Source organism: Taudactylus pleione, unplaced genomic scaffold (assembly GCF_031769625.1).
Source record: "Taudactylus pleione unplaced genomic scaffold, aTauple2 ptg001326l, whole genome shotgun sequence".
In the NCBI taxonomy this organism is placed as follows: domain Eukaryota; kingdom Metazoa; phylum Chordata; class Amphibia; order Anura; family Myobatrachidae; genus Taudactylus; species Taudactylus pleione.
In genome coordinates, this window is record NW_028285726.1 from 210,340 (window position 1) to 282,428 (window position 72,089).

General features: G+C 41.0%; 1 protein-coding gene across 1 annotated transcript; it reads left to right on the forward strand.

Annotated features, from left to right (window-relative positions):
• The first annotated feature begins 29,234 nt into the window (after positions 1 to 29,234).
• On the forward strand, positions 29,235 to 54,319 carry LOC148443163 (uncharacterized). The gene is made up of 3 exons (XM_088463136.1): positions 29,235 to 29,301; positions 48,396 to 48,486; positions 52,196 to 54,319. Exon 3 carries the CDS (start codon positions 52,196 to 52,198, stop codon positions 54,317 to 54,319), a length of 2,124 nt encoding a protein of 707 aa, XP_088319262.1. The 5' UTR covers positions 29,235 to 29,301; positions 48,396 to 48,486.
• Positions 54,320 to 72,089: the final 17,770 nt, after the last annotated feature.

The following is a 72,089-nucleotide window of genomic DNA, read 5'->3' on the forward strand; positions in this document are numbered from 1 at the left end:
ACCACTTTCTCATGCACTCAGTGGCTTTTCTAGGGGAAGGCAAGCAGGGGCTGGGGGAGCTGCAGCCTGAGGGCGCAGCCACAGTAACCCCACCAGCAGGGTTGGACTTGCCCACAGGGGTAAAGGGGAAAACCCTGGTGGGCCCCACTGCCTGAGGGCCTACCCCCTCCTCTAGGGATCAGGTTATTGAATTATACATTATGCTATGCAAATATTACATTACACTGCATAGGACTATGGTGTATTTTCAACAATGCATTGCTGTTATTAATCTGGTACATTATAATGCATGATTTAGCAGTATTTTATAAATTTTTGTTTTTTAAAGGAGCCCAGACCACGCACTAAAAGTTAGCCAAGCCTCTGTGGAGCTGGCCACACCCCCTCTGAAGGCTGGCCACACCCCTAAGTATGGGCCCTTATCACTGCATTCCCCCGGTAGGCCCTTCATGCCCCTGTCTGACACTGCCCACCAGCGCCGTCTGATCTGACAGTGCCCATCCACTCTTGCCCTGCTGTGGCACCTCAATCTCTGCATGGTTCCACCTCTCCTTACAATATCCAGCCTGCCTCCTCTTCGGCTGCCTCCTCCTCCACTTCAGCCCACCAGGCAATTGGTTCATACTGCTTGTTGTGAGCAGCAAGTTTATAGGAAATGCTGTGCTGCTTTGTATACAAACAGTGTAGCACAGATCACAGACCAAGGAATGCTACACTTGCTGTGCATCTCCAACTTCGCTCCCTCTATTTTTTTCCTCCTGATGTGTGTTACTGCTTCCTCCCTCCACATCAGCTGAGTCCTGGCAGCTGTAAGTACTAAGGGGTCTATGTACTAAGCAGTGATAAGAGACAGAGTGAAAAGTGATAAGTCTGTGATAAGGTGCCAGCCAGTCAGCTCCCAACTGTCATTTTTCAAACACAGCCTGTGAGATGACAGTTGGGAGCTGATTGGCTGGCATCTTATCACTTTTCACTTTGTCTCTTATCACTGCTTAGTACACAGACCCCTAAGTCTCCTAACTGTGTATATGTAATTTAGGGATGTGCAGGCTCGGTTCTACTCGGTTCCGTTCGTTTTTTTTTACCGAATCTTATTGGGTTTCAGCTGTCACGAGTTTTGGATAGCCAATAAGATTCGGTAAAAAAAAACGAACGGAACCGAGTAGAACCGAGCCTGCACATCCCTAATATGTATATATATTTATGGCATCGAGTAAACTGAAATGCTGCTAGTAATGCATCTGAGATTTTAGGTGGGTTAGTATACAGTGATGTTGATTGAAAGATCTACAATAAAGAGGTAGACAATGTCTAGATAGACACCAGATGTTAGACAGTCAAAAGGTCGACAGGGACAAAAGGTCGACATACTAAAGGTCGACATGTAAGAAGGCCAACATTTATGAATGGCTGACATGTTCAAAAGGTTGTCATTAAAAAGGTTGACACAAAGTGGTCGACATGCTTTTTTTTCTCACTTTAATCTGCACCCTAACTCTAACCCTCCCCTTGGTGCCTAACGTTCTCTCCTGGTGCCTAACCCTAACCATCCCATCTAGTGCCTAACCATCGGGGTAAGTGCCTAACCCCAAACCTCACCCTAACACAAAGAAAAAAAAATCTAAAAATTATGTGTCGACCATATTTACATCAGCCATTTTCATGTTTCATGTCGACCTTTTGACCCTGTTGACCTCTTGTACATGCTGGCCTTCTTACATGTCGACCTTCAGTGTGTCGACATTTTGTCCCTGTTGACCTATTGACTGTCTAACATTTGGTATCTATCTAGACATTGTGTACCTTTTTACTCTTGATCTTCAGACAAGATCCCAGTATACAGAATTTTGGCCTCAGTAATGGGTTGCTGCCAGCATTTAAGGGATTCCACTGTTTAGTTACAGTGGTTACCATGGTGAGCTTGTGTTCCAGACTGGAACATGTAAGTGTCGCAGCCGGCCCGGAAGTCCATAGTTCAGGATGGACACTCGCGCAGCTACAGTATACAACGCAAGTGCCGGCGATTCGGATTGATAGCACAGATGCTATTTATGTTGCTGTAGGGTAAGTGTTTTGATATATTTCATTTTTTGGGGAGTGCTGATATATGAACATGCTGTACTGACTGCCTTGAAAATGGTCATACAAATGACCGAAACGTTGACTGGTAAATTATGCAGTTGTACTGGGTGAGGCATTAATGCTGTTGATATGCACTGTGGATACTTCAAGTATGGGTGGTAACAATGAAAGAATAAAGGAGATTTTTTTTCATTATTAAATGAGAGTGCACGATAGTGACTTTATATATGTTGGGAGATACATGGTGGATCTGAGACTCCCTATTTAGGATACATTTGAGATAGAGACCCATGGATGATTTCTGTCTCTTGAAAGCTGCACCTGTTATGATTTGTTCACCCGGACTGAAAATTCCAGAATAAGGGTAGAATTAAATTAGTTGCGAACAGTGCCGCGATGATGGCGAAATCCCGTTTTCTCCATCTTAGCATGTTTTGAAGTAGTTTTGCTTCAAAGGTTTTCGTCCTATTCAATTTGAATGGAGCAAAATGCCCACCTTAGCAAAAATAAGCCAATCGCGCGATGCGGGAGGCATGGATTTTGCCGTGGGCATAATTTTTTGATGGTTGACGCTCTTTTCTAAGGTCAGTTAGGGCGTTGCCAATCCACCATTTTGATCTGACTGCAGTGTGGAGAGAGTATGCAGCCCCCAGATAAATTTGGCTTTTACTGCTGGCAAGGGCACCTTCTAGTGAACGAGATCATCAGCAGAGAGAGAGCAGCTTTACAGGATCCAGGAGAGAGAAGACAGCATCTGGAAGTGGAGGAGACAACCAATGGAGGAAGATTTCTGGGCCTATTTCTTTGTTTTACAGGTAATTGCAATCTGTCCCACTCCCTCTTAGCCACCCCACCCTCACCCTGATCCATGCACTCACCTGGACAGCGTTGCATCCACACTGCACCCTTATAGGACCCTCTCCCCCTATGCCTATGCACACTATTTGCACCCTCATCGATTCCCCTCTCCCATTACTTTTAACTTCTATAGTAATCCCTGCACCCAGATAGCCCGCCTTTCTAATCCCAAGCACCTAATATGGGTAACTCTTCCCTAACCCCCTCCTCTCCTGCAAAAAATTTAAACAACCCTTTCACCCCCTTAGTAAATCTTGCACCCCTATAGTTAATAAGCTTTCCATCCAACTAATGCACCATGAACTGCAACCCCTAATCTACCTACAGTATTTTAACATGCATGATTTAAAAATTGCATAACATGTACCCCTAGATCCATCCATTTATATTGTGCAGTTATTATATCCTTTTTTACTTAATTATTCTTTTTTTTTAAATCATGCATGCATGTCTCACTATGACATGTTTTTATAGTTTAACCTCCTTAATTGGCATTAACATTTTTAATAAATTAATTTTCTTTGTAGATTAGGTTTGTATAGAAGAAATGCCCGGGGATAAGAGATCCCATTCATGCCGCTCTTCTAAAGGGTCCCCAGACACCAGTGATGAGTGGCAGGCATCACAGGAAGAGGGAGAGGAGTGCGGTGGGGACATCGCAAAGACACGGCCGTGGAGATCGACCCACACAGGTAAAGTATTATTACATAATTACACACATACATTAACACCGACACTTACATAGGGATTACAGCTATGTTACATAAATTAATTGTGTTAGTGAAACTGTAATCCCTATTTTACTTTGTGTGTATGTAGTCAGTGGCGGAACTGCGGGACTCAATGGAGTCAGTAGTAGCCGGGCACCAGCCCTGAAGGGGGCACCTCCGCTCCTCCATTGTCCCCCCCAATCCATGTCCTCCTGCTGATGTTACAGAGGAGCCACTGAGCTTAGCGCCGATCAGCATCCAGAGCGTTCCTCCTGCATGTCCTGGACTCTGTGCTCTGGTCGCGGACTTCACTTAACAGGTGACCACGACCCTGAGCCTGCTCGACTGAGGAGCTAAGAGAGTGCAGTCGGGTGAACATGCAGAGAACTACGCAGCGGCTGTCACTGTGGGGAGTGGACGGGACTGGAGTCAGCACATTGGCTGTCACTGTGGGGAGTGCGCAGCGGGTCTTTTTTTCAAAGGTGCTAAGCATAAGCACCTTGAAAAAAAGACCCTTTGCGGTCTTGAAATGTGGGTGAGCTCATATGCTGATATTAACTTTCTTGCACAATATATCTTTTGAAAAGTCCGCTGAGTGCCGTCTGGTCTCTATGTATATTGGTGGAGCTGGAGATAGCTTAGTACATAGGAAACAACTACTGAACATGGAATATATATATATATATATATATATATATATATATAGTTTTTTCACTATAATTTTTTTTTCGGTAGCACTTTTACATTTGTGGGGGGCAGCAACATTTATCTTGCAACTGAGATGAAGTTATGCCACTGTATGTAGCTTAGCTGTAGTTTCCAGTGTTAGTTTTTGTAATGCTGCTGTAGTTTACTGAATTCAGCATGCATGTAGTGTACATGTAGTCCCTAAATCTCTATGATTGATTATCCCTATTTTACTAGTATTGAATTTGTAGCATGACTGTAGTGTCATGCTATACTCTGTATATTAACAGAGATGTGCGCCGACCCCCGTGTTTTGGTTTTGGATCTGTATCTCCCCTGGTTTTGAATCTGGATTGGTTTTGCCAAAACCGCTCTTTCGTATTTTGTTTTGGGGTCTTGGTTATAAAGCTGTATTTTTTCTAAAAAAAAAAATCATAAAAACAGCTGAAATCACATAAATTTGGCCATTTTTTTTCTACAGTATTATTAACCTCAATAAGATTTATTTCCTCTCGTTTCCAGTCAATTTTGACCACCTCACAGCTCACTATATTGTTTTCATCCAGTTTAGGCCCAAAATTTGCACCAAGCTAGCTGGCTAACTTAACTAAGTGGCAGCAGTGGGTGGCACAAACACGTGGCAATTCTACTTTCAACATGGCACATCAGGAAACAAATGTTTTTATTATTCAAGAGGCCTGAGGGAGTTGGAGTATGTATGTAGTTGAAGGTAGGGACATGAGAGAGAAGGGGAGGGGAGGAGGGGAAGCATCTACAAAAAATATTTTACTCATTCACATCAGTCCTTGCCCCAGAAGAATCTTTGTGCTCCTGCTGCTGGGAGTGGATTTTCATCCCAGACGGGGACCAGGAAGAGTGCTTTCCAAAACAATTGATTGTTAAATAATCCTTTGCAAAGATTCTTGAAAAGCATTTCCCAACCTGTTCAGGGACATAAAAAAACATAGATAGTTAGAGGCCTCCAAACTTCCGTTGTACCCACTGTCCACTTAATGAGCACAGATATGTGGACAAGCAGAACAGAGAAAATGTAAGATTTAAGATTTAAGGTTTAAGTCTTACATTGTGTCTTTCTTGAGAATCCTTGAGTGCCATGCCTGCTGCTGCTGGGAGTGGATTTTCATCCCAGAAGGGATGAAAATGTATTTTTTCTTCCCAACTTAGACAGATCTGAAGAGATATAAAGAAATGTTGATAAGCACAAGTGGCACATGATGCAGCTATGGCTTCTGCTTCAGTTTCTCCAGCAAATGCATCTGCTGAGGAAAAACTAAACTTTCAAAACACCCACTGGTGATGCAGATGAGTCAACACAATCAAGTTTTAACTTTTGACATCTGTTTGGGTCAGAATTGCCTACAATTAATGACATCTCTACCGTGACTCCATCTAATATGGGCACCATTCAAAGTATGGTATTTTGCAAGTGGCTCTGAATGAGGTCTTTTGAGCAAAACCGTGTGTACAATTGGATACATGGTGGCCGTAGTGATGGATATCATTCTAATAGACGTGGAGCTTGGAGGTTCCATGGGGAGTCTGATTTATCTGCACACAACCATTCATCAAGTGAATCTGTTGATCTAAGCACATCTGGCAAGGATTTCCCTTTAGGAACATACATACTTGAACCCATAGAGGAGAAAATCAACTGGAGGGGGCATCAGTGGGCGAGGTCAAAGGAGAGCTGGGAGACCCTCACTACCCTGGAAAAAATTATCTTTAATTTATACTCTCATCGACTAACAGAATTAGAGACTACGGTCTTATGTAAAGAACTTTGTTTTGTACCGACTACTAGGTTCGATGGGATGCAATGGAAGGTAAAGAAATACAAACTTAACAAACAGCTTAAGATTCATAAGTAGCTCCAAAGCACCACCCAACCTTTGTCTGATAAAAAATCGGATATTCCGTCACAGTTACACAGGTTACAATGTAGATCTCGGTTTGACCCTGTTTCCAATAACTCTGATATTAAAACATTTATGCACATGATTGATTAGGATGTAACTAGTAATCTCTAATGTTAATATGAAATCTGATGTGAAAGAATCTATCTGCTGGGGAGAGGAGAGCCCTGCATGATTTATCATCCTACACCGACAGTGATCCGCCCTGTGGATAAGGGTGGTGCTATTGTCGTGCATGACCTCTCCTCCTATAGGCAAGTGATTGAGCAACAACTCTCTGAAATGTCTGTGTATAGGTTACTTGATAATGACCCCACTGCATTGTTTAAGAAACAGCTTTATGAACGAGTCATTGTTGCTGTGGATGCAGGTGAAATTTCTAAGGATCTTGGTGATGCTTTGATTCCAGAGTTTCCTATTATTTAATTGATGTATACTTTGCCCAAGATACACAAGTGTTTGGATAATCCCCCGGGTTGTCCTATCATCTCGGCCCAGGGGTCATTGTTCCAGCCAACGTCGGTGTATCTTGATGCAATTCTCCAACCCTGCATTAGGTGACATCCACGACTTTTGTCAGAGACTATATCCTTCTTAAATATGATGCATGATATACATGATATTCCAGAAAATAGTTTATTGTGTAGTATAGACATTAATAGTCTATACACTGTAATACCTAATACCGAGAGCCTGGAGGCAGTCAGAAGATTAGTGGTGAGCAATGATGCCTATGAGAGCCCCAATATTAATATGGATTGTGACCTTTTAGAGATGATTTTGACCATAATTTTTTTCGATGGTATACTGAATTTGCAACTTGCAGGCTGTGCGATGTGGCCCCATCGTACGCAAATGCATATATGATTATGGTCAAGCAGGATATATTCTTCAGGGATGTCTGTGTCAGGCAGAATTTTATTTTATGCCAGATACATAGACAACATATTCCTGATATGGACGGGTACTGACATTGAGTTTTCTGAATTTGTTGAGAGGCACAACTCTTCTGCCAGTGGCCGCACTGCGCGTGCACAAGCCCCGGAGTGAGAGAGAAATTCTCTCACTCCGGGGCTTACTACAAAAGGGGTGGCTGTCGATGGTGATCGACAGCTCACACCATTTTGTAGGCGGGTGGGGGGTGGCTACACAAATGGAGGCATTCCCAACGGAATGCCTGCTGTTTGGGGGCGGCCCCACTAATAGAGCTGAAATCTCACTGGGGCTTGGCGGCAGACGAGACCCTACCACAAGGGTCTCGTTGCGAGCCCTGATGGTCGCGATGGTCTTGACCATTGCGACCATCAACCTGGCCACTCGCTAAAGCTGTGGGTGGTCACCCACAGCCTAGCGAGCGGCCAGGAGGCTGGCTCAGAAAATAGATGCGGCCACTCTCATTCAGAGCGAGAGCTCGCATTTTGCGAGCGCCTCTGAATGAGGTCCTCAGTTCTATCATGCACGCAGGATCTGTAACAGTAATGATGTAGCAGTGGACCAAATTAATACTATGATAGTGAAATTTTTACAGAGGGGGAACTCTGAAGAGGTTTTATAACAGGCTAAGAGGAAGGCATCGAGCATCCCATGTGAACAACTTTTACTATCTGGCAACAAGAAAACCACAGATGTCACTAGGATGCCCTGGGTGTGGCATTTTAACACTCAGAGCAAAAGTATTAAAAAAAGAGTTTTGGCCCATATTCAGTACAGATCCTGATTTGTTGTTACATGGTACTAGGATTATGCCATCATTCATAAAGGGCCGTAATGTTAGAGATTGGGTGATTAATACAGACATCACTGGTATGGATAGGGCAGCTGATACACATTTCTTGAGACATAAGAATGGCTGTTTTAAATGTTTAAGCGGCCTCACATGCCGCTATTTGTTGGCCAGCAATAGTTTTTGCCATCAACATAGTGGCAAGACATATTTAATCAAATGCAAGGTAACGTGTACTACACGTTTCATCATTTACATGATGACTTGCCCGTGTGGACTGACTTATGTCGGTAAAACTGATAGAACCTTGAAAGAACATATGGCCGTGCATAGGTCGGCCATTCGGGCCGCCCCGGGTAGTGGGAGTAGCGACCAGCCGATAGCACGCCATTTCCTGCAAGCTGGGAATAATATCTCAGCCATGAAATACATCATAATTTATCACATACCTAAGTCCAATAGAGAGGTCAACAGATCTTAGAAGCTCCTTCAATGTGAATCATGCTGGATTTTCAGGTTTTATACTATGGAACCCTGGGGGTTAAATGAGACCATGGGGTCGGATTTTAAGAATCAGAAACCCCCCTCCCAAGCCCCCCCGATCCAACCTGGGAACCGAGTCTGGCTCCGGTTTTCCTGCCAGACTCGGTTCCTGGAACAAGGCAAAAACATCATCATCCTGGTGTCGGATTCTCGCAAGACCCATACTTTGCACATTTCACACCTCCTGCCTTGCCATCTTCACTGTCCACGTTTTGTGTAAGCAACCTCCTCTCCACGTTTTGTGGAAGCAACCTCCTACGCCTTTCGCTGATAAGGTTCCCAGCTGCACTAAAAACTCTTTCGGAGTACACACTGGAGGAGGGGCAACTTAGGTAAAATAGAGCCAGTTTGTACAGGGGCCTCTAAATTGCCTCTTTTTCCTGCCAGTACAGGTACGGACTTGTCTGACATGCCTACTTGGATGCTGTCACCGATGTAATCCTCCACCATTCTGTCAATGGTGAAAGTATCATATGCAGTAACAGTAGACATGTCAGAAATTGTTGGCAGGTCCCTCAGTCCAGACCAGATGTCCAAACTTGGTCCTGCCTGCCCTGCATCACTGCCAGCAGGTTGGTTAGGATATCTAAGTTGTTTCCTGGCAGTCCCAGTTGTGGGGGAAAATGAAGAAGGAGCTGTTGCCATGTCACGTACTGCTTCTGCTTACAGTGTTTTCACCAGCAGGTCTTTGCACCTCTGCAGGCTTGTGTCCGCCGGAAAGAGAGACACCATGTAGGCTTTAAACCTAGGATTGAGCATGGTGGCCAAAATGTAGTGGTCTGATTGCAACAGATTGACAAGCCTCAAATTCTGGGAAAGCGAATGAAGGGCTTCATCCACAAGTACCACAAACCGAGTGGAATCGCTCCATCTTCGCTCCTCCTTCACTTACTCCAGCTGCTTCTGCAAAAGCCTGATGAGGGGAATGTTTAGTTAAGATCTTGCGCTCTTATTTATTGTGTAAGCAGCTGTCTATTAAGTTTAGTCAGTAAAACTGATTACCTAAATTCCAAGATTTCACTATAGACGCGCTTGTCTTATGAAAGAAATATTGTAACTATTTGATGGAGTGTGAGAGATTCTTAAGTGATACACTGTGATAAAATTTAACCACTATGTCACTGCGATGATCTATAATGTATCAGTGGGGTAAACGTAAAATAAAATAAAATTAAATAAAATAAAATAACAAAACAAAAAAACAACAATATGTATAAGTAATAATATTAGACCGGTAATGCTTGCAACCTGTGCGCTAAATATAAAACATAAATTAAAAGATGTTTAGAGCTCCTTCGATGAATTGTTTGTCAGTTTGGGAGTCCCGTATTTGTATATTGTTAAAAGGATCCGGAGCACCGGTGGACTCACCCTATCTTTCCCTGACGGCAGCAAGAGCTGTAATGGGCAAACAGCTGTCGGAGTTTGTGTGATCTGCTGCACGCTGTGAGCGTGCCGCTCATGCTGGTCCGGGATATGCTTTCTCCCTGGCTTTTTGGGTCACACCGAAATCGGGAGTCTTCTTCTTCGTGTGCTCAAACTTCCTCTGTCAAATGACGTCAGTACGGGGTCCCGCTTACACCAATGCATTTCGTCACCCCACTTATAGTACCCCTATATAGGGCTCATCATAGAATATACAGAAAATAACAATAAATTTACCTATTTGAATACATACAACATGGCTGAAATGCTATTACAAACCAATCAGGGGCATATCTATAATGGGTGCAGGGTGTGCAGGGCACACAGGCCCCTGGGTCCAGGGGGCCCCCGCACCGCCAACCCTGCACCCATAGCATACTTACCTCTCCGGAGTCCCATGTCTGAGCCGGGGTCCAGCGCTCTAAAAATGACTGGAAAATGGCCGCCGCGGCCATTTTCCTGTCATTTCTATATGCGCAGTACTGGGAAAATGGCCGCAACGGCCACTTTCCCGGTGACCTGTGCATACGCTATAGACTCTGGGGGCACTCTAGTGCCCAGAGTCTATAACTCCGGTGCTTGCCGCGCACAGCTCAGTGCACTGCCGGCTGCTGGACAGAGAGGAGGGGGCCCATGTCAGAGACTGCACACGGGCCCCTTCCTCTCTAGAAATGCCCCTAAAACCAATTATAGCTATAACCTCATAATATCATTTTACACTCATATTATCCCTATACAAGGCTCATCTTAAATTGTCCCAAAAGGTAACATTTCATTTACTAATTCAGATAAAATAATTAAAGATATTACCAGTGGCGTAACTATGGAGGGTGCAGATGGTGTGCTTGCTAAGGGGCCCGGCGGTCTAAGGGGCCCGCTGGCCCAGCAAGCAACCCCCTGCACCACGTATATTAAAACACCAAGGCGGGCAGGCTCTGTCATTCAAAGACACTGTGCTTCAAAATCCACCCCCCGACACACCGCTGAAGAGCTGTCGCCTCCTCATTGCATCTGGGAGTGGTGAGGCTGCTGCATAGAATGGATCTGATGCTGGCAGTGTCTGCTCTGTGGCACATTTCCACAGTTAGCGGGCTGCGTGATCCTGGTGTCAGAGCGGACAGCCGAACAGGGGAGACCTCAAGGTATGGGTGGGCAGGGGAGGCTGCACTGTAATAGAGGCAGGCTGGGCAGCCACAGTACAGTGTAGTGCTGAGGTGCTGCTGACAGTGGAGGAAGGTGAGGTCTGTACTGTAGGGAGTCAGACAAATGGCAGTGGGGAAAGAGCACTGAGCAGTAATGTGACAGCTTCCAGAGATTACTGTTGGAGGTCCTGGCCTGTTGTATGGGTCCTAGTGGTCAGTTTCGGCAGCTAGCGCAGCTGGGCTTTGACAGCGCTGAGCTGGGCCACATGTACCACATGGAGCAGGGTCCATTCTGTTACTCTCTGTGATGTATATAGTGACTTCAGTTTGTTACTATGTATGGTGTACCTGGCTATCACTATAGTGTGCCCTTGAAAATCCCCAGATACCTGTGAGCCACACACCACATGTATAGTGCATCTACCATGCAGCCTAATAACTGGGCACATATATACTGCAGCCCAATTCCTGTGCATATGTACCCTGCACTTAATGTGCAGCCACTATGCTGGGTACATGGGGCTATATTTACCAAATGCACTATGAATTGGGGTTCTACTGTGTTTTTTACAAGCACTCCGACTAGTCTGTTTTTGCGCGGCACCATGCTGTGATAGAAAAGAAAATGTCATAAGCGCATGCCTCTCACTGCAGGGGACGTCCCTTTCCGGTCGAATGCGCACCTTTGACGCGCGATGGAGCGTGTTAATGCATTAAAATGATAGGCAAAGAGGCACTAGCCATACTTACTCTAGTGGAGACCTGAGTTGGGGGCCACCTTAAAATTTTGCTATGGGGCCCACAAAGTTCTAGTTACGCCCCTGGATATTGCATTGAAATTATAACAACAGCCAGGAATGTACTGCAAGATTTCCATATACTCACTTATCAACTGAGGAAACTTCTCAAAACTTGATGCACTCTGATCCCAGGATCAAGCTGTAATGAGGTATGCTCTCCTCCCTCCCTTATATCCTCAGCCAGGAGTGATATCACTTCCTGTTATATGATCCCCATAAGTTGGATATATCTCCCTTTTATACAATATTAACCAAGACCTTAATTGACCCTGGGGCTGCTTTAATAAGCATTAAAAATTTTACCCCAAAAACTGGAGTGATTGCGGGTCCTCTAAATGAGAAAACAACTTAATTATACTTGCCCGCCTAATCCCCAAGTGTACCTGGGAGACTGACAGTTCTTTGTTAATCACCCGGCAACTGGTAGGCTTGCGTTCCAGCAGCCCAGCCTTACTTGCCGAAAGCGCGGGCTATGCATGTCAGCAATCCAGAACCTTGCATTCTAGCAGTCCAGCCTTACTTGCCGGAAGCGCGTGCTATGCATGTCAACAATCCGGAAGCTCACACTTCTGGATTAGTGTCCCGGCAACGAGAGAATTTGTCTTCTGTTAATTCTAAGTGGCTCAGAGTTCCGGGTTGGTTGCCTAGCAACCAGCAAGCTTGCCTTGCAGCAGCCGTAACTTTAATCATCGGAGGTGAAACTATAGAGAAGACGGGACTAATTTATATATCAGCGGTGTTATAGATTTACTGACTGCATAAAAGAGCTGCATAATCCACCATTTACAGTGATATTTTATGTAATATATTTTTTGCCTGATTTGTTTTTCTAAATAAAACTGATGTTATATTTTAACACACTGATCAGTCATAATTTTATTGGCTTGGGACACTAGAGGACGCTGTCACCCTATTTTTTGTCTTGCAACTTGTTTATATAGGCCACTTACCATCGCCTATTTTACTTAGGGTTGAGCTGACGCCCAATACATCCATTGGGAGTGTCAAATACGACTGAGTTCTGCTAAATTGTGTGATGAAGACTGGTGTACTGTGCCGCTGCCTACATTTTATATATATATATGTCCCAATACAAAAAAAGTGGCACTCACAGGCTAAGAATAAATACAATCAATTGTATTGGGTTATATGGAGGGGCTTAACACCCCAAGGTGAGCACCTCAGCAAGATACCATTTAAGGATATTGAATTAGAACATCTATACACTCAGGCCTATACCTTCTAATATCCTGCCTATAAACCTCTAAGGATGATGCTATTTTGCATACGCAATATTATATTAAATAAAGACTCCAGACCTTTTACCTGAGGTTCCAAAGCACAAAGTGATATTTCAAGCAAAAGTACAGTCAGTTACAAGCTATGATCTAAGTACAATTTAGCGCAAAGAATTATACAGACCCAAGTACAGTTATACATATGCAGTGCTCTGGGCCAGATGTAGGCTTCAGCAAGAAACCCCCGTCTATCAGCATTCAGCAAGAAGACTCAGACTGGGGTGACAACACACACGTTTATACTCTCACAGAAACAGACAACACAATAGAGAGGATTGTCGCTGATGCCATTGGTTCCCAGGAGGATGCAACTGTTGCAGAGCATTTAACAAGTTGATTCAAATAGACACAGTCCAGTCTCTAACAACTGGTTGTCTCTGGTTTCCTGTTCATGCACATCCTAACAGTTGGTCATAAAATGTACATTTCGGTGCTTTAAGTCTCTGCGGTCCATAAGTTGAGAATGCATGTTGCGATCTTCACACTGACGATACCAGAATGCTGTTGAAAGAGTGCCGATCAGTATAATATCAAACATGACTTACTTATCATTTATTAAACCTTAGCTACCAAATAACCTTTATTTCACAGCAATTATAATAAATGAACAAACTTGAATCTTATACTTTAAAGCTTTTGAGACCTTTTATGCGAGTATGTACTGTGAAAGTATTTGGGGTTTGATATAAAGACGCTAGTTAACTTGGGGCAGATGCGTGCGCATGAAGCTAATAAACAGCTTTTTCATACAGGATCTTATGCATTCACTAATATGCGACTAGTTAACAGCGCAATTGTGCGTATTAATGTGTGTATGAGAAATGGTGAAAGATGCAATCACATGATGCTAATAGTAATATCGCCATATGTACTTAAGAGTGAGTTTACCTAAAATGGCGCTTGGGCGGCAATTCGCAAAATGGCGTCTTGCAATCTCATTTTCTAAAATGGCGTCTTGCGGCCAGTCGCAAGATGGCGTCTTTACGATCTAATTTGAAGCTGATCTTGTCTCAGCCAATTATCCAGCTTCGACAGTCCACCCTTTGATATCGAACAACATGCTATCACAATCTGTTTTAAAAATTAATTTAGGCTTACATTTATATATTATTTAGTGTTATTATAGGATGGCACAAGGTGGTTCTTAATCCATCAATAATGTGTCTCTGAGTGGGGACATAAAACTACTATTATATGCACACCGCAGATCTTGGAAGATCACGTGAAAGGTGTGGGGATACACCAGTCCTATAAAGGCAGTCTTGAAGGGGAATTTGAGACTTTACATTATCTGAGGTGTTTTAAAAATAAAATTTAAATAATACATTCTATGCATGTCTAAATATAATACATTAAATGATGGTATTTCCTAGTTCAGGGTTATAATGCAGTTCTATATTTACCTCGGTATTCATATTGTCATTACTGACCACCATCATAATTTTGTTCTTTCGTTTTACTTTATTTTTACATTTTCCACACTTCAACACAATAGGAACACACCGGACACATATGCCAATTATTATGATGACAATCAGTATAAGGATCAAGAATTTGCCTATGCTGGCGATTACTTCCTGGACCCATTCCCCTAGACCTGAGAACCATTTCACTGGGTTCAGCCATGAAACCCATCCTTCTATCTTCTCCCCTACTTCAGCCACTGAAGCATTATGGTTCTTACGAAATTCACATTTTAGCTGCAGAATTTCATCCATCGTCCGGTCTATCACCTCCTTGTGGTCGCTGGTATCATTGGTGACATAGGTGCAACATTTTACTCCAAATTGGGTGGCCAAGGTTATGCAGTACCCTCCAGTAACAGCAGTTAAATAATTTAACACTAGCCTGTGTTGAACCAGTTCTTTCTTGTACGCTCACAATTCTCTCCCTGTATACCTGCATGTGTCATCATACATCTCGGTGATATTATCTATCAATTTAGCAAGTTGTTGAATATATCTAAAATTTAATGTACCCCGAGCCAGTTGTCTCACTAATTAACTGAGTGGCTTTATGCACGTCACCAGGTATCATATTTTGTTTGTCTCTGTGTTCATATTGCGTGTGAAGGTATGGTGATGGTGTGATTTTATGGATACCAAGCATTTCAACATGTGTGAGGGTCATAACTTCTGGAACTACCCTTCCCAGGTAACACAAACCTTCGGAACTCGGGGAGAGCCACTTATACGCCTTTCTTCCACATACACATTATCGGGGAGAACATAAGGGATGGTATGCATCATTATCATTAAACACATTTCCCTTGCAAACAATCCTATCTCAGGCTCTTCCATCTGGTATATGCAAGTTTCTGGTTGTATTATTTTAGCACAATAACCATCTGGTACCTTACCAATAATTTCTTTGGTGGAACTCAATGTATACCGGTACCTAAAATGTTTCCCACTAGATTTAATTGAATGTAACGGATCATGATTTATGGACTCATTATCAGCTCTCTGTGAAAAGGTCATCATCTGATTATTCCCTGTCACTTCCCAACTCCCAGGTTTATTGGGGTTGGTTATGTTCAAACACAAAAGTGATCTATCTACTTGGAATTGATAGAGTTTAAAATGAGGTGGTTTGGATGAGAGGAATTTTCTATCCAAAGTTTTCCCTTTTTGCAATTCTAAAATTCCGTGAAATTCAGTGGAAATGGCACCAACCCTACATTATGCTATCCCTGTGGCACATGTGAACACACCCAGAAATCAGTTTGATTTAATATTTTGCCTACCATGCTATGATAATCCTCTAAAGGATACCCACCCCAGTACGGGTTATATTTAGGCTGGCACCGTTGAATACAGTTCTCATCAACTAGGGACCCACAAAGCTCACAAATACAGGAATCTTCAGACGATAAACTTCCACACCATCCCCGAGTATCCGGAATAACAGCTCTCTTAACAATAACAGTACTAAGATTGGTCAGACACTCCCCTGATTGGCATAGCACTCCTCCTGATTCCACTCCATCAGCACTGCCATCAGCTCCCATCTCCTCAATCGGTCCCCCATCACAGAAATCGGATATCCCAGAACCAACCAGAATGGTGAACACTCTAAAAGAGAATAAGAAAATTAACACAGCAGGCCCATCCATTGCCACAACAAGACCTGCAAATTTCTTTTAGTTCAGGTATCTCACTACGACCTTTTCAATCCTCCCGGAACAAGTTCGCGATCGACAGGTCCATGCTATCAGCCTTGTCTCCGACTTGTTTCTCCACCGGTTGATTGACTTTTTTGCAGTGAGTGGAATAGACCCAGGTATCTCTCTCAGCCACTTTCAAAGATGTAGTACTTGTCAGCAGCACCTGGTACGGACCTTCCCACCGATCAGCCAAACAACCTGAATGCAAGAAATTTCTGATCATAACATATTCTCCTGGTTCAACATCATGACAGTTAGTTTCAGGCATATCATGGGACAACAATTTCAGTTTCGGCTGTTGCTGTTTTAATTGCTTACTCATTGATATAAGATACCTTACAGTTACCTCGTTGTTACCTTTCAAGTCTTCATGTGGACTTACAATCAAATGAGGTTGTCTACCGAACAGTATTTCAAATGGGGATAGATTTAGAGGGGGTCTAGGAGTGTTCCTTATGCTATGCAGGACCAACGGTAATGCTTCTGGCCATCCTAGTCCAGTCTCTGCCATGATTTTACTTAACTTATTTTTAATAGTCCCGTTTATCCTCTCTACCTTGGCACTGGCTTGCGGTCGGTAGGGGGTATGAAGTTGGCTATTAATACCCATCAGCTTACACATATTTGAAAAACATCACCTGTGAAATGAGTACCCCTGTCACTCTCGATGATTTTAGGGATACCGTATCTGCATACAAATTCCTGAACTGTTTTCTTGGCAGTATTAGTGGCCACTGGGTAGGCCTCAACCCAATTAGAAAATCAATTTGTATCACCTGGAAAGGTCCATCAGTCGGTGGAATGTGGGATGGTTTGGTAGGGATCGCTTTCCCTATGTTCTTCCTCAAGCAGGTCAGACAGGACATTGCTCTCTTTTCTGCTTGTGAAGAAAAACCTGGTGCACACCAGTATGCTCTTACCAATTTGCACATACCTTGCTTTCCAAGATGAGTCAGACCGTGTGCTGCCTCAGCCAGGCTGGGATAATATGCCTTTGGGGCTACTGGCTTACCTTGTCAGTCCCTCCAGAGCCCGGAGGACTCTTGCCCACATCCCTTAGACTTGCAGATGGACCTTTCCTGGATTGAACACAAATTTTGCATCTCAATTAATTTCAGCATATCAATTGTTTGAAAAGACATCATTTTTTCAGTTGGAGAAAACATTTTTAACCCTGCTGCCCATTTTGCAACTTCATCGGCTCTGTTGTTGCCCAGTGACAATGGATCATCCTCACATGTATGGGCTTTACACTTAATTATTGCCACCACTTTGGGCAGTTGGATTGCTTCTAAAAGATGTTTTATGTGTCGGGAATGTGCAATTGGTGTGCCTGCTGCTGTCATAAAATTTCTCAGACACCATAGAGCCCTGAAATCATGCACCACCCCTAACGTGTACCTCGAGTCAGTGTAAATGTTAGCAGATTTGCCTGCTGCCAGTTCACATACTCTAGTTAGTGCTACTAACTCTGCCACCTGGGCTGAGTGAGGAGGACCAAGAGGTTTGGCTTCTATGATGTCTGTGTCATTTACAACAGCATAACCTGTACATAATTCACCTGTGTCTGTTTGTCTATGACAACTCCCATCCGTGTAAAAAGTCACATCTACATTCTCTACATTCATGTATTCCAGGTCTAGCAGTAAAGGTCTGATTCAGATATTCCATACAATCGTGTGCATCATTATGTCCGCTGAACTCACCTCCCGCCAGCAACTCGTCTCCTTCCACCCTTTGTGCATCATGTTGTACATATGGTAAATACGTTGCTGGGTTCAGCGTGCTGCAACGTTTAACAGTGATGTTTGCAGGTGCGATTAGAGCTAGTTCCCATTTGGTAAACCTAGCTGAAGAGATGTGTCTGGTTTGAGCAGAGTTCAGCAGAGCAGATACAGCGTGGGGAGTATAGACAATCATATCATGACCCAATACTACGTCCTCACTTTTACTCACCAATAGAGTGGTAGCTGCTACACTTCTCAAACAGGTGGGGAGTGATCTTGCCACAGTGTCCAATTTGGCACTGTAGTATGATATGGGCCTACTGGTATCACCATGTTTTTGTGTGAGGACACCTGCAGCACAACCATCGGCTTCCGTACAATACAAATCAAAAGGTTTTTCATAATCAGGTATTCCCAATGCAGGTGCTTTTGTCAGACTATACTTAAGGTTAAGGAAAGCCTGCTCTGATTCCTCTGTGTGTATGACACGATTGGGCTTTGAAGAAGAGACTAAGTCCTGCAAAGGCAAGGCCAAAATAGAAAAACCTGGGATCCACATTCTACAGTATCCACACATTCCCAAGAAGATATGAATTTGCTGTTGATTCTGTGGCAGTTCTTGTTCTGTATGGCCTGGATTCTATCATTTGTGAGATGTCATAACCCCTGGGTTAGGCAGTGTCCCAAATATTTTACATTGGATTGGCACGGCTGTAGTTTGTCCTTAGCCACCTTGTGTCCTGTATGCGAGAGATGAAGCAACAAAAGTTTAGTATCATTCAAACATGACATAAACGAATCAGAACATAGCAATAAATCATCCAAATATTGAATTAGAACAGATCCATTGGCAGGTTGAAAAGATTGTAAACAGTCGTGCAATGCCTTGGAAAAGATACTTGGGCTGTCTATGAAACCTTGGGGCAATCGTGTCCATGTATATTGTACACCTCTGTATGTAAATGCGAATAAATACTGACAGTCAGGGTGGAGAGGCACAGAGAAGAAAGCAGAACAGAGGTCAATGACAGTGAAATGGGTGGCGTTTGGAGGGATCTGCATAAGAATGACAGCTGGATTTGGCACTACGGGGAATTGGCTCTCTACTACTTTATTAACACCTCTAAGGTCTCGTACCAGCCTATAACCCCTCCCACCACTCTTCTTCACCGGGATGATGGGACTGTTGGCTACACTAGCTGTACAAATTAAAATTCCCTGTTGCAATAATCGCTCAATTATTGGAAAAAACCCTAATTCTACCTCCTGTTTTAGTGGGTACTGGGGAATTTTTGGAGCTTGCCTACCGCCTTTTAAATTTACCATTACGAGGTTTACGTTTGCCATTAATCCAGTGTCCTGTCCATCCTTAGTCCAAAGGGAATCTGGAATTTGGGACAACATTTCATCTACCTGAGATGGATTTTCATCTAAACTGGTAGAGTGATACATTATCCTTTGGGGAGTGTCTAACATGTCCCGCACCTTGTGCGCAACTCTCTCTGGGATATCTAGAAATACACCATCAGGGGTGCAATATATGATACATCCCATCTTACATAACAAATCTCTACCCAGCAGGTTAGTAGGAGCTGCAGCAGCCAGAAGGAAAGAATGCCTGGAATGCAGTGGCCCGATAGTAACCCCTGTGGATTTTGATAAAGGATAATGTTCCACTTTACCCGTTACACCCATTGTTGGTACTGTCTCGTTGGTCACCTGTAAATTAACGGGAGATTTTATCACTGACCTGGTCACCCCTGTGTCTACAAGAAAAGGATATTCAGTACCAGCTACATCAACCATCATGACCGGTTCTTCCCTAGTACTTCCTGTTAACCTGACTATCTGTAGACTACAGGTATGACCTGACCCCTAGCATTGGCTACCATTCTCCAATAAAGCATTAACAGCCACAATTGGAGCTTGTGCTTGCTGGATATTTGCTGGCCTCTGTGCATATCCCTTATGGGGATATGCAGGTTTTCCCTGATTTGAGGGTCCTACCCTTTTTACTCTGCAATTTCTAATTAAATGTCCTTGCTGGTTACAATTAAAACATGTTCATGGATCGGATGAAGACATGAGTTTTTGTGAGGTTTGAGCAGGGGAAAAAGGTGATGGATATGGGTAGGGATATGGAGGATAAGGGTATTGTGGGGGGAATGAAGTTTGAGAGTAGTATGGGACCTGTGGATGTGTAGGATTAGTAGAATAGAGCTGTGTTTGCTGTTGCGTGGGATTAGTGAGGGCATATAACTGTTCAGGTGTAAGTGTGTGTGTAGATGCAAGTGTGTCTGCTAGCTGTGATGTTAACGTCATTCCTTCCAGAGCCTGGATACTGACAGCCATTAGTTTTTTGCTCTTGGTCTCTCTCTTCTTTGAGATGTTCTTATCATGTTCTATGGCAGATTCTATGAAGGTATCTATTGTGACTCCCCTCCAGCCAGGTTGTGAGGTCTGAACCCGAGTCTTTAAGTTTTCTTTAAGACAGTCCATGAGTACTGTGACTATCATTCCCCTGTGGTGAGTGCTATCTTTAATATCTTCTATCCCAGTGTACTGGGTGATAGCCTGCAGAGCCCGGTCACAATAATCTTCTGCAGATTCACTCTCCTTTTGCTTTATAGTGAAAATTTTGTTCCAGTTAACTACTACCAGTTAACTACTACCGGAAAATATATACCCAATTGAGTTACAATGCAGGAAATGTTACCTTGGTTTACTTGGTCTGTTAAGGGAACATCACCATCCAATACACAATCCGTGATAAATTTTGTCACGTCGGTATTGCGTGGTAGACAGGTCTTTAACACCACAGGCCAATCTTTATTAGTTGGCTCATGAGACCTACCCAAATTCCTCAAAAATCTTTGACATTTGGCTAGTTCCTTTTAGGGATCGGGGAAATCATTTATGATGGAATTCAGTTCTGCTCTTGTCCAAGGACAATGCATTACCACTTCCCTCATGGGCACTACACCGTTCGCATCTGCATTTCCATTTGGAACGGTTATTGTCCGAATGGGATGCAGACCAGCAGCGCTGCTACCTTTGACCTTGTTACCTGGCTGGGGGTTTAATCTGTTGCTGCTACGTATGGTATTAACAACTTCCTCCACGGGTGCAGAGGGTGTTAGCACTTTTCTTTATGGTTGCTTAAGAGTGGGTACAAATTGCTTGTTACATTTTTATGGGTATTTTTGATAACTGTACTTGCACCTCCATCCACATAAGGTGGAGGTGGTGCGCGTGAACTGCTGGCAATACTTTCCACAATGCTACCTTGCTGCACGTGCATGCCATTTTGCGGCTCGCCCGCATTGCAATTTAGCGTCACGGATGTATTCTCTGGCAATGCGCTCGCAACGCTAGTTTGCGTCGCTTGCGCATATTTAAGCCACACATCCCCTTCATGCTGCCACAACTTTAAACATTCATAATATTTTACCTTTTTCTCTTGGGAGCGCATCAGACTGATGTGATCCCGGACATTATCTTATACATCTTTATCAAAACTGCCAATTCTGGGAAACGGTCTAACACTCTTCATCATTTTAAACCATACATCACAATACCTTATTGCATAAGTACTGTACTTAATATGCATAATACGATGGGCCGATCCAAGCGGCGCTTCCATTAGCAGCACATCATTGTCTAACATCTCTATTGTTTGCATGGCTCCCATTCTGAGACAACTCCTACGTTTTTCAATAAAGATTTAAACTGGTGAAAGACATTCAAGATACTTTCACTTACCTGTGGACGATTTAAACGGCAGCGCCCGCACACCTGTGAAGATTTGAAGAAGGCTACTCCACACACCCGGATAAGATTTAAGAAGGCAACTTCCACACCTATGGAAGTTTAAGTCGGCTACTTCCAAGCACCTCTCTACAACAAAGACAACATGTACACCTGCTACTGTGTATAGAACGGTAAGCTGCTTACCTAGCGGCTAGCACTTAGTCCTTAAAGGTCATATGGTACCTCTAACTTTAGGGAACAAGTTACCCCTACCAACAAATACTCACTGTTACACACTTTTTTCCTGCGCAGACAAATACATGTTAACCCAGATATTGACAACAATTGAAAAGAATGTAAACCTCAACGGCTTTGTTTAAACACGTGGCAGCACAACCGGAAGTACGTATACACTATTGTGTGACCAATCACATACACAATAATGCGACTACCACACAACCGTATGACAATCTTTAGCTGCGTACACAAAAGTGCGTCTTGACTGTGTGCAAAACTGCGACTCAGCCGCGTGCTCAATACTGCGGCACCCCTCTAAACATAAGGTTATATCAACAAAGGAAAACAAACATTTTTGCCTCTCTTGTCCCTGGATTCTAGTCAGCGTCCCTGGCTCACACGAAAATGGGTAGCGATTTCTCAGCACCGAGTGGTTCCAGGTAAACCTTGCATGTGGCCACTCCACCCTTTGGTGAGAGATTGATAACCGTATGTAACGTGTGAGTAGGTAAGTGACTTCACTATGAGCCCCCAACTAGGGATATTGAATTAGAACCTCTATACACTCCTGCCTATACCTTCTAATATACTGCCTATACCTTCTAATATCCTGCCTATACACCTCTAAGGATGACGCTATTTTGCGTATGCAGTCATATAGTAAATAAAGACTCCAGACCTTTTAAATGTGGTTCCAAAGCACAAAGTGATATTTCAAGTAAAAGTACAGTCAGTTAAACGCTATGATCTAAGTACAATTTAGCGCAAAGAATTATACAGACCCAAGTACAGTTATACATACGCAGTGCTCTGGGCCAGATGTAGGCTTCAGCAAGAAACCCCCGTCTATCAGCATTCAGCAAGAAGACTCAGACTGGGGTCACAACACACACGTTTATACTGTCACAGAAACAGACAACACAATAGAGAGGCTTGTCGCTGATGCCATTGGTTCCCAGGAGGATGCATCTGTTTGCAGAGCATTTAACAAGTTGATTCAAATAGACACAGTCCAGTCTCTAACAACTGGTTGTCTCTGGTTTCCTGTTCATGCACATCCTAACAGTTGGTCATATAATGTACATTTCGGTGCTTTAAGTCTCTGCGGTCCATAAGTTGAGAATGCATGTTGCGATCTTCACACTGACGATACCAGAATGCTGTTGAAAGAGTGCCGATCAGTATAATATCAAACATGATTTACTTATCATGTATTAAACCTTAGCTACCAAATAACCTTTATTTCACAGCAATTATAATAAATGAACAAACTTGAATCTTATACTTTAAAGCTTATGATACCTTTTATGCGAATATGTACTGTGTAAGTATTTGGGGTTTGATATAAAGATGCTAGTTAACTTGGGGCAGATGCGTGCGCATGAAGCTAATAAACAGCGTTTTCATACATGATCTTATGCATTCGCTAATATGCGACTAGTTAACAGCGCAATTGTTCGTATTAATGTGTGTATGAGAAATGGTGAAAGATGCAATCGCATGATGCTAATAGTAATATCGCCATATGTACTTAAGTGTGAGTTTACCTAAAATGGCGCTTGGGCGGCCATTCGCAAGATGGCGTCTTGCGATATTTTCTAAAATGGCATCTTGCGGCCAGTCGCAAGATGGCGTCTTTATGATCTAATTTTAAGCTGATCTTGTCTCAGCCAATTATCCAGCTTCGACACATTCAAGCTCTTAATAGAAAGTGAGCCAAGCCAACCTGCCAAATGGTACAAATCTCATCCTCATCAGTACAAGCAGGAGGGGTGACATCATGATAAGTCCCATGGTGGAGTTGGAAAGTCTGTTCATGTTACATTATATTGTGACTGAGCATCCTGTTGTTGAGCACTTGGATGTGTGTGGTATTTTTTTTTTAGTACAAGGTATAATAAATGCTGATGGGAAGAAATTAAAAAAAAGGTTTAAATGGAAAATAAGGGGAATGAAAAATTATAGACATATTAAAGATAAAGGTGAAAGAGGAAAATGTGGAGAGATGTTTAAAGATGGATAATGATATTAAAAGGGATGCAGAGCTGAGCAGTATATTTATCAATTGTCGTATTTTAAACCCAATAATTGAAATTTCTTATCATTGCTATTCGGGTAATTAAATTATATACATATTCCATTCCCACTCCATGTCTTCCAGTGACAAATGCAGGATTTTGAAAGGGGGGTTTCCAATACTTGGTTACAAAAATAATGGCAAAAAATCTAACCACATACAGGCAGCACTCCTCGGGTACTCAATAATCCAAGCTTGTTAATCCATTACTGTACAACATTTCAGATGAATTTATTACATATTTTGGCTTATTAAAGATCACTCCCCCCCCTTGGCTCCCCCCACATGTAATACATTACACTCACCTGCGGTGCGGCTCTGGAAGAGAGCATCGGTCACTGTCACTGAGGAGGATCTGAATCATCCGATCTCTCAGCCTCCCACAATGTGGTGTCCCATGGGAATTGGGAACTGCCCAGGAGGAGCTGCGAGCTACTGCTGCAGCTCCCCCTACAGCCAGCTCAGCCAGGAACAGTTGCCGGCTCAGATCTCTTTACAAAAAAAATATATTGCTAAGCCGCGCTGCGATGTAGTGGCGGGCAGGGGGGATTTATAGGTACTCAGAAACCTCCCCTGCGTACACATATGTCTTCCCATCCTCTGTGTGTGTATTTAATCCCTCTCTATGTGCACCTGTCTCGGTCACCCTCTGTGTTTTAGGTTCTGTGGCGGTTCTAGGGGTAGGCAAGCAGGGTGACACAGCCTGAGGACGCAGCTGCAGTCACCCAGTTGGCATCGTCTGATATGACGGTGACCATCTGCTCTTGCCCACTGTGACACTGCCATTAAAGACAGTAGTTGCTCCCTCCTCCCACAATTTCCCAGAATGCCAGTGCCCACTGCCAGGCATGATGACGTCACAACGCTTGACGTCGTCGCGGTCATGCATGGCATTCTGGGACTGGGAGTAGTCACAAGGAAGAGAGGAGTGGGTCATGGAGGAGCAGCCTCTAGCTGAGCCTGTCTGTGTGCCTGACTCTGAGCAGGCAGGGGGAGGTGAGTTATTTGGGGAGAGGTGTATTACAGTGTGGCATAATGTGTAAAGGGCATTACAATGTGGCATAATGTGTAAAGGGTATTACTTAGTGTAGCATAAAGTGTAAGGGGCATTACTGCATGGCATAATATGTTAGGGACATTAATTAGTGTAGCATAATGTGTAAAGGGCATTACTTATTGTGGCATAATGTGTAAGGGGCATAACTTGCAAGGGGCATTACTGTGTGTGGCATAATGTGTTATAAAGTTCATTACTGTGTGTGGCATAATGTGTTATAAAGGGCATTACTGTGTGTGGCATAATGTGTAAGGGGCATTACTGTATGGCATTATGTGTAGGGGCATTAATTAGTGTGGCATAATGTGTAAGGGGCATTTCTTAGTGTGGCATAATCTGTAGGGGGCATTACTTAGTGTGGAATTATGTGTAAGGGGCATTACTGTGTGGCATAATGAATAAGGGTTATTACTGCATTGCAGAATGTGTTATAAGGGGCACTACTACTGTGTGGCATAACGTGAATGGGCTGTGTGAGGCATACCATTCAATTCCAGCGGTGCCATATTCACAAACTGTGCTGCTGTTCCCAATCCCTCCCAGGATCCGACAAAGCTGATGGTGCCGGGTGTGATGTTGTCACACATGGCATTCTGGGAGCGGCCACGGGAGAGGATGGAGCAGTAGCATGCTGCAGCAGAGCATCGACATTTTGCTGGGCATGCCCTCTAGAGTGATGAACAGGGGAGTTTCATAAAGCCACATTCCCTTTTCAGGAGTTGCAAACTAAAATTTGCACACCCTCGCCCTGACTAGCATAAATAAGCATTTCTAATTGGATCTTGCATTTCTCGGGAGCGTGAATTCATGCGATGTTTGCAAGCTTTTGGAATTGGATTGACCCGTTAGGTGGAATGATTTTTGGGACTTTTCAGTAAAATGATTACTGTCCGTCTCATGACTTGGACCACAAATTAACACTTAAAGGTGCATACACACGTAACGATTTTTTGAACGATTTAACTATAACAATGTTGTTATCGTTTAATCGTTGAAAAAATCGTTCAGTTTCTGAGTTATAACGATGAACGATAATCGTTCATGCGCGTTCCCATTTGTAGTTTATTCTGACTGACCAACTGAACGATTTTCATTAAGGGAAGTTACAAAAATCGTTTGTAGTTCATTACACTTTAAAAAATCTGACAGATAAGCTGACAGAAAATCGTTCATAAAATCGTTGGTAACAAAATCATTGTGTGTGTATGCAGCTTACATGAATGTAAAATAATGAGCAAATGGTAACAAAAAAGGTTCAAGCTAATGAGGGGAGATTCATATATGAAACAAAAATGAAGTACAAACTTTCTCCCAACAAAAAACAATTGTGGCTTTTATTTATTTTTTTATAACACGTCACATTTGCAGGTTCTGTATAACCTGCAACACTAACCCCTTTAGCAAATTAGAACAGTTGACACATAAATACAGTAGCTATTGTATCTTATCATTTGGTTTAAAGAAACAATTTACACACATAATCATAAATATTTTAGACTTGATATATCATATTTGTGTAATATTAAATATAAACCCCTGAGACCCAAAGTACCATTACATTTATCAATATCACAATATACCCACACATCAATTTACAAAAGGAAGTATCCAATGCACAAGAGGAATCTATGGACTCATTTTATATGTCACACAAGAAAGGACATAGGGCCTGATTTATTACAGTTTGCAACTGCGATTTCGTACACAGATGGCCGATTGTTGCGTTCTGCGCAGGCATCGCAGTGCACATGCGCGAAGGCTCCACTGTAATCACACTGCGATCGTAGTGACCATGCAGACCCATCGCAGAGTGATTGACAGAAAGTGACTGTTGCGGGGTGTTAACGGGGGGGTGGTCAGTGAAAATGCAGGTGCGTCAGTGCGGCATTCAGAAATTAGCCACTGCGATAGCATATGCAGCTTGAGCTTTCACTGCGTGCGATGAGGTTAGCACATTCTAAGTAAGTAAGGTCAGACCTGTTGCAATTGTATGTGAGGCAGACTTGCAAGGTATTACGGATGTGAGTAAGAGGAAGTGGGTGTCCTTATGTTATGCAAACATTAGCATATTTTCGCAGTGGGTCTGCGTGCGTAATCGCAGCTGTGATCATAATAGCGATCCGTAATGAATCAGGCCCATAGAACACTACTAATTGCATTTGTGAACGTAATTTGCAAATTTCCAAACGTAGGTCTCGACGCGCAAATGCTGTTATTTCAATTTGCTTTTTTTTGGGCCTGTGTCTGTTATTAAACACATGGCCTTACTGTACAGAATGGAATTCCATGCTTACCCAGGCTAGCCACTGTTACTGTGTGTGCTTTTTATCTTTCTCATACACAGGAACACGATTTGTAATTGCAGGACAACAGTGTTTAAAACTAGCTTTGAAAAGAGGAGATTGTACAAGTAGAGGGCACATCAAATTTAAATGGTGGCAGAGTCCATCTGCTTGATTTTGTAGGTGATTGATCAGCTATCAGCCAATAATAGGACGTCTATTGCGTCTTACCAAGGATGAACTCAGTAGATATAGAAAATATTAAATGTACTGTACGTCAAGCTCTGAAAAAGCTAACAAATCAGGCAGCTGTGCAAAAGGGAGACAGTGGGATTGCTTGAGTTTTAAATGGCAGCATAAGTATTTACTGTAGCTTCAAATTTTAATTAGTAAAGGGTTTATTTATTAAGAATAAAACCATATGGAAATGGCAGTTTAAGTGTCCCTGCAAGTACTATGGGTCTCATTCAGACCCGGTTGCAAGTGCCGATGCGCTCGCAACCGGGTCGATGGTTATCTATGCGCACGTTCAGCGGCCGCACTGCGCGTGCACAAGCCCCGGAGCGAGAGAGAAACTCTCTCGCTCCAGAGCTCTCTACAAAAGGGGCGGCTGTCGATGTTGATCGACAGCTTGCCCCGTTTTGTAGGTGGGCCGGGAGGGTGGTTTCAAAAACGGAGGCGTTCCTTAAGGAACACCTACCATTTTGTGGGCGGCCGCACTGACATCATCAGTGATGTCAGTGGAGAGTTGCCTGCTCTTTCAGGGCAGGAAGCTCCCTGGGGCTTGTGTTTGCCAAAACCCAACGTTAGGGTCTCGTCGTAATCCCTGATGGTCGCGATGGTGTTTACCATCGCGACCATCAACCTGGTCGGTCGCTAAGCTGTGGGTGGTAACCCACAGCTTAGCTAGCGACCAGGAGGCCGCACTAAAAAAAAGGAAGTGGTCGCCCTCATTAAGAGAGAGCGATCGCTTCTTGCGACCGCCTCTGAATGAGGGCATATATCTCTATCCCTATGAGAGTCCCTGTCCCAGCAAGGAATCTTTGTTAAATAGCCCTCAAATGTTTTTTTAGTTTTCATTAAAGCCACTACAACCAATAATAAATATAATGCTAATTCTAGTAGCCCACCCCACCACCAGACACATGCCTATGTACCGACATGTACTTTATATGTATAAGTGCATAAATAAGCACATAAATATATATCTACTAAAATCAGTGAAATAAACATGTGACACATAAAATAGAGAAATCCCATATGTGATCCTACTGTCATGACTTATTTAATACATAAAATATTCTAAAACAAATCATATTTTAGGGGAAAACCAAAAGTTGAACTTATTTATACGCTTGGTCCATAAGTAATAGTAGACAGCATGCAGTTGCATAGAGTACATGTATTGTATGTCAGGAAACCTTGTTGGAAAGTCTGTGAGAAAATCGGCAGTTCCTGCTTTCAAAGACTTTACTACTGTATGTAAGTTCTGTAACGAATACAAGTAAACGCTTTAATTCCATTGCAAATAATGACACAGGTGCAGAGGTGTATTGGCCAAAGCAATTGATGAGCTAAAACTGCAGACTGTAAGCAAGGTATGTTTAATCAGTGACAATTATGAAACGTGACATTGCTTTGATGTTCATTTACCAAAAGTGAACGCCTGGTGGTGAGAATTTTACAAAACACATATATACACATACACATCAAACGTAATGGTGATGCATTCATACATATAAGGTCAGCCAACATGAAAATGGATACAAATATCATTGGGGGAGAACTGATATTTCCCAGCTCGTAAGTTAGTTTTACACTTTTGCATAGATTGAGCAGTTTAAAATGAATAATAACATTTTTAATGATGGAAGGAACAGAAAGTATCCAATTTATGATGCACATGAGATATTAGTAAATAATACATAAAAATCATGTAAGTATTTTGTAGCAATGCTGTATACTGAGGCCATCAATTATTATGGTTTGGGATGCCATCACTTTAGCATTTAGTAGTTTAAGTTGTGTATTTTCAGATAAAATATACCTCCTACTGCTAATTATGTCTAGTTAGTATGTAAATGTGTTATATTGCTTTGTATTGTTCCTGGTTTTAGATTATACATATCTTTCATTTTAAAAGGACATATGTGTAAATTATTATTATTATTATTATTATTATTATTATTATTATTATTATCAGTATTATATTTGTAGCATTCATAAGCATCCCATCTACTTTTTGTACAAATATTTTTTAGATAATTAATTTTCAGATAACTTTTTCCCCTCTCCTGGGGGTAAATTTACTAAGAATCAAAATAGATGGAGATGACCATCTCGGATGATTTATTGATTTTTTTTTTCCTGCTTGCAAATTTACTAAAGGTAAAGTCGGGTGAGTTAGAGAGAGATTTCTCTCAGCTCACTCATAAAACTCGGGTGAGATAGCAATCTCGAATCAAATTACCATCAGGCCAAATCGGAAGTACTTTTCACCTAGAATATACAGTACATCTCTCAAATTTACCAAAAATCGGGATGACAAGCTCGGGTGAGATAGAAGCAAACTCTCTGTCAAAATCACTTTGCAAACTCTCAACCCCATGAGCTGTGAGATGGTCAGAAACATACACAAATCATTGTGGATTGTGTATGTTTCTTTCTGTAAATGGTTAAAATAGGGTTAATTTGTAAAAAAAAATTATGTGAGGTCCCCCCCCAAGACACTTGCCAGCCTGTCCTGGTTCTTAATTTACATGGAAAAAATGTGTAGGGTTCCACTGTAAATTACAAACCAGCAATAGGCAGCAGGGACAGAGCTGGTTTTAAATATACGGAGAAAAAATTTTACGTGAGGTCCCCTGTATATTTAAAACCAGCCCTGGACCCTTTCTAAAGGGGGACTGATGCCACGCAGCCAGGGGTGCCTTTTCACCGGGCCCCCCAGCCACAGCATTAGCCCTGACTGTTAGTCAGCCCAGGCCAGGGATCCCTGGGGAGTTGGGGACCCCCCAATAAAGGGGTCATCCTCTCCAGGGCACCCCTGGCCTAAGTTGATAGCCCAGGGCTATCCCCGCCACCCCTGGGTAGTGGGTGGCGGGTTGATTGTGTTAGTGTATTGTGTAAAAATAAGAATAATTCACATTGTCTTTACAGTGGAACTACAGGTCACAGCAAGCATCCCCCGCATGCTGGTACTTGGAGAACCACAATATGTATGCAGGGCATTAAGGGCCCACTGGTACCTATAGTTCACCTGTAAAGAAATGGTTAAAATGGTTAATAAGACACACAACACATAGTAAAAATAAAGCTTTATTGCATCCATAAACACACTTACACACTCACCTGTTTTCGAATGTTCATGTCCCCTTGTCAACGTAAAGTATCCCATCGAAAAAATCGTTTAGCCTCAAATCGCCTTGGCAAATTTTGTATAAAAAAAAGGGATTAAATCACCCGAATTTTGTCCAGTACCAGCGAGATAAATCACTTTGATAATCAGGACCATCTCGAAACTTAGTAAATTTACCCCTTGATATCTGTACATCATTTGCCTTATTCAGCTATCCTTGTACAAAAACATATTTATGCAGTTCATTTCATAGTAAATATTATTATAAAATTAGATGTAATTTGACCTTTTATCTTTTAGTATTTACATAGTATTCTACTGTTTCTGCTCTGGAATTCATGAAATACATGTAATTGTTTTTCAAGTAGAAGTGTCCTTTACACATTTGCAAATTCCTCCTTATAGCAATAGTGATTTGAGAAAGTAACAATTTTCTATGACAATTATTCAATATGGAGTAGGTTAACTGTCTGTTTTATGTCTAGCAAACAAGTACAAATTGGTCAGTTATGTATTGATAAAAGGCTTATTGTTTCATCAAATTCTTTGTAGAAGACACAGCATTAAAATATAAGTAGTAGCTGTAACAACTGTAACTGTGCTCAAGGACATTGGCGGCCAGGCTGTGATTGCTTCAAGCTGCATAGGCTAAGAGCTGCTTGTTTATGCCTCTATTTGTGACTAATTGAACTATACAGTATAGTGGTTATAAGAGACTGAGGCCCATAATTATCAACGAGTGATATTCTTATTATCACTCATTACTAATCTTAAATGTTGCTCCAAACAATCAGCTCCTAACTGTCATCTGTTTGAAAAATGACAATTAGGAGCTGATTGGTTGGAGCACCTTTTAAGATTAGTAATAATAAGTGATAACAAGAATATCACTCATTGGTAAATCTGGGCCTGAGGTTGATGTATCAAGCAGTGAAAAGAGAAAAGAGTGAAGAAGTGGACCAGTGAAGTATTTGCACAAAACAACCAATCAGCTCTGAGGTAGCATTTACAAAGAACATTCTATAAAATGATAGGTAGAAGCTGATTGTTTCCACTCTTCCCACTGCTTGATACAATACCTTAATAAAAAGTGTTAACTACCAGAAAGGTAGGAAATGCTAAGAAATGGTTTTACTTGATGGTCCTATTAGAGGCAGGCACAAGAAACCTGTAATCCTAAAAAAAAGTGCCGGTACCAACAGCCACAATGGGATCATGCCAGGTGTGTTGATGTAACTATACAATGTAATGGGTTTTAGTGTTCCCTCTAGCTCCGGCGGCAGGCAGGGCGCCGGAGCTAGAGAGGGCAATGTTGTGCGCGCGCGTGTCCGAAAAGGGGCGTGGTTACGAAAAGGGGGCGTGTCTATAAGACACGTCCCCCTTTTCATCATACTTGGGGGCGTGCCCGGCGCTTACGGACATGCCGGGCAGCCCCCAAGTGCTGCAGAAAGGGAGACCGGGTCACCGCATGTTTGTCCACCCGCGGGACGCTGCGTCCCGCGGGTGAGAATGGCTCCCGCAGGCTGTTAGGGCAGGGCGCTTTTTGCCCTCCTCCAGAAGGAGGTCAGGGCGCCGCGCCCCGCTAAAACAGCCTAGCGGGAACACTAGGTCTCATTTTATTGGGGGTTGAAGCTACTATGATAAAGAACCAAGCCAATTTTCCATTCTTGGATGAATCTACTTCATCAGGAATAACTTTAGATTTCTCCTTTAGTTTAGAAAAGCTTGTATTATTTTATTAAAAAACAGGTGCAAATAAATATTAGAACAATAATTTATAATATTCATAGGAGCAACAACAAAGGGAGCCACTTATAATAAACAGTCCAACATCGCACACCTCATTGATCAACCTGTAAATCACTTTCTATTTTTTGGTTAATATTATAGGATTTTTTTTAAACAATGGCTAGCAACAGCAAGGATGTCTTATTTCTAGTCTTTATTGAAAAAAATTGAGTCAAAACCTTGAAAGATCATATAGTTGATACAAACAATTATTGAAAACATTTTTTGTTGCTAGTTACAAAGCAATTCAAGTACAGATCATTACATATCTGTATCTAATCCAGACATCTAATTTTCAAGTATAAATTGTGGTCTGAGCCCCTAAATCTATGAGCAATACTAATTGTACATCTTACACAAGGTGTACACAGTTCCATGCAAGTAGTAGACATAAAAACAAATAAAGTAAACAACATAGAATATAGAACACTTTAAACTTGAACTTTGTAAGCTTACCAAGGTAAAGACCACATGCAAAAAACATGATTATACATTCCACATTTAGGGGGCAAATTTACTAAAGTGAGAGTTTTTAGAAGTGAGTTATAAAAGTGATGTTGCCCATAGCAACCAATCAGATTCTACTTAACATTTAACTAGCACCTTCTAGAGGACAATAGCTAGAATCTAATTGGTTGCTATAGACTACATAACTTTTAAAAGTCACTTCTAAAAACTCTCACTTTAGTAAATTTACCCCTAGGGCTCTATTTAAAAAGCTTTAAAAAGCCTTTATTAGCTTCACTGGCACCAGGAGCCTGATTTCACTGGACATCCTGAGTATAACTGTGCAGGCACAGTGAAAGGGGGCGCCCAAGGGTATCTCCTGCCCAAGGTCCATAAAGATCTGACTAATCCACCTGGCAGACCAATAATGTCAGGGAATGGGGGACTGTTGGAAAGAGCTAGCTGTTTTCTTGACATCCATTTGTGGCATCACGTTCTCAGTCTTCCATCATACACCAGAGATACAACTGATGTACTTAAAAATATACATGATGTGGTACTTGAGAACACACACATTATCATTAGTCTAGATATTGAATCCCTATACACATCTATCATTCATGAACTAGGGATTAAAGCAGTCAGATACTACCTCACAATAGAGGGAATGGGTGATTTTCAAGTTTTTCTTCTCAAACTTCTGGACTTTGTGCTACACCACAATTATTGTGTATTCAACAACAGCTTCAACATCCAGACAAGAGGAACAGCAATGGGGGCAGCGTGTGCACCCACATACGCTAACCTCTTCCTAGGATGGTGGGAGAGGGAATACATTTTTCATGAATGAAATGATATCCACACCCATCATATAATTTCATGGATGTGGTACATAGATGTGATCCTGTGATCTGGGATGGCTCACAAAAAGAATTAGACACCTTTGTCATGCACCCAAATAATAATGATATAAATTTGAAATTAACATACAACTTCAGTAGCACCAGCATGGCCTTCCTGGACCTTAGGATCTTTAGAGGGGAAAAAAAAATACATACTGAGATCTATAGAAAAGGAACATCCACCAACAGTTTACTTCACAGCAATAGCTCCCACTTTCCTCCAACTGTGAAAAATATCCCAAAAGGAGAATATCTCAGACTACGATGCAACTGTTTGGGTGAAGATTCATAGCAAGGATCTAATCTTGAGATTACAAGAACGAGGGTACAGTAAGCTTTTGATTAAAAAAGCCAAGAATGAAGTCCTTATAACCAACAGAGACTCTCTTCTTCAGTGATAAACCCAAAAAAGATATAACTAACACCATTAGATTCATTGGAGATTTCTGCAGCAACTGGAGAGAGGCGTGAGACATAGTGCAGAAATATTGGCATATTTTTCGATCAAATGACTATCTGGCTAGGAAACTGGATGAGAAGGTTAACATGAGCTGGCGGAGGGCCTAATTTAAATGATCAGTTAGTGAAAAGTCACTTCACCTACAAACCAAAGAAAGTATCTCCCTTAATTGGAAGCTATCCATGTGGGGGTTGTAAAATCTGCTCACATATAACTAAATATTAACACCATCAAGGATGAATTTGGCCAAGAAAACAAAATTAAGGATTTCTTCAACTGCAAAACTACGAACATCATTTATTGCATCATCTGTACTGTGATAAGAAATACATTGGGATGACCTCAAAGATGATGAAAGTCAGAATTCTTGAACATCTCGGTGATATATGCAATGCTGATACAGATACCCAAAGAATGAAACAACTTACGTCTGTAGTCAGACATTTCAACAGAAACACTCCGGATGGAAAAAAGATTTCAAGGTCTTCTGTTTAGAGAAAATTCTATTAGGTCTTAGAAGTGGTGACTTAAATAGGGCCCTCCAAAAGAAGGAAAGCGAGTGGATTTTCAAATTAGGCACACTCATACCTGGTGGTATGAATGAAAATATCAATTAGAATGTGTTTCTTGTGGATTGATCCTAGATATGGCATATATCCAAATGACAGATCCTCTAGACGTTTGGGGTACTATATATATATATATGATTCCCCTTTTAACACTTTCTCTCCCCCATCTCGAATTCATTATGCACTGGCCGGTCCCTTTGGACTTGCCCTCCCCATTAATTCATATGTCTCATAAACTATAATCCAACAGGTCTTTATTCCTTATTTCTTCTCTTTTTTTCTCCTCCTTACTTATCATCAATATTGATTACTATCCATTATTCATCATTTACTAATATATTTTTTATTGTCTATTTTGCATTTACTTCCTATTTACTATCATTATTACTATTTTCTATTTTATTGTTCTCTTTTCTTCCCTTTTCACTTATTATTATTTTCTCTTCTTTTTTCTCTCCTTTTCTTTCCAACCATGACACGCACTATACCTCAACCTTTTTTCCTAATCTTTCTCTTTTACGTTTCTCACCTCCTTTCTTACCTTCTACCTCACACATTTATTACCCATTATGCTCTCACTTCATTTTCACCCCTTTCCCTACACCTTTTATTTTACTCACCGCAATTATCTCTATACACATTCACACTCTTCATCCCATAAACAGGCACCACCACCTATCACATATTACATACCTATCATGCTTTTCTTATTTGTTTTTGCACATGTAGACCTTCACTGTATACTTGATACCCACTTTTTTACTAACTCACTCACATTATTCATGATTTATTAGATTTTTCCTACTCTCATGTTCTTTCCCTGTTCCTTCACCTTCCTACATTATATTACCTTGATTAGGTATTTAAACTTTTCTGAATCCTTTAATTTTAATGTTCACTTATACTACATTTTTTAGTATCCTAACCAGATTTTTATCCCCTTTCTCTCAGTTAATATTTTTTTTCCATTTTTTTCCTTTCCCCTTTGAGACTGTATATTATTCCTCCCTGTTGAATCACTCTCTATCTGCTCCCTGTATCATGTTTTACTTCCACTCCTTTCCTTATACTTATTAACTTGTTCTGCTTTATTTTCACTCAACAATATTTATATATTTTAATATTTTTTTTCCATTTCCATTTATTTTTTTATCCAAGATACCCTATTCTCATATTTATTATCATAATTTCTTATCCTTATTTAATTTTATTTTTTCACTTTTTACTTTTTATATTTTACATTTTATATATTTTGTGTCCTTATTTTTTCATTCACTAAATAATATTATATTTCTTTGCACACTTACACTAATAGTTACATCTCTTCCTTATCTCTCATTTTTCAGTCACACCATCTAATTTTTGTGTCGATTCTGTTTTCTGTATATTATATACATTTCCCATTATTTCTGGTTCACCTTGTTATTATCAGACACATATCCCTTTCAATAGCTTTTATGTTGTCCTACAAATCTTAATTTGTAATCATCTTTTCAGATTTCTGGATCCCAGAGTGACATTTGCATTAATAAGAAAAGGGAGTTGTTGTGGCTGCGCTAGTTCTGTCACATATACAAAAAGAGTACTGAGTGCTCAGTTGCTGCTATTAGAATACTGGTAGATGGGGAACATTACAGGCCCCAAAAAGGTAAGATAATCAAGAAAAATGTTATATTCCCAGGGCACACCTTCTTGCACCTCAGATTCATATTAAATTGACATCTATATATAATGGTGAATATATAGCAGAATATAAATAAATAATCAAAAAATAGAATTCATGAATAAAAACTAATTTATTTGAACATATGCAGTTCATAATATTAAAACCAAAAATGTGGATACTAATGAACTCATGGATATAGGAGCACTAAAAGTGTATATATCATTTCAAAATTAAAAATATATATAAGAAATAGGTTGATTGATTAAAAATTGATAATAATGGAAATGCTTCCAAATACCGGTATACATGACACATAGATAAGGCAACTCTAGCCACTCTTTACCCATGGTAACACCTTTAAATCAGCATTTGGTAAAAGCATCAAAAAGGACTACACAGCTGTCCAAGGCTTTTGACAATAAAGGGGGTGAGTAAAATGCATATAGCGTATCGCCCCCTCAGTTTGAGAGACTAGGATTGTGTACCACGTACTATTATTACTATTATTACATCAACATTTTTCCAACCTAAGGAAATATTCCAGCGAACTACATGATTAATGCTACACTGTGTTGGCAGTTGATGTTTCGTTGTATTTTGTTTGTATTGTTCCTTGTCTTATCTATGTGTCATGTATGCCGGTATTAGGAAGCATTTCCATTACATTATTAACAATTTTTAATCAATCATCCTATTTCTTAGATATATTTTTTATTTTGAATCGATATATACACTTTCATTAGTATCCATTAGTATCCAAATTTTTGGTTTTAATATTATGAACTGCATATGTTCAAATAAAAGAGTTTTTATTCATGAATTCTATCTTTTTGATTATTTATTTATTTATATTCTGCTATATATTTACCATTACATATAGATGTCAATTTAATATGAATCTGAGGTGCAAGAAGGTGTGCGCTGGGAATATAACATTTTTCTTGACATTTGTATTACTTTCAATATTGTTCTCCCTGTAAACGCTGATTTAATCATGTTCCAGTCATGCTCATTTACTTTGTTTACTTATGCTAATGATCTACCATTAGCACACTCCCCTTTAGCAGCACTTATTCATGCAGACTTAATAAGGAGCTCACACCATTGGCCATGTTAGCAACGACTCCTTAGTAAACCATTATGATTGGGCCTTCTGCTTGTAAAAGGCAGGAGACACAAGGGTAACTCAGCAATCAGGTGACCAAGCCTCCCGGCAAAACGCGCGTCCTTGTTCCCGCTATCTGCATACTGCATGCCACCCACTACACACCTGCTCTGCAGACAATCATATTTTGGACAACAGACCAAAGGTACTATTCTATCCTCTCTATCAGGCTGCCATGGCTGAGTTCTTCGGCAAGTACTATATCAGTACCTATATCCCTGCTATGCCGTTAGGTAATGGGAGAACTGCAGCTGATTCCTCATTGTATGGTAGCATTGCTCTGATTTTTTTCTCCCTGTTTTTTACGTGGCTCTCCCATCCTCTGATCCCCTGTTTTATTCTGACAGGGGAAACTAGAGGGGACCCCTCGATCTTGAACTCCAGGTCTTGCTTCCTTGCCACACACATAGTGCCCTCCTTAGTCTCTCTCCCAATCCATCTCTCAGTGAGATACAGGGTATATTGTATACCTCTATTACCTAATACACAGTGTATTACCTATGAAGGGACATTACTCCCCTATGTGTCTACACCTTTACTTTGTACTATAGGCTATCAATTTCTTTTAACTGTATTTTGCCTGATAATTACCATTTCACATTGATTCAATTAGCACACATCCCCATCTTCTCCTTTTCTCTCTTATTTCCCTCTACCAAAGCTCTCTCATATGGGTCTCCCTTCTATGATACCCCCCCTGCAATGCTTTGACAACAGGGGAGAGACATAGTTGACACCCCAGAAAGCAGAAGCATTGCTGTTTATTTCCCCTGGGACTAATGTATCACTCACTCTCTCATCCCCTGTTTGATGTAGAAAGGCGACAGCAGAAGTGAGTGTGCACAATTGTATCTCAGGTCTTACTTCCTTCAATGGTCCATATGTATTATTGTGTCCATGAGTAATGATACACAAGGTCTTACCCTCAGTCTCCTTAGACTTGATTCCATATATATATAATTAAAAATGTTTCTCTTTACACAAATTATTTAATATATGATCATTCACTATCTGGGTACAGATCAGTACCTATATCCAAGTCTCTACATTCTGAAACCATTCTGCTGACCTAACATGCGTGTATAATTGAGTGTGTTCTGTGTTTTCCCTACCATATAAGATCATCTAACTAATTCACCAGGGAATAGGGTGTTGCTTTATAATCTAAACAATTTTCCCCACATGCTTTATTTTCAGATAAGAATTCTCCTTTGAAACAACGTATTATATATCTGAATATATTGATTTGCATTATATCTGTGATCAGCCTACTGACTCCATTTGACTTTATTTTATATGAAAATGCTAATTTCTTGTTATGATTGATCCTTATATCAATTAAGATCACCTTTGACTACTATAATCCCCTGTGGATTTTGACTTACATGTTGTTCTATCATGTACATTATTAACTCGAGATTCTTTACATGTTTGTGTGCAATATTTGATTTCATAAATTGCTTCATTTGATTGACCACGTCTATTCCGTGTTGATACATTTGTACGTATTCTTGTATGTCTTTTATATATTCTGTAGACTTTACCTCATGGTAGAATACTCCCCCTTTTTTTAAGGTTCTCTATTAAATGTTAAGCTTTATATTCTATTTACTCATTATTTCATGAACATATTGTATTTTTCAGTATTTATGTTAAGAGTGCCCCAGAATAGGCATTTGTTTTTTTTCTTTTTTTGCTTTGAGCAAAAAAATACCCCTCTATAAAACTGTACCGGGCCCCTAGGTCCTAGGGGGCCCCGGAGTGTACTGCTGCTGCTGCAGTGATCAGCAGGGTGCAGACATGTACAGGGCCCCTGCTGATCCCTGGTGGGTAGAAATGACCTGAAGCCATCCCGTATGCTGCATATAGACATAGCAGCAGGGCCAGCTGGTCTGTGTGTTACTCACTGCTGCTGGTCGCCGGGGCTTGGAAAAGCTCAGCACTGTGGTGGGGGCGGGACTACTGCCTGACTCCTTGATCTCTCAGCCAGTGATCTGAGGAGTCTGATTGAGCTGAACTGTTTCCTCAGATCACTGGCTGAAAGAGAGAAACAGTCATTAGGCAGCCACACCCCCACCACAGTGCTCTGCTCTGCCTCTCCAGTCCCGACTCCCAGCCAGCGGCAGCAGTCAGGAGGACTCATGAGGACTTACCAGAAGTTGCCAGGAAGTTCCAGCAGGTAAGTGCAGCCTGGGGGGAGTATGGGATAGGGTTGGGAAGCACAGTGGGGGATGAGAGAGCACAGTGTGGGATGGGGATGGGAGAGCAGTGTGGAATGGGAGAGCACAGTGAGGAATGGGAGAGCACAGTGTGGGATGGGAGAGCACATATAGATATATAAAGTATGCATATGCAAAGGATCTAATACCAGCCCCCATGCTGCTTAGGTTAAGTCCATTAAGAATCAAGTAGTCAGCAGAGTCAAACCAGCACCGAGAGGCACCCCCCTAGTGCATAAACCTAACCCCCCCTCCCCACACCCTAAACCTAACCCTCCCCCTGAGTGCCTAACCCTAACCCACCCCTTAGTGATTAAACACTTACCCTGCACCCTAACCTTACCCCCGATACTTACCTTCGGGATGCCGATGGTCGGTATTTTGGAGCCGGGATCCCGACTGCTGTCAGAATTCTGGCACCAGTATTTAGACCATCGGCATCCTGTCAGCTGGGATGCTGACTACATCCTGGAGAGATCATGTGTACTGCCCTGGAATGGACTTGTAAATATCTGCAGTGACAAGACAGGATTTTCTCTTATGGTGGGTACACACCTGTGCAACCTGCAATCGCGCCAATGTCCAGGGACACTCTATTAACATGAATGGAGCCACAAACGATATTGTCACGTTTGTGCATGCACACTGCACAATATGCATGATTTGTCGCTCCGATTTGGACAAATCAGAACAACATCGTCCCAGTGTAGGCATAGTAGGGGCTGATTCTGAGTCACACAGTTCTTTGTGCACAGACACAAATAGCAATTTTCTGCAAATGTACCCATTTTTGCATATATACATCCTATTCTGAGTGGTACCGAACTCTGCCAGATCTGCTTTTCCATAAATGTGGGCATTTTAGGGTGGTAACTGGGTAGTAACAATGCAAATGCATAGAATCGCCCTGACATGGGGTAGTACAATGGAAGTGTTGTGGGCATGTATCAAAAGGTCATGTGTATGGGGATGGGAAATATTTATAATTCATTTAGAAAGGTTATCAGTTCTCTTTCACATTCGGATAGAAGTTTTTCTTTAGCTTTTCGTTTATATACTTATATCACAGTTGGGAGACCACATAACAGTAGGGATTGGGGAATATATAGCAGCATGGAGGCATATAGGGGAAGAAAGTGTACATGCATAGACAGAGTATGATATTTTTAAAAATAAGGGAGCTTAACATGTATTCTAAATGAGATAAATGTATGCAGTGAGAAGGATGTTGGAAACCAGTGAGATTGTTTTGGTGATTAAATGGGAAGAGTGGGATGTGGGAGCCACATAACTGCTCAAACCTCAGTTGCATAGACTGCATGTGTGTATTCCAATGAGCACACTATTCTGTGAATTAGCAGCTCCACCATTTTGTGAGTGACAGCAATCTCATTCTATGAGAGTGTTGAATCTGCAGTTAACCACAGGGTGTGATGCAAGGAGCACGTCCATTAAGGCGTCAGCCTTAATGATCATTTAATTGCTTTTTGAAGTTTGAGTGGCAGAAAATCAATAGGTTTTGTGAATTTTCAGATTATGTCTAAGCAGCCTTAATGGGACATATGAAACTGTAAGGTTTTTTTGTCTATGAAATTTCATAGCTTTTTTAAAATGTATTAACTATCAGGGTTTGGATGAGCAAACCGGGCCACCTTCACAGGAGAAGGGCAACAAAATGGTACACTAACGCAGGTGGAAGAAGGGACAGCACACAGGAGGTTGGTATGGGAGATGCAGAGTGCAAGGCATGTGGGGTAGCTGCAGCAGTGGTGCAGTGTAAAGGGGGCATCAGTGGGCAACAAAGGGCTCACTGGCAGTGCGTATGCACCTGAGAAAGTAAAATCAATAAGTCACAGATGCATGAATGTAGCAGTAAGATCCATCTACACAACTGTTAATAATTTAATATGTATTTTTTTTTTTTTAAAAAGCATAGCCCCGCCCCCTAGAGAACAGCCAGCACAGTATTTTGGCAACCAGGACAGGTTCTGAAAAGACTGGTGCTGGTTGTGTTTAATACGGGGGACCCCTATGTCATTTGTCCCCTGTATTTAGCACAACCAGTACTGGGGCTCCAAAGCCCAGTACTTGTTGTTTTCTGGGGGGTGAGGCCACGCCATTTTTTTAAATTAAACACAGAAGCAGGTATCATGGATCTACCAGATCCGAGCCTGCATTCTGTGTGCTGCTACCTCCCCCAGGTCCCAGCGCCTGCCCCACTGCCATCTGCACTGCCACCGCCACCGCTAAAGCCCTCTACTGTCCCCAGGTTCTGGCCACAGCTAATGCCCGCTAGCCCCCGCGCCTTTCCACCAGCTCCCGTTGCAGCTAACGCCAGCTTTTTTCCCCCGAGCCCACCACCGCTAAAGCCCACAAATGATGGCCATCTTTGTGCACCCAAGTGAAGCCACAGTTATTACACCTGCTGGAGGCTCCTACTGCGGCTGCGCAACAAGTTGAAAAGTCCTATCTCTACAATGGCACATTATTGAGGTAATAGTTTTAAAACTGTAACTTTCTAATTTACCTGAACCCCAAAACCATGTACCCTGGCACAATAGTTACCTAATAAAACAAACCCCAAGTCTAAATTCCACCCCTATCCTGTGTTTTGCCTTCCCAAAAAACCCCCATAGACTAAAGCAGAAAAGTGGTCCTAATTGAGAATGTCAGAAAAAAGTAAAAGTTGGAGCTTTAGATTATTCCCAAATCCTAATTTTTTATGTTTTTGCCCTGAAATTTGGCATGCAGTACCCAGTGACAGTTATACCCGGCCATGCCAAATTTCAGATCCATACCTCTAATAGCTTTTGGGGTGTAGCCCCTTAAACACCATGCCCCCCCTCCAAAATTCTCTATGGAGAAATCCGTTTTTAGATGCAGCCTTAATATAAGGGCACAACTGTCACTCGGCCAGTGTAATAGAGTCCGGGAACATGCAAACTCAAATGTTGTTAGACTAAAAAAACTGTCACAATTTAAACTCTCATTCAGATGTTTTCCCAATAAAACACGACCAATGTAATAGTGTCAGAGTTTACTGCTAAGCTCTAATTTTCTAAACTCTCACCTTATTACAATTGGCCCTTTATGTCTAATAAATAGTACTGTGAGTTTATATATGCTCTAATTTGTTATGTGAAGCACCAAATTAATTATCCATCTGTTATTCACTATTAAAGACAATTAAAATTGTATTTATGAGGACAGCACCACAGGAAGCTCTCTCACCTTTAAAAAAGTGACGAAGTTGTGATGAAACACATTAGGATAGTGCTGTTCTTTGACCTACTGCTCTCCTGTCAACATCCCGTTTGGACTGTGCTCTTGGATTAAGTAATCTTAATGCCCTCTTATCTATTATTATGGGTGGACACTATCACCTTCTGGCATGACTGCACTTATTGAAAGACTTGAGATATTACTGTGGATTTTGGGCGAGCATTGTTACCAGCAATATTTTCACAGGAACAGACGGGACCAGAGTTCTGCTTTGGTATTGCACCCAGACAGCACAGTGCTGCCTATGATCATTACTAACGGTGAGACATTGTGGAATCAGTGGCCCATTTGATTTATTGGGATTTATGTGTAAGGCAAGAGTTTCATGTATAAGGTGAACCCTTCTCTCTAGCCCCTTATATTAGGCCCCTATTTATCCAGAGTCTATACATCATTTCAGAAAAACTGAGACAGAGCATTATCAACTTATACAGGCTCAGCATACAGCTCACACAGCAAACTGCTTATTCACTGCTGAATATCAATTACAGAATGCTGGGATTTAAGTTTATATAAGTGTATGCATTTTTCATGAGCGATCATATACAGTAAATTTTACTTTCAAAGGAATGTTTAATCCAGTAGTTTGTGTTTTAGGCTGTCGCTTGACACATTGTTTTATGCTTAGTAATTATTTGGAAAGTGCTGCAACTGTGTTGCCTTTTTTTGTGTGTATCATTTTTATTAAATACATGATTCTCATAGTTGGAACCATCTGTCTTCATTAGACCTTTAGCATTGTTTATTTGCTTTTTTGTAATCTTAGCTCTTCTATAATACTTATAAATTAAAATGTCTGTTTGTCTCATTGCGATAAACTCCACAACCACTGAACCGATTCCAATGCAGTTTTCACCACTGATCGGTCATCAGGGAGCTGTGGGTAGGGCTCCGCAGGGAGGGGTCCCCTGCACTGCCCTCAGCAGGTCTAAATTATGTTCAAGCCTATGCTCCGAAGAGGAGCTTTTGCTGTGAGCATTAAGATGAGTGCAGAGCCTGAGGTAAAGAAGGAAGCTGCCACCTGAGGAAACCCATTACAAAAGTGCTGGTGTACCTGCTATGTGTGGTGATCGGTGGAGCTCCCTGTCTTTTAATATAAATCCCAGAGAGGTTTATCCTAAACAGCTGCAGAGGTTTAATGTTTATTGTTTTCTTATAAATAATTAGCAACTCTTGGGTTTGATTTATTTTATTGTATGAGGGATGGAAGCCTGTTTCTGATGGGGTTTTTTGCACCTAGCATGAGGTTGGTGCAGGTGCCAATAATAATGATGATGACTGGGATAGCTGGAATAAAATCAATGGGCAGCTCAGGTTTTCACAAACCCCTGCGTTGGCCCTATGGATTCATGCATTAGCATAAGGTAGTAAATCAGGTTTCAGTGGCTGTCTGCAACTTCAGCCACTTTGCACGTGACTCAGAATCAGCCACCCAATGAGGAAAAATCATGCAGCATTCTCTGGTTGTCAATTAAGACTGCAGACCATCAACATACTGTAGTCTTATATCTACCTTACATAAACAGTAGTGTAGACAGGTAATCAGGAACATAGTTTTATATCTATAGTACCTTTTATAACCAGTAGACCAGAGTAAGAAGCCATCACACCACCTGTATATTTACAGAATATTGTTGTATACAAATGCTTAAGCATTGTGTAGGACACAATGGCATTAACAAATGGGAACAGGCCTGATGATGATACCTTGAAATGTTAGTACAGTGCTAAAGCGATTATATGAGGATAGAAATAAAGTTAAAGGTTTATGGGGTCTATTCTTCATGCATTATGGGCCAGTTACACATGTGGAAATGCTAGTTTCTGCATGCTTTACTGTAAGTAATAGGCCCATTCATTATTAGGAGCTCCAATACAGCCGCCTTATACTCAGCAAATGCTACGTTGAGCTTTTAGAGCTCAACTTTAATTACTTGTGGTGCCCAGTGGCTATTAAATATTTGGGAATTTATATTACTAAAGCCTTTGTCTAAGTTTATTTATACTCCTCTTTTGTAGTCTATTAAGGATGACCTAGCCGGGTGGGCTCGCATTTGCTGTACCTAACCCCTTTCTCTTCAATAACCATGTGGTAACCTTGAGTGTGATGGTATGAAACTGCAGAGCTCGTCTTGCTAACCCTGCTTTTAATGGGGGCCTTGGCCTACCCATCATTGAAATTTGCTACCATGCTACATAGTTGAGCCTCATCATATCATGGGTAGATCTTGAAAGTGCTTTGATCAGAGATCAGAAAATTAAGTTCCTTTCCTGGCTTACTGCACAAATAAGACCACTATTGAACCACGCTGTTCCGTGTGAATGGTTTAGGTTGGCTGTATGGAAATTAAACAAGTGAATGGACCTTGCACCCTACCCATCTCCTTTGATACATATAATTAAACACCTATATTTTCTTCTGGGATATATTTGGGCATATCCATACCCTTTGGCATTACAAGATTTTCACACATTTTGGGGGTCTTTGCACCATGCTCATTTGCAAATTAATGTGATTAATAAGATTTACCACCTAGATTACAATTTGGGTAATTACAAACCAAGGCCCTCATTCAGAGCCATACGCTCTGAGCAGAGCGCACGCTCTGAATGAGGGCCGGCCTCCATGAAAATGGAGCGTACTCCTGGACGCTCGTATAGCTGTGGGTCACCACCCACAGGCTATACGAGCGTGCAGTTTGATGGCCGCGATGGTCTTGACCATCGAAACTGCGAACCGGAGCCTGCGGTTGAGGTTTTCAACCGCAAGCTCCAGAGTGATTTTGGCTCTATCAGAGCCAAAATCACTCCCACTGACATCACTAGTGATGTCAGTGGGCCGGCTTCTGACGGGAGGCGTTCCCGTGGGAACGCCCCCGTCAGGGAGGCACGCCCCCGGCACGCCTACCAAAGGGGGCGTGCTGTCAATCAACATCGACAGCACGCCCCTTTGATCAGACACAACGAGCGAAGGACTTTCCTTCGCTCGTCGCATCTGGCGCATGCGCACGACGGAGCTCCCTCCGTCGTGCGCATGCTCAGCCCAGAACATTGACCCACTTGCGAGCGGACAGCCGCTCGCGAGTGGGTCTGAATCAGGCCCCAAGTTTTATACACTTATTAAGTCAAAAACTCAGGCCACTCACACCTTTTTAGCGTTTTTGCACTTATGACACTGATTGACGGGACATAATCTCTAGTCTTTATTCCATAATAGTTACCTAACCCACCCCTGCAGAACCATCTGAAATTGCTTGGGAAAAAGACATTTGATGATGTGTCTGGATGAGGAGGGATGGCTGTGAAGACCTCTATTAAAGCCAATATCAAAGAAATTGAATATAAAATTTATTCCCATTGTTATATGGTCCATACTAAGCTACGGAAGCTAAGCTATAGGCAGCAATGTGGCCGTAAAGGAACCTTTCTACATATGTTGTGGAAATGCCCATTCATCTCAACAGTTTGGGATGGGGTCCTGACTCTGATAAGTAGGACTGTCAGAACAACAGTTTCTAAAGACCCATTGCATGGCCTGTAAGTAGCTGGAAGGAATATTGGAGAGTCCTTCGGTGCCTCCAGGTGAGTTGTCTTTCACTATAGAAGCACAGGAATGGGGCTATTATTATGTAGTGTAGGACCACCTGAGCAAAGGCACCTTGAAACATTGTGTGGCATATCATATATTTGTAAATGTCTGAATGAGTCCTCTGCAATCTATTATTATATAGGAAGTATGACACTTTTGCTGGCCCATTGCAGAGTGTTAGAGGAATTAGATTTTTTTTCTTGTCTAGATTAACCCTTCCCTTACACGAACCAGTGATGGGCCAATAAATTGATTATGAGCTACTTCTATTTTGTGTATTGATGTTAGTATTGCCATGGCAATGTGAGTTTAGCACCAGTCTTATAAATTATACTATAAAAGCGAAGAGCAAATGCCATGAGTATAAAGTATAAACTTGACTTGTAAACCACCTTATTAAATGTGAGTGAAACTAAAATCTTGCTATTTGCTTCTTTATAAGATAATTTCAGGGACATTTTTTTTTACCTGGGGCATACAAATTAATCATTTAGCCCATAACAAAATTGTTGGTTTCCTTTGCTTTGTGTCCCAGGGAAGAGGGTTGGGCAGGGTGTGCCCTGAAGGTTCCCATTCAGCTTTTCTGCACATGCATTTGGTCTTTTAGTCAACTACAGCACACCTCAACTATTCTGATCAAGAAGTATTGAACAGGTCTAGTGACTTGTTCTTGTAGATAGTAAGGGTAACACTTGATACAACAAGAATAGGTATGAGTACCTAGGGCAGAAGAGCAAAATATTGGCCTTCATAGTGGATGGAATTTTTTTCTTCTTTTTAAATTTTTTTAAATTAAATTTTTCTTTAAATGACACATTAGGAATAATTGTCATAGGGCTTAAAATACACAATTTACTGAGAGCTCTCATTCATTTACAATAGACCCAAAAAAATTTAAAGTGTTGAATCAAAAATGGGCATTCCATGCCTCTCCCTCTCTGCAATAACTGCTAAAGTGCACTGACTATTATTTTAATGGGATAACCACATTTTTATCAAATATACATATGTATATGTGAGATGGCATTTTTGAGCTCTGGTGCTCATTCCAGATATTTTGTCAGCTGAACCCATAATTTCCTTCTTGTTTTTTTGTTCTTTTCTTGTCTTAATTTTGTGTTTTCATTACCCAGGGCAATTTGTGGGAGCCCTACCAATAAAATTGTCAAAATTATATACTGGTGATATTCTGAAAATGTGTAAATACTTCCAGCACCTCAAAAGTGATTAATACACTGTAGGTCCTCCAGTTCACATTATGCCACCCAGAAACCCCAGTTCACATATGCCACAGTGCCTCCCATGATGGTGATGTAGCTATGTGTGGGATCCTCCTAATGTGTGGGGGGACCGCCCCTTGTCGCCCTGTTGTTAATCCTGCACTATTTATGTTCCTGTTAACTCTAATTGCCCATTGTTATATTGTCTTACTTTGCTCTTCTCTCTTTTCAGTACATTATTAACCTTTTGTTAATGACCACCATTTGCCTGAACCTGAAATTCTGAATCTACTTGCAGTACATTACATTACAAAGCAATTAAGGTAACATAACATTACTACATTTTGAAATGTCTTGTGCATGCTCAGAAGATATTGTTTATCTGCTTATTGACAGCAAATTGAGGGCCCAGAAAGTGAAAATAGCATTACTGGGTATCTACCCAAACTTTGCTATTGGGTCTCCTGATGCACTGTTCCACCAATTATGAACACATTACGAATATACAAAAACACAGCTTTGTATGGTGGCAAAATCTAACAAAACACTAAGGGGTGTATAAAACGGTATGCAGTCGGGAAGCCGGCGGACCTTATCCTGACAGACGGCTTCCCGACTGCTTAATCCCGGCAAGGCACCAATGACAGGTGTCAAAATCCCGATGCCTGTCATTAGACCTATGCCGGGAGCCCGACACCCAGCTTACTGATTGAAGGTAAGCCGGATGCGGACAGCACCGTGGGGGGGGTTAGGTTTAGGGCTCCCGGGGGGGACTTAGGGTTAGGCACCCCCCTGGGAGGTTAGGTTTAGGCTAGGGGAAGGGGGGGTTAAGGTTAGGCAGCCCCGAGGGGAGGTTAGGGTTAGGCACCCCCCTGTGGGACTTAGGTTTAGGCTGCGGGGAAGGGGGGGTCAAGTTTAGGCACTTAGAGGGGGGTTAGGGTTAGGCACCCCTTAGGGAGGGTTAGGGGGTAGAATTAGGTTAGTTAGTACTTACCTTAGGACGATCAGGATTTCCTCCTGTGTTGGGCAGCCATGCGGACGGCGGTAAAACATACTGATTCCCTATAAAAACACATGTTTCCAGTGGCAAAAGGCTTACTCACTGCTTCTAGTCTATCTATGAAGTGGTGCTTCTGAATTGCATTTAATGCAGCTTTCTGTTTACCCCATATATCTTTATGGGGATAGAGAATTGTGCTAATTTATCAAGGATGGTGTTATGCTAACTCACAGAGCTGTCGGATAAATTCCTTGCTGTTATGTAAATGCTTAGGTTTTTAAATGGTGTCAAATGGCCGATTTGTGCTTTTTTAAAAAAAAATACAAAAAAACTATAAAAAGCAAACTTTTTAATCTCAAAAGGCAAATGAAAAATGGAAAAAAAAGGTGATTTTGGGGTACCTGAAATTTTTTTATACAAAATAAAATTATTTTTCTATAAAAAATATGAAATTTGGGGTGCCTAAGCTAATGAAAAAGTTGATTTGGGGGTAATTTGAGGAAATTTTTTTTTACCTCAAAAACTGACGTGTATTTATTGGACTAATTAAAGCTAATTGGAAACTTCCAATTGCCTAATTAGTCATTAGGTGAGGGTGGGGGTGACCAAAATGTTCAAAAGCAGTTTCCCGACATTTTAACCTTAAAATGAAAATTTTCCTTTCCATCTCTCACCCTCAGGGAGGTGCGAATGAAAAAAAATTGCTAATTGGATTGCAAAATGAAATTGCTATGCGAAAATAGCAACTCGCACCTCACAATTTGCACCTAATTGGGTTGACCCCATAGTGAGCATGCACACTTGTTTTGGCTCACACATGCAGTGAGAAAAAAGAGAAAAGGAAAAGAGATATTTTGTAGTAACATTATGCTTATGCAGAAGGGAAAATTACATCGCTGATGGCTTTTCACAGCATCTTTAAATTCTACTTATGACTGATAAATTGTTGCGCTACTACAATCTGTATCACTGCAATAAGTGGCAATACAGATTGTTAGGTAATGCTGAGAAATGTAGAACAATGATAAACATACCCCTAAGACTCATTTACAGACTGCAAAAGGAGGACTCACAATGCAGGGTAGATGTACTAAGCCTTGGAGAGAGAGAGATCAAGTGGAGAGAGAAAGTACCAACCAATCAGCTCCTGTCATTTCACTGGCTGTATTTGAAAATTTCTCTCCACTTTATCTCCCTATAAGGCTTAGTAGAGTTGGGTACAGGATCCCGGTGGTTGGGATGCCGGCAGAAACACAGACAGCGGCATTCTGACAGTCAGAATCCCGACACAAGTATGTAAGTATACTAACCCCAACCCTTAACCCTCCCTCTAACCCATCTTTCTCACAGCCTAAACCTAACCCTCCCCCTAGTTCCAAACCCTTACCCCTAAACCTAACCTCCCCCCTAGTTCCTAACCCTAACCCTCCCCTTAACCCTAATACTTACCATCAGGATACCAGCAGTCAGGATTCTGGAACAGGGATTCCAATAGCGCTATTCTGAGTGCTGGAATTCTGATTGCAATGATGGGGACTACAGTACATTCTGCTTAGTAAATATGCCCTTGCTTCTTTATTTGTGTGAGAGAACTATACTGTTCTTGTTCATTCTCACTTCCTGGTCAGTGGAACTTACTTAGGATAATAAATTTGTGCTGGATTTGGGGATTCATATGAACATAAGCATAATTGCAAGAGTTAAACATCACTTCATAGTCCAACCTACTTCCAAACGGTGCATACACACACGATTTTTTGAACGATTATCGATAACGATGATTCAATCATTGAAAAAATCGTTCAAATTCTGAGTTAAAATGATGAATGATTATCGTTCATGCACGTTCCCATTTGAAGTTTGTAGTTCAGTCATACTGACCAACTGAATGATTTTCATTAAGGGAATATGCAAAAATTTTTGTAGTTCAAAAAAATCGTTCATTGCACTTTAAAAAATCTGACAGATAATCTGACAGAAAATCGTTCATAAAATCGTTGGTAACAAAATCGTTGTGTGTGTATGCAGCTTTACACTTGCTTTAATCATTGTAACTTTTTTATCTGTTACTCAGGTAAGCATTATTTGTCTGGATGGATTCTGGTTTTAAGTCTCAACTCCCAACACATCCTGTAAAAAAAATATTTCTATATATAATCATTGGGTGGGACCAAAGATAGGAGCACCACAATGCCTTCAGCATCTCTGATAAGTGGCCTATTAGCATCCCTCTATATCCCTATAACCCAGTTTTCCCCTTACCTTGATGTCTTGTTTTCTCTGCAGGCTCCATGTCCTCTAGAAACATTGTATCTTTATAATAAATAACATTATTTCCACTAAAAAGGTTGCACATGAATGCTGTTTTTCTCTGTTAATCATTCACTGCAAGTTTGTGTCGTACTGGCCTGTCTTGCTTTAGGTCAAAGCCAGTGGTAGATCCAGGGGGAATGGGCATTAGCATGACCACCTTCGTAACACACACACCTTCTCCATGGGCACTTTGGGCAGTTATGACCACCCTCTCCTCCTCGGGGCCTAGTTTTCTGCCGGCTCTGCCTTGAAGACTGAAAATGGGCTCCATCCTCTTTTCTCTTAAACTGCCCCTGCCTGTATGGATCTACAGACATTTTGTGGCACCATATAAATAAATGATAACTTAGTGGGAAAATAGGCTTAAACTACAATAGTCTGTGTATATGTACAAAATGAATGCATTGGAATATTAACCAAGTAAATTTGCTCTCTGCTCAGCCTAAAAGATTTTAAGACTCATTTATTGCAATTGATACTAATATTCAATTTGATCAATCTAATGCCAGTCAGGGTTCATCTTATGGACGTTAACAAACACCTTATAAAATGTGTCCTCATTACTATGCACTTTCAAAGAACTCTATTATATTGTGCTGTGTGATAATACTATAATGATATTTAAATTTAAAATAGGCAAAGCAAACACAAATTATATCCACACCTTATGTTACTTATCATTGTATATTTAACCTCTCATGTTATGTCATGTCTTTCAGATGACCCCACCTTGGTTATTCCTATTCCTATCCATCTCATTTTGGGGCAGTATAAGCTCAGAGATAAAGCTGTATATACCACAAGACACCATTGAAAGCAACACTAGTGATGATGTCATGCTACCAGTGATTTACGAGGCAAATACCCCACCTAGAATAATTTGGGGCCAAAACTGTGATTTTGAGGATGGATTTGTGTGGTGTAATATATGCAATCAAAAAAACAACCCCTATGAATCTGCACACACTGGTTTTCAATTTAAAGGAAGATTAAATGGATTTGAACAAAATGGTTCTATCATCATTAAAAACCTCCGGCTGTCAGATGCTGGACAATTCTGTGTTAGAATGAGTGACATAGATGGCAGGAATATTGTTTATGGTAAAATCACCCTCCATGTTAAAAATCACTTTTTGTCCAGGTCTGTGCAATGTCCTGTGCTCCAGGAAGGTCCTCTTAGTGGAGTTAAAGCAACTCCTATCCCAGGGATATTGCTAAATAATGTGGATTTCATCCACTTGCCTGTGGTTCTTAACTTTTCAAACTGGAAAATGTCAGAGTTAGGAAACTGTGAAACTGTAAACAGCTCATTGATTTATGAATCTTTGTTGACGGATATTATAACTGATTACCAGGGAAGAAGTCAAGACTTGAATTATCAAAACGCTTTAAGCAGCTCGCAGAAAGGACTGGATGAACTTGCTAACTCTATGTCATTTCAATTTGCACTAGGTATGTCAATCTGGAATAAGTTTGATATAGAACACATAATGAAACATATAAACTGTTTCCAAAAGCAAAATAGAGGAAATATTACCAACTCACTGATCAGTGGTATTAGAGAATTGGCTAATGAGGACCATTATACAATATATAATATGACGGATTTAGTAAAAATAATGAGTGATACAAATGCAAAACTTGCTCATCTAATGGCACTGTCTGACAAAGACACACAGCAGAGTCAGCTGAAGAATGAGTCCATTTGTAGTGCTTATGGTAGTTTTGTTTTAAATATTGTAAAAGCATTGCTTACAGATCTGGAACATGGGCAGGTACCAGATGTGATAACAGATGAAGAGTTAGCTAAACTATATTGCCCAGGCTGCATATCAAACATTCATAATCCCAAACAATTTTGGGAATGTGTCACACCATGCATGAAACTTAATTTTAACACCATTCGAAAGTTGGGATCTATAACACCTCACCCCAACAAAGCAACCTGCCATCAGCAGACTCCATGTTCCGAAACTGCATTGTACATATCTTTTACTTTGTCGCTTCCTGCTTTCAATATTGCAACCTCTGTATTTGACAAACTGGCAACTATAAAATCTGTGGGATTGCTAGAAAGTAACATTTTTAAGGAACGATTAAATATACCTTCATTGGTCATATTTCATCCTGAGGTAAACTCATGGTTAACTCCAAACACTGACTGCTGTTCCATGATAAAATACAAGTATGTTTGTCGATGTGATGTTTTTAATGTCAAAATTCCTGTTTGTGGTTACGATCGTCAAATTCAGAATGAATCAAGTGCTTTATCAATGTTGTGTCCAGTAAAATTAACCAAATGGCGCGTTCCTATAGTCAAAGTTACCCCCAGTATGGATGGGCTGTACTGCGTAGTCACCAACCAAAAACAATATTCATATGGAAGTCTTTCATGCAACATTACTAGGCCAAACTTTTGTTTCACTCCACGCCAACTTACTGCTATTGGTCATACTGTGATAACAAATTTTGCTGATCAAACAAATTCTGATAATGCTCAAAACCAAGATAAAGATGTTTTTCCACCTCAGTTCAATGTGCACATTAGCCCCTTGACATTTAGATTGATGAAATTGTTGGAACATAAAAATTCTCATTTGATTCAGATTAGTAATCATAAAGATGCACAGATAGTAAATGAAATGATCAGTGATGATGACAATAACCTAATTGATAATTCTCTTGACCAAGTGAAGTCTAGTATTGCAATTCTAATAGCTGTACAAGTTATTGTTATTTTATTTGTACTGTGTATGCTTTACTGCCTTTGTAAGATGTTTAAACATCATGGATTTAAATTGGACGAGTTTTTCATGCATCCGTATTTGCAAATATCAAAATAATTCTAAGCTAATTTATTTTTTTGTGTTTTCATTTAAACAACTCATGTTAAGGAACTAACAGTTTTGTTATGCATTTCCTGACAGCAAAATGTATATAAATAGAATGTTAGAATGGGGTTAAGATGGATGGATGGATGGATGGATGGGTGGAATGGGGCAAACAGATGACACCGCTAGTCATACTTATAAAATAATGATTCATTTTGAAGGTTCATTGAATGAAGGTCAGCAGATATAGCATACTAAATTGAATATAATAGGTATAAATAAAGAAGGTGTATACACCCGTGCTCCAATGCCCACCGGAGTGCAGCTTAAGAATGTGACCTACACACGTCACTGAAAATCAAAATGAAAAAAAAAAAAAAAATTTCAAGCGCTCCTCCTCATGAGGTAAAGTCACATAAAAGTCTTCAGTCCATAAAAGTCTCAGATGAATATAAAAAGTGTTGACAATGTAAACAAACTTCTCTTTTTCTTCTTTAACGATAATCTTCAAACACACTAGCACAATAGACCCTTCAGTGTTTTACAGCATCTCAAAGAAATCACAAATAAAGATCTCTCATAGTGCAGTATTATCACATTTATTTCCAAAGTAATATAAAAAACATAGAATGAATAAAATGGCAGCGTACCATAGGCAACCTTTTTAGAAAGGCTCAGTAACACGCATAAGGGGTGATTTATAGCTACCCCAACAAGCAATTCACCTTTCTGGTGCAGGTTCCTCCTAGACAGCTAGGCAATGGCAGCCCCACAGATCACACATCAACGCGTTTCAGCTATACAAGCCTTTATCAAGATAGATCTATGCTGCTAAATCCTGGGTATATATAGGGTTCATGGCTAGTCCCACCCCCCATCATCAGACTGGGTGTGGTTACATAAAATTAAAAAGTGTGCTCAAACTCTAAATCAAAGACATAGCATTATTTTAACACACATCCTCTGCTGGAATGAATGTAACTGATATCCGCTGATTGTGTTAAAACATATTAAGTAGATAATAGTAGCACTTCATGCGTTCCAACACTTGGAACGCAAGACGCTTCCGGCGGAAGTGTCTCAGGCATCACTCCACGCTGATTAACTATGCGCGGGCTCCTGGTAGGAAGTTCATCTTTTTACCTATGCGCTCCATACTTTGGAGTGCACGGGTATTCAGCCGGAGGTTGCGCACCTGACCACATGATGCAACTGCAACCACGTGGTCGTGTGCGTCCGGCGTCCTATGATAATGTGGTAATGGCTGCGATCACGTGACAACAACTTTTAAGGAATGGCATGACATAATCATGAGAGGGGCATGTGACCAAACTCCCCACCCTTAAATATCCAATTAACGTTGGTCAAATGTTGCATCTCAACTCGTGAGGAGCATCTCATCAGGGCAATGAGCAACCATTTTTAAAAAGGGCATGTTTACCATAAAACAGACTAGGTGCATAGATCTAGTACATAGTAAACACATAAGTACATGAACAATTCTCCAATTCGGGAAATGGTAATAATAGGGAAAATTCAAACAAACCTTTAGTACCTTTTATCACCACATATAATTATCAACATAAAAAATTGGAGCAAATCTTTAGAAAAATTTGGTATATTATAAAACAGGATCCCATTTTAAAAGAGATAATTCCCCCTATGCCACATTTTATATATAGGAATGCACCTAATTTTAAAAATTATTTGGTCAAAAGTGCCATACAAGAAAAAAAGACAGGCAGGATAAAAACCAAAGGGTTCCATCGCTGTGGTACATGCAATGTCTGTAGGACGCACAGCAATCAACCATCCAAAATAGAGAGTTTCTTGTCTAATTCAACAAAACAGTCCTACAAAATCAATGAATTTATCACATGCAATATCACCAATTGTGTATACATGATTGAATGTGTCTGTGGACTACAATATATAGGTAGGACCACTAGAAGACTTAGAGACCGATGGATGGAACATCTTCGTAATATTAGAAGAGGTTTTGAAAATCATTCCCTTTAAGCCCATTTTAAAGATAAACACAATTGCTCGGTTAATGAAATCAAAAACATTATGGGAATAAAAAAAGTGGAGGGGAACTGGCGCACCAAAGGTATTGAGAGATTTCTAGCGAAAGAAGAAATGAAAATGATATACGAAATAAAGACTCACTCCTTTTGGTCTGAATAACGATTTTGAAATCAAATGGTTTTTATAGAATTATTTATATACCATTTTATAGTACTTATTCACCACTAGCGATCCCGCGGGTTTTTAAGATATTATAGGTTGGGTTTTAACATCATTTGCTATTCTTTTTATCATCGATGACTTTTATCTGATATTTTACTAATATTATTTTTATCCTGCCTTTCATATTGTTCTTATCCCTCCTTTCATTTTATTGTTTTTTTTTAAGATATATTTTCCCAGCATGTTATTTATTTATTTATTACCATTTCCCGAATTGGAGAATTGTTCATGTACTTATGTGTTTACTATGTACTAGATATATGCACCTAGTCTGTTTTATGGTAAATATGCCCTTTTTAAAAATGGTTGCTCATTGCCCTGACGAGATGCTCCTCACGAGTTGAGATGCAACATTTGACCAACGTTAATTGGATATTTAAGGGTGGGGAGTTTGGTCACATGCCCCTCTCATGAATATGCCATGCCATTCCTTAAAAGTTGTTGTCACGTGATCGCGGCCATTAACACATTATCATAGGACGCCGGACGCACACGACCACGTGGGTGGTAGTTGCATCACGTGGTCAGGTGCGCAACCTCCGGCTGAATACCCGTGCGCTCCAAAAGTATGGAGCGCATAGTTAAAAAGATGAACTTCCTGCCAGGAGCCCGCGCATAGTTAATCAGCGTGGAGTGATGCCTGAGACACTTCCACCGGAAGCGTCTTGCGTTCCAAGTGTTGGAACGCATGAAGCGCTACTATTATCTACTTAATATGTTTTAACACATCCAGCGGATATCAGTTACATTCATTCCAGCAGAGGATGTATGTTAAAATAATGCTATGTCTTTGATTTAGAGTTTGAGCACACTTTTTAATTTTATGTAACCACACCCAGTCTGATGATGGGGGGTGGGACTAGCCATGAACCCTATATATACCCAGGATTTAGCAGCATAGATCTATCTTGATAAAGGCTTGTATACCTGAAACGCGTTGATCTGTGATCTGTGGGGCTGCCATTGCCTAGCTGTCTAGGAGGAACCTGCACCAGAAAGGTGAACTGCTTGTTGGGGTAGCTATAAATCACCCCCTATGCGTGTTACTGTGCCTTTCTAAAAAGGTTGCCTATGGTACGCTGCCATTTTATTAATTCTATGTTTTTTATATTATTTTGGAAATAAATGTGATAATACTGCACTATGAGAGATCTTTATTTGTGATTTCTTTGAGATGCTGTAAAACACTGAAGGGTCTATTGTGCTAGTGTGTTTGAAGATTATTGTTAAAGAAGAAAAAGAGAAGTTTGTTTACATTGTCAACACTTTTTATATTCATCTGAGACTTTTATGGACTGAAGACTTTTATGTGACTTTACCTCATGAGGAGGAGATTTTGTTTTGTTTTTTTCATTTTGAATATAATAGGGCAAGGTAGCAGATCCCAAATCTATGTTTAGTAATTTTCAATGGTGCAGGCCTCATTTTTATTTGTAATCAGAAGTACCACAGTGTATTCACATACTGTATATCATTATACACTATATATTGAAACAGGGGCATGTTCTACTGAGAGTACACCAGCCAAGATACTTACTACTGTATTCAGTCAGACATCATTCCATCACCTTCATTGTTGAGGTTGTGGACAGTCATGATGCTTGGCTTTGTCCTTACACTCTTTAGCTGGATGCAAAGTGTGGGAGTGGGGGGGGGTCTGGGGTGCCAGGAGGGGGAGGGTCAGGGTTCTCACGAAGGGGTGTGGGGTGCCAAAAGGAGGGGGGGTTGGAGGTGCCACGAGAAGTTGAATAACAGGGGATGATGGGAGAGCAGAGGAACAGAAAGGAAGCACTACAGGAGGTGTGAGCTGCTCAAGCTGAGTGCAGAGGTATGCAGGCCCTGAAGGAGGAGCACCATCCCCTGCGTATCACAGTGTGAGCCATTGTTTGACTTGGGAAAGTGGGGAAGGGTGTCAGTGGGCGGGGCTTCGATTGGATGGTTGCTGTAACAGTCTAGCATAGCGTCTGTTTAAAAAGATTTAATAGGTGCTGCTGCCCCATGTTTTCTGTCCCTGATGCTTGGGGCCTGGTATGGGTGTCCTCTTTGTCCCCCACTGTCGCCAGGCCTGGGGGGGTGGTGGTGGTGCTGCAAGAAGGAAGTTGAATGACAGGGGACATGGGAGAGAAGACTAATCAGTGAATTCTCTATGATTCACCTGTTGGAAAAGGGACAATCCCTTTCTCAGGTGCAAAAGGGGTTATCATTTCTATAAGGAGATCCCAAAATGGGAACAACATCCATTAATAATGGATGCAATTTAACCACTGCAATGTAAACAGAAAACATTGTGTCATATGTTCCTATTCCCATAATCTAGTTCTGTTTCAGAATATCTCACCAGCATGAGGCTTCATCAGCCTTATACATTATAAAAAGACATGGTAAGAACATTAATCGACAATTACTGTAATTCATCCCTGCCTCCCTCTCCCTCTCTCTCACACACACACAGTAACTTCATTGTTACAAATTAGCCATCTGAAAAATGTGCTCATTTCCTTTGTGTGGATTTGTGCGACTAATGCTGGCCATACACGTTATAATTATCGGGGCGATCCGCCTGATATCGGCAGAACAACCCCGATAGTTGTAGCGTGTGGGGGGGCGACCGAGGGTTAAATATTGCTCGGTCGGGCATGCCGGATCATCCAGCATGCCAGTCCGATGCGATATTTCCCGGTAAACTGTCGGCCGCATCGGGCAGTGTATGCCCAGCCGCGGCCGACAGACAGACATTTCCTGTGTTCCTTCCTACGGAAGGAACAGGGAAATGTCTCCTCCCCCGGGGGCGGAGCGCGGATGTCGGGCTGATACACTGTGAGAGAAATCTCACAGTGTATGCCGGCGACATCTGCGGCTGGCAGGCTGCCAGATAAAATGTCTGTCGGTCTGACAGACATTTTATCTGGCTGTGTATGCCCAGCATAACAGACAAATGTGTTTATTTTATAAGTTGCTAAAATGTAAATAATATAAAATCTGTGATCTTTTTAAAGTTTTGTTTTACAAAACAATTCAATACATAGACAAACTGATGTAGAGCTGGCTGTAATTGTGATCCAAATCGCAAGCAGAACTTGCATTTATTAAAAATGCTGCAATTGTGAACATATGCAAAGTTGCAACTATCTTAAGATGTGTGTCATTGAGCAACAGTAGCATATGTTCTATGTACGTATTTTCCTGGCTAGTTCAGTTCACTTGACCTACAGAAACGCCCTTTTATATATCATATAGGTTGGAATGTATAGTATAGAAGATTTACTGTTTTGTCTATATGTTCATTAGTGCAGCTATGCTGCCAGCGGGTATACAGTACATGATGGGTATTGTACAAGTGTGTTAAAATATAGTGAAGTTCCTTTCTCTTATTTGTCCTTTGTCCTTCTTCTTTCCAAGAGATAACCTAAACTCACTGAGATGCTTGGCCAAGCTGTTATATGTGCAGGAGTTCTTCCTTTCTCCATTGACCAATTTATGACACAGACCTGACCAATGACCATATCATCGAGATCTATTCCTCTATGCAAATTAGCAAAAGGTTGCTGCGCAGCTCAGATATTATTATTTTGTATAGATATTTAATAACCATAGGAAGACATGCCCTTTTCTTATCTACATATATGCATTGTATTATACAATTTTTTACGGGATGTAGACATCATGTCCACAATCACACTGTAACCATATCAACATCATAACAGTTGATATTACAGTGTCAACTTCTGACTATTGACAATGTCAAAACCCAACCTTTAGACACATTTTAGGGTAGGCTTATAATTGGGTGTTGACATTATGTATTAGTCAACATTTTGGCTGGAAAAAAATACACATTGGGCTTTCGACTTCCGGCTGACGCGGAGTAAGAATGAGACTTCTGGGAATGTCATTTCTGGCTGACGCAAAGACAGACAATGAATAAGAACTAATGGACGTGGTCCCATATCATCGGGAGAATGTTAATGTGAGGGACAGGAAGTAATGAGGAATTCCACTTCCGGTCTTGACACAAACTATATATTTATATTTATGACACTTTTGCGCCTCTTCATTTGCAAGCACCACTGATGACCATCCACCAGTCATTATTTGGGTTGCCTTCTTTATGTCTAGGATGATTTTTAATGGATTTTATATGGAGTAAATCACTTTTAGAGACACTTCCTGTGATACACAGGAAGTACCTCCCACTTAGGGTATTTAAGAAGATAAAGGACACACATAAATCATGCTCTGAGGAAGAGATAAAGGTCAAAATGCTACAGATGTGTGCATTTGAAAAATACCAAATCAGCAGTCTAAGGATTTTGTAAGCTTGGGACCTTGTTGTGTTTTCTGACCCCTTAGGATGATCAGGGAACTTAGGGTTCCAGTAACCTAGGGGTCCCAGCGTTTACCAACAGGGTACGTGTCTGTTACCTTCTGATCAAACTATTTAACTTCTCTAGTTCAAAGGTAAATGTAATTATTCTGACCACTGTATCGAATAATTTTTTCTTTTTATAGTCCCTTACAAAAGGGTAATATTTAATGCTATTTGTGCTTTTGGTTGACATAAATGTGATATGTACAGTGTATATATATATATATATATACTGTATATCTATTACTGTATGTCATACAAATTTGTATGAGTGTTCTCTAGTAAGAATCTTCCTGTTTCCAGCGTTAGTGTGATCTTCCACATACATATATCTTTTATTGCCCCAAAGGCGCCCCACAGGCTGCACTTAACAGGGATTTTTTTTCGGGTCTTTTCAGACCCAAAAAGAAATTCCTGTTAAAGATCTTGTCAACAGGTTCCGCAACCCTGTTAATGCATAGGTCCGTGAACTTATCATGGATACTATGTGTTACCGTCTGTTAACACGTTAATTTAATGGGCAATAAAAAGGGCCTCGGGTAAAAAAAGGGTCTGGAATTGAATAGACCCTGGCATTAAAGCCAGAGCCTACCACCCATTTTTACCCCTCGTTAAATTAATGAGGCTAATTGAATTCAGCCCTTATTGATCTTTACATAGCATTATGAGTCCTGTGTGCACCAATTTTTTTATATTACTAATGAAAAAGTATTGTTTAAATTTCCTTTTGTTTAACAAAATTACTCTTAATTCCTGAAATCCAACAAAAAAATAGAATAGCTTGCTAGTATTAATTTAATTAGATGACAGTGGCCTCAAGAATAGTAGATAAGCACCTTAATCTAAATACTTAATAAAGAGCTTTTGTATGAGTCTGTAGGAAAGGCATAGTTTTGAGGAGTACTATCATGGGTTACCTAGCAATGAGAATTAAAGCACATAATATATTTAACTTACAAGTCCTAATTTCTAGACATGTCCACCCAGATACACATAAGAACAAGAGCAAATGTCACTTGTATGGTAGTAGTTTGACCAGTACCATATGAGCCCTAGCTTTAAAATCCAATAGTCCTGATAATTGGGGGAAGGGTTATTGTGTGTGTGGAGTTGGGTGGAGCTAGTGACTTATCATGTTTGTACTGATAGAGTCATGTATGAACTACAATTGCTGGTATTGCCACTGATTGTTGGTGGACTGTGTTGCAATGATAATGGTAACACAATATGAACACAATTTAATTATATAAAAAAAGATATAATCAAAATGTACAATATAACAAAAATAGTATTTTCATTTTACAGTAGCATAATGACAAAAAAGTAGATACTCTATTTACCAGTCCCAACTCCCGAAGCCTAATGTCTAGCATACAACTCATGCATCCAATTAAACCCAATAATGGCACTATATGAATTTATAACAACTTCATTTAACTTCATCCTCAAAATGTCAACATCTAATAATAATAATATCTCCACAGCCTTGTGCACAGATTATACGCCCATGTTTCAGACTCACAATTCTCTGTGTCTTTGCTCTCACTCTTGATGCCACAGTAGACATATATGTAATTTTAAAAACTTGTGTATGCCTGTGGGAATCCCATCCTTTTCAATGCCTGCCAAAATGCCTCCAATTCAACCAAACCATTCCAATACCTGCCCACAAATGGTATTTTGGATGATACCTTTTTCTAACAGGTCACATACTACTGAGGATGGCACAACTTACCTGGACTTTTGCCAAGTTTAGCCATTCAAAATGCCTTTTTATGTAGCAATAAAAAAAATTCTGAAACATTTCAGTCAAGAGGTTTGGTAGGTAAAATGAGCATGCTTGTCACATCGAAGTCAAAGGATAAGGATATTGTAATCGAGCAGAGAGAAGTCACAGTTGTATCATTTTACCTTGCAATTATAGAGTTTGACCTAGAAACCTATTTAGGATCCTAGCTCAGATGAACAGCTAAGATTTGCTACTATAATATATACACCCAAGCTCAACGTTATAGGTCCCCTCCATCACTCTCAGTGTAGAAGGCACCATGTTTATATTTTCAAGTTGGAATATAGATATATGTATTTATTTTTCTGTACTGTCCAGTGAGGATATTTACTTTTCTTTTATTGTACAGTCTATGTACTGTACTGATGACGCTACAATGAAGCAATACATAATCGCAGTTGACCACTGTGGCCGTTGCTATGAGTTATGGCAATTCCTCAAAGTCATGTGTCATGACCATTCTGTGTGCCCTGGGTAAAGTGCGCTCACGGTACTAGGTTTAGTAACCCGGTCGTTCTCCCAAAATGTATATTTTATGAATGTCTGTTTGGTATGAATTGCTAATTTCAAAACGGCGTCTGCATTGCATAAGCTACTTGCTGAACCAAGCGGCGAGGTGTTGATTGGAATCTTTTGAAGGCTACACGTCCTTGGAGATAGTGTTTTCTTCTCACAGTAGGGTGCTTTGTTCAATCCCTGGACACAGACAAGCAGGCTGGTAGAGTGTCAGCTTATCAGTCTCCTTCGTTCAGCTTTCCTGCCATAAAATACATTTGTTAAGACAGGGAGTTAAATGATGTTTAGGTTCCTGGAGACAACCTTATTTGCTTCTACACAGATCTTGTGAGAAAAAGAAAGTGGTCCTTTTCAGCCCGGAAAGGTTGGGGGCTGCTGGGGGAGAGAGTAGTTGTGGGACTATAAGGATCAGAAACCCACACTACTCGGCGTTCACTCTATAAGGGAGTAGCTTTGTGCTAGAAGTGGTCCAATCTTCTGCCGCATGTGGTCTCCCCCAGGCAGATCACCTAAACCTCAAAGTAAGGCAATTTAGGGTTCTGACTTTTTATTCCTTTCTTTTTATTTGAAGTCAAACTGTGCATTTCATACCTGTATGTCTTGTTTATTTACCTGTTTTTCTTTGTAACCTAACCCTGGAGAGATTTACTCAATACATCCTATTAATTTTATCAGCATTATCTCTGTGCTCTGTGAATTCACATGCCTGGAGAGGCCCATGCTACATCTGTGTAATAACTGTGGATTTTTAAGTATGATTTAAGTGTTTGGCGATCGGAAGAGCACTATTCCAATACTCTTTGTCATGGAAGCTCAAGTAAAACCCACGTCACGACCGCCCACCTGCATCAGGTTGGTGTATCTGAGCGCAGTCTGGGGTGCAGCGCTGTGACAACCACTTCATCGCAACCATTAAAAAATATGAATTACAAACATTTAATAACAAGACTTTCTCCAATTTCGGTATGTACTTTTTCTTTCTTTTGCTACACTGTCTAAGCACAAGCTGCACTGTGACACTACATTGCATTTTATAGCTATTTATTTTTTACAAATTGCCACTTTATTGTAAACAATACACAGCATGATCTAAATAAAATGACTTTCTTTCGGCAATTAATAGGCTGTCAATCTTCATTACCACAACTAGCTACAGTTGGAGACTAATGAGGAATCTAATTCTTCTCCTGATCCCCTGTATAAAGCAGAATGAAAAAGGACACTGCCATCCCTGAGAAAGCTCTATATCAAGAAGAGTGCTACTACAATATTAAATATCTTGTTTTTCTGTATTATGATTGTGAAAAATAAATGTTCATTATACAGTATATGCTATGTCTTTGAATGCTTTGCAGCAAGATTGTGCAAATAAATTGAAACAAGTAAAATTTATCAGTGTTATATCATAGACAAGTGCAGAGACTTTTTCTCACTAAAAGACTTTTTGCCACCATTTATAGTGGCAAAAAACTTATGTACTGCTGGGATGTATTAATATACACATGCACAAATACAATCGCTTTACTTTCAGACCCCTTTTCCACTAGCTCCGGGTTTTTGCACATGAGCGCACAGCAACCCGGGTTACTGTGCTGGGTAAAATGGCAGGGTTGAATTAAGCCGGGATGAGTGACCTGGCATTTCAACCCTGGTCACAAGCAGGGTTGAACGCATGTTCAACCATGCTTATGATGTAGTGTGAATGGGTAACCCGGGTCGATGCGACCCGGGTCCTGTTCTCTGCATAGCAAGAGCTTGTGCTTGGAGACGAGATCATCTCCAAGCACTGGCTCATCACATGACTGATGGAGTCATCGACCTGGCATTTGTGCTGGGACCGACCGGGTCACACCTGGGAAGTGCGCGTGAACATAATTCCGGGTTTCCATGGAGGGCTGTGCTACTGCACATACGCGGTCATTAGACCAAGCATGTGCGAGTGGCCAATACCAAGTTGGGACTGGGAGCTATTCAATCCTTTTGCTGCCACAACCGATTCTCTGAAAAATGTTAAGTATTTTTGTATTTTCTTAGTGGGTTTTAGGATGGTGCAATAGAAACAACCGTTTGTCTTCTAATTACTAGTTGACCGCAAAAGCAACACTTTGATTTGGAATTATCATTTTTGCCACTATCAAAGAAAGGCCATACAAAAGATTTTGTTAGGAACAAAATATGACTGAGCACTGGTAATGAAGTGTCTCCTTGGAGCAACCTTGGTTCTGGTGGTAATATGGTTCCGTGTACTGCAAACAACATGAGAGATTGTAAGTTCCTAGGAGCAGAGTCCTTCTCCCTCCTGCTCTCACAGCCCTCATCTCTAGCACTTCTATGACAGCGTCCACCTTCCCAGCTGTATTGTGGACTGAGAATTTTGTTGCTAATTGTTACTTGTGCTCTGTTCATGTTTCGGTTACTGTATTGTAATGTAATGTTCTGTATACCCTGTGCTGTCCTACTGTTGCCATATGTTTGGCGCTGGGGACAACTTCTGGTGTCTTATAAATAAAATGGAATAATAATAATAATAATGGAGTTGGCAGTGTGCTGCTTCATTTATTGGTGATATTGCAGTAGTGGCCCAATCTGAAACCAAACTGTAAACTGTACCCATAACCTTCTTCTCAATGTAAGTTGTTTGAACAAATTAATTTGCTAAAGAACAAATGAATAAAAAGTGGAAAGCCCCCACCTTAGCTCCTTTTACGCACAAGATATAATTAAGCAGCATAATTAGACAGTAATTGTAAATACTTATCTTATGAATGTCAAATATGTTTCCATATGTCAAATCAATCTTCTTTATAAATAGTGAATAAAATGAAATTCCCAGATGGTGAAACATGAAAGCACAATAATCTAGTGCAGCTTGTTATATGCAGTTGTCAATTAATATATAAAAAACAGATCAGACAGTGGTATCCCTAGGTCTTAACTCTTATATCATATTAAAAGGAGGATGCCAGAATATACATAAAAAGTACAGTTTAAATAATTCATAAAATCCATATGTGCAAACATAGTTCAATTCTGGAAAACAGGTGAATATACAGCATACAGATGGCTTCCTACCAGATACACTAAAAAGTAAGCTTGTAGCATCTGAGACTATGTAAAAGCACAGACCTTTTACATCTTCTCAGATTCTTTTTATGGAATTTATTAAAACTGTTCTTTTTATGTATATTCTGGCATCCTCGGAATAATATTATATAGGAGTTGCAACCAATGGATACCACAGTTTAATCTGTTTTTTTTATATATTGACAACTGCATATAACAAGCTGCACTAGAGTATTATGCTCATGTCATATCCTGTTTCTCCATCTAGGAATTTAATTTTATTCACTACAGTATTTATAAAGAAGATTGATTTTACATGTGGAAACACATCTGATATTTACTGTATAAGTAGTTACAATTCATGTCTAATTATACTACTTAATTATATCATGAGTGTTAAAGGCGCTGAGGTGGGGGCGTCACATTTTTTATTTATTGGTTCACTGCTTGGGGTGTGGATAACATCCCTGGTTGTCTCTGTCATAGCAGTCTGTGCACGATTCTGAATATAACTCCATTGTTGATATATAATTTACTAATGATTTAAATGTATCTGTATTATTATATTTGCTTTTGTAAGACTAAATATGATGGTTGGGTATATAATACCGCCGGAAGTCAGCCCATAGGTTGAAATCCCGATACTGGAAGGCCGGCAGATGAAGATCCGACGGGAGGTAAGTAGGTTATTCCTACCCCTCTCCCCCCCTAACCGTCCCTTAGTAGTGCCTAACCCTAACCTCCCCACAGGGGTGCCTATACCTAACTGTCACGATTCCAGGAGGGAATCGACTCCGATAGTACAGAGCGGAGGATAGAGTGAGGAGATAGGTTGGGGGTAACTCTTGTACATTGGTAGAAAGATAGCCCTGCTACAGCCTTGAGGGCTGGAACACTTGGCTAGTGGTGGCCGTTATTGCTTGAGGGCTGAATTGTAATTGCACACTTTCATATGCTAATGCTTTAAATTGCAAACATTATGTTGTCATTGTTCAGTGAAGTTTGTCTACACTAGTAAGAAAATAAACGTGTCTCGTTTTTTACCCAAAAATGCTGATGTCAGCATGTTAAATGTCGACATGAATGTGTTGACATTTTGACCATGTCGATTTAATTGTATGTTGACTCATATTGTTTGTCAGCCTAATGACTATGTCAAAATTCTGACTGTAGACATTCAGAACCTGTCGACATTCTGAATGTAAACTAGTCATACCATGCCCATCTGACGGTCACCAGTCAATAACCCCCTGCACTACAGAAAATGATTAAGTCCACGGATGTGGGATGTTCTCCCATATGCTGAGGCTGGTCTCGGCATGCCTGGAAATAGAGGTGCACCAAAGGAAAACTGTGAGAAATGGGATCGATATGTGATCAGTTCCCTTATGAGTAGGTATTGCACAGATCAGCAACAGGGATGGAGGGAAGTTGATATTTAATTCTACTTGTATAAAGAAGTATATTTCTTTTTATTATGCATAAGTAATAATCATTCTAACAGACAATATTTCAAGAATAATGTTTTATTACACTGCTTCTGTTCTGGTTATGTTATGTGAAGATGTCATTACCACCTTGATATTCACTGGCAGTATTCCCATTATTATATAGGGTGATGCAAAAATAAGAACTTTTACCAGGAGAATAACTAGTAGGCACAATAATAACTCAGTGGTAAAATGTATACACGGAATCAAGATTAACTGAAATAATTTAAACTACTCTGTTTTATCTGTATCTATGCTGTCCTGAACCAGTAACATTTTTTACAGTGATCAATAGGTGTTTTAGATGCAGCTAATCAGTGTAAAACAATAAATAACCTTAGCTCCATCCCAACAAGTCCACAGAGAAAAACTAATTTCACTGTCATGCTCCCATCTCTATTCATAGACTATACATTCTGAGAAATTTGAATGTACAAATACAGTGCCAGATTGCCATTGCACAGAAGGGCAAAGCAAAAGTTCAGTTCAATATTGTGCCTCAAATACTTTGCCCCATCTATAAAACAAGTCAGTTACATCATAAAATGTGAGGTCTACAAGATTTTCATGCAACGTCATTCAGCTCTACATGCGGTAGGGTAAGAGGTGGGGGTACATTTTGTGGCACAGCTGATAGTCAGATCTTATTTTGTACTTTTCAAGCATGTATGCTGTTTGTGGCAAGGAGACAGGAAAATTGAAAGTGGCATTGTACATAGCCACATCTTGCCATTGCCATTTATTATTTTATTATACAAGTATATTTTTACCCTCCCAAATAATATATATTTTTAGTTATCTGGCCTTGTATATATAACTTGACTGGCAAGAAGGAAAAATTATTTAATTATTCTTAATTTTATAACTAGAATTTGACTCTTTATCTGACTATATATGTATTAGAAATTAAGTAGTTGTAGAATCCCTAACCAAAAACATACACTTAATGGATTGCGCAGATTGGGGAAATTAATTGTGACAATGATCACAATGTTTTTTTATGGTGACAATGATAGGCAGCTGGATAATACTGGACTATGGGCCCGATTCAGACCCGTTCTGTAAGCCGCAGATGCACGCTATGGCCGATGGTCGCCCATCTGCGCATGCGGCAAAATATGCATTCCCGAACCAGTCACTGTGATCTGGAATTGTGCACACGTAGTACACAGACTGGACGCTACTTTGAGTGACAGAATGTGCCATTTGTGGGTGGTAACAGGGGATGGTGCTTGTGAACAGGGGAGTGGTGTGGGCATCAAAACTGCATTTTATGGGTGTGCATAATTAGCAGAGATGCGTCATTATACACGCCACTTGGTTGTATTTCAGCCTGCAGTGATCGCAGTGCTTGCGGCGGGGTATGGTCAACCACAAGCGCTGCGTGCAGCTCCGATGGCTCTTGATGGTTCTGATTAATCATACACTTTCTGGAGATGACGTGTGTTAAGAAAGAAAAGTGGGCGTCTTTAGACTGGCGTGCATTCGCTCTGCCGTCGCCCTCTAAGACATAGAGGGCGTCTTTATACCAGACAGTGCGATCACAGATTTGCATACCCAGCCCCTTTTGGCTGCGAGAGAGCGCAGCTTAGCGTCTGGGTCTGAATTGACCCCTATGTTCTTAGGGGTTTCCAGAAAACACAAAATCTTTAAGACTACCTTTATTATGTTCAATTCATTGTGCTCTCAGCCTTTATCTTGCTTCTACATTATCTACTGATGGCAGAAGCCACCTTGTACCCCCTACCAAAAACACATTGTAGCCCCAATAACTTGTTTAAATGCTACTACAATAAAAACACAGACAACTGTAATTGGCATTAACTAGATAATCAATTTATTGAGAACATTAATCCAGACAAAAAGTGGTGGTGATGGAAAAGGAATTAAATTAAATACTCTACCATTTTTGATGTCTTAAGGCTTCTGAGGTTGCAATCGACCACCCCCAAATATGTGCACAAGTAACGGCAAGCTCTCCTCCATATAATGCCTACAAGATAAGACCCAACCAGCAAGATGGATTCACTGGCCTCTGGACTAGAGGCCAAAGCCACTGAGAAGGAGAGTGTGCCTGTTCCGCACCTAAATAGTTTGATCTGCCAGTATCCCCACCACAGCAAGGATTGCTCTATAAGCTGCTACCCCACCACCAATAAGTCCCCAACCTAAACCAACAATCCAGCTAAAAATTCACACACAAAGAAAGGCCATCATCAGGCAGTTGTACCCCATCAGGCTGGTAGAGATGCATATCATGAAACAAAGTGAGAGCATAATGCACCACAACCCCTCCCCCTAACACACAAGAAAATTAGCTACATCACAATTAACCTTATGATGGTTCAAGTCAATGGAAGTGCCCCCCAAGCAGAATCATCTAGGGACAGGGGCCATGATTCAGAGCCGGACGCTCTGACAGAGCGCTCGCTCTGAATCAGGGCCATCCTTATTTTTTTGAAGAGTGGCCTCCTGGCCACTCGCATAGCTGTGGGTGACCACCCACAGCTATAGCGAGCGGCCAAAAATATGGTCGCGATCATCAAGACCATCGGGCTTGTGACGAGACCCTTGTGGGCGGGCGGGTCTGAATCAGGCCCAGAGCTTGAACCAAAGAAAGGAGTGAGGTGAGGATGCCAGCCCAGTGAGAATGAAATCATTGAGGTAGTGAGCTACCCCATGCTCCCTGGCCCTGATGCATCAGTCAAAAACCAAAGTGGAAGCAAAACAGCCATTGGGCAGGCATTTGTCAACATAAAACCCATCATCCAAATAGAAATCCTTAAAACATAAGGAGTCCAGATGAAAAGGGAGGAGACAGAATGCCATCTCAACATCAGTCTTAAAAAAGTGCCAGTCCCCAGATCCATAACTAAACCCAAAACTAATAGTCCACTTGTCCAAGGTCACCAAGGATGGCATCATTGACTCAGGAACCTGCCAGGTAATAGACATGCTGAATTGAGGTGATACTTGCTGGGAATCTTCTTGGAGACCATTCCCATTGGAGACAGGTCCAAAAGGAGAGGTGTAGAGAAAGGCCCAGCCATTCAGGACAGATGTACTTATTTTATGACCCAGTATTTTAATACCAGGGGCAGTTCAAATGCAGATGGGAGGTTTTGAGGCTGGGTTACATGGACTGTACCCAAAATGGGCAAATGAAAACCAATGGAAAACGCATTATGCAGCAAATCAGCGATTGAACAATCTGTGCACAAGGCCAGACAAGGGAGCCAGGGCCGCCACCTAGACAGGCTTGGGCACCCTACATAGCAGCAGCCAGGAGTGGTGTCACTATAATTTTTCACACAATGCTTGGCTAGGTGTGAGCCACCACATTGGAGACAAATGTGTCTGTACTAGCAGTGGGGACTGCAGAGCAGGACTAAAGGCAAAGCAGTGGCCCCTATCAGGACTGGAGAAGAAATAATGGGGTACATAGGAACATCAAAGGGAAGGAGGATCATGAGGACGCTGGAGCTGAGTAACTTCAAGCCAAATCTCTACATCCTTGCAACCAATTTCCAACATGCAAAGACAATGTTGTTTATGACAAAATTAAACCACCATCCAAACTACATCACGAGGTGAAAGTACCTGATGATATTATTGCTCTCCACTATCTAAGATTGGAAGTAGCGCGTCATAAAGACATACAGGTTAATAAAACCAATTGTGATTAGAGCAATAGGCGTCTTTGCACATGGCCCCTTTCACTTGTGCAGCTTAAGGTTTTCTTTCTTTTCATAATAATGGCAAATATGTTTCTGAATGGACCCTGACATATGCAATCCTGAGCCGGCCTATGGATATCATGGAGTACAGAGGTATTACTAGTAATGCACTATCTCACTACCACACACATTCAGCACCTCTTACAGTCAGTCCTATCATTTCCATCTAAAAAATATTTCCAAAATCAGACCCTTTCTTACCCACGATGCTACAAAAACCCTCATCCACTCACTCGTTATTTCCATATTGGACTACTGTAACCTCCTCTTATTGGCCTCCCTGACTCCCACCTCGCTCCACTCCAATCTGTCCTCAATTCTGCTGCTCAGCTTATCTTCCTCTCCATATGTTCTACATCTGCCTCCCCTCTTCCTAAAAGCCTTCCACTGGCTCCCCTTTCCCTTCAGAACTCAATTCAAGGTTCTTACACTCTTACAAAACCTTCACCCACTCCTCTGACCTCATCTCTCTTCACACTCCTATCCACCCTCAACAAATGCACACCTCCTATCCTGCCAACTGATTACTTCCTCCCACTTCCAAGAATTTGGCCGTGCTGCTCCCTACCTC

Coding starts and splice junctions, on each gene's coding strand:
- LOC148443163 (XM_088463136.1), top strand. CDS start 52,196: ATGACCCCACCTTGGTTATTCCTATTCCTATCCATCTCATTTTGGGGC.